Source organism: Beta vulgaris, chromosome 2 (genome assembly GCF_026745355.1).
Source record: "Beta vulgaris subsp. vulgaris cultivar EL10 chromosome 2, EL10.2, whole genome shotgun sequence".
Taxonomy (NCBI): Eukaryota; Viridiplantae; Streptophyta; class Magnoliopsida; order Caryophyllales; family Amaranthaceae; genus Beta; species Beta vulgaris.
Window position 1 is genome coordinate 11,143,282 of NC_079203.1, and position 72,089 is coordinate 11,215,370.

The 72,089-nt window shown below is 35.5% G+C and overlaps 3 protein-coding genes and 3 long non-coding RNA genes across 6 annotated transcripts; 3 read left to right on the plus strand and 3 right to left on the minus strand.

Moving 5' to 3' along the window:
• Positions 1–29,144: 29,144 nt before the first annotated feature.
• LOC104885328 (uncharacterized) lies at positions 29,145–31,649 on the plus strand. Its single transcript, XM_048638384.1, has 5 exons — positions 29,145–29,276; positions 30,389–30,490; positions 30,584–30,932; positions 30,979–31,301; positions 31,407–31,649. Exons 1-5 carry the CDS (start codon positions 29,145–29,147, stop codon positions 31,647–31,649), a joined length of 1,149 nt encoding a protein of 382 aa, XP_048494341.1.
• A 2,291-nt stretch (positions 31,650–33,940) lies between these two features.
• On the plus strand, positions 33,941–34,497 carry LOC125494684 (uncharacterized). Its single transcript, XM_048638386.1, has 2 exons — positions 33,941–34,153; positions 34,327–34,497. The coding sequence occupies exons 1-2, from the start codon at positions 33,941–33,943 to the stop codon at positions 34,495–34,497; spliced, it is 384 nt and encodes a 127-aa protein (XP_048494343.1).
• Positions 34,498–36,888: 2,391 nt separating this feature from the next.
• On the minus strand, positions 36,889–37,798 carry LOC125495124 (uncharacterized). Its single transcript, XR_007271807.2, has 2 exons — positions 37,695–37,798; positions 36,889–37,093 (listed from the first exon to the last, which is right to left on the minus strand). It is a non-coding gene; the product is annotated as an uncharacterized LOC125495124 (long non-coding RNA).
• A 4,275-nt stretch (positions 37,799–42,073) lies between these two features.
• On the minus strand, positions 42,074–42,796 carry LOC130590441 (uncharacterized). The gene has a single exon (XM_057392877.1). The coding sequence runs from the start codon at positions 42,794–42,796 to the stop codon at positions 42,074–42,076; it is 723 nt and encodes a 240-aa protein (XP_057248860.1).
• A 13,452-nt stretch (positions 42,797–56,248) lies between these two features.
• On the plus strand, positions 56,249–59,045 carry LOC125494661 (uncharacterized). The gene is made up of 2 exons (XR_007270965.2): positions 56,249–56,736; positions 56,867–59,045. It is a non-coding gene; the product is annotated as an uncharacterized LOC125494661 (long non-coding RNA).
• A 748-nt stretch (positions 59,046–59,793) lies between these two features.
• On the minus strand, positions 59,794–62,409 carry LOC125494662 (uncharacterized). Its single transcript, XR_007270966.2, has 2 exons — positions 61,580–62,409; positions 59,794–60,078 (listed from the first exon to the last, which is right to left on the minus strand). It is a non-coding gene; the product is annotated as an uncharacterized LOC125494662 (long non-coding RNA).
• Between the last annotated feature and the right edge of the window lie 9,680 nt (positions 62,410–72,089).

Below are 72,089 nucleotides of genomic sequence, written 5' to 3' on the forward strand. Positions count from 1 at the left end.
CCGTGAGGAGGTGCGGGAGCACGAAACCTTCTGTTTTCCTTTGAAACTGCACTCGAAATCTGGTGCGGGCGCACATTGTTGAGGTGCGGGCGCACCAAATTTTTTTTTTCGAAACTTTTCTACAGGTGCAGGCGCCCCTTCAGGAGGTGCGAGAGCACCTAATCTTTTTTTTGGCAAAAAGTTTTCGAAATATGGTGCGGGCGCACCTTGGGGAGGTGCGGGAGCACCAAGCATGTTTTTCGAAATGTTTCATAAGGATCCTAATCTCATGTTAGTGACTTATGTCCTATTTCTTGTTGCTCCGTGATATATAAATGTCTCACTAAACTACTGTATGAACAGCTGAAAATGGGTGCTGCTGGGTTAGTCTCCCAAAATCAAGGATCCTTTGTGTCTAATACAAGCATTTTACACAATATACTTCTATGCTAGGATATAGTTAAAATGTACAAAGGAAGCCAAAAACAAAAATGTTGCCTATTGAAGATTGATCTTCAAAAGGCATATGATACAATTAGTTGGGAGTTCATGGAAGAAATGATAGATGCTTTACAGTTCCCTAGAAGGTTTATTGATCTGAACATGACTTGTGTAAAGAGCCCCACTTTTACATTGATGCTTAATGGTATGCCAACTGAATATATTACGTCCAAAAGGGAATTAGACAAGGGGACCCAATGTCAACCTTGTTGTTTGTTTTGGGGGTGGAATATTTTTCCAGGGTCATGAAGTATATTGGCAAGCAACAAGACTTCAGTTTTCACCCTAGATGCAAGAACCTGGCCATCAACAATCTCTGCTTTGCTGATGATGTTGTCTTATGTTGCAAAGGTAAGTTCAGGTATGTGTATATGTTGCTTCAAGGTATTAATCTCTTAGCTGCCACTTCTGGTTTGAAAGCCAATTCTAGTACATCTAAGTTTTATAGTTGCGGGTTGAATGAAGCTGAAAACAGAAGGATACATGAAAGTTCAAGGTTTAAACATGGAGCTATGCCATTTAGGTACTTAGGTGTGCCAATTAACACAAAAAACTCTATATTGCATATTGTGAGAAGTTGGTGGATAAGACGATGATTAGAATTCGCATTTGGATTACTAGAAATATTTCTTTTGCAGGAAGAAGGCAATTAGTTAATGTTGTACTTCTGAGTATAAATGTTTACTGGTCACAAATCTTCCTTTTCCCAAAGGCAATGATCAAGCAAATTAATCCCATTTGCAGAGCTTTCTTATGGACTGGAACTTGTAATAGTTCCAAGCCAGGGTATGTTAGTTGGGAAGATATTTGCAGACCTAAGAGTCATGATGGTCTTCGATTCATAACTTTCCTTCCGTAGAATATGGCAATGGTTGGCAATTTGGTATGGAATATTACAAGAAGGGCTGATAACTTATGGGTGAAGTGGATTCATGACAGATAAATTAAAAATCAAAATTGGGGCACTTTTGTTGCGCACATGGTGCTAATTGGGTGTTCAAGTACATCTGTAAAGTCAAGGAGGTGATCCTAAGGTTCTGTGGTAATTCTTGGTTGAATTTTCCTAAATATAGTACAGTTGTTACCTATCAGAAGATGATGGATTTTGTAATAATGAAGATTGAAGCCATGCAATTCGGAATCACCACAACTTACCAAAGCATAGTTTTATAGGTTGGCTAGCTATGAAGAATATATTGCAGACTAGAGCTAGACTAGCAGCAATTGGAGTCTGTGATAGAAATACATGCTTGTGTGAAAATGAATTTGAGGATACACATCATCAATTCTTTGATTTTCACTACAGTAAGCAATGTTTACTAATGATAAAGAGGTGGCTAGGCATTAATGTTGTTACTAATAATCTCCCACATCTCCCTGGGTGGGTGAAAAGAAGAAACAAAGGAAGCAAATTCAGAAAACAAGTTATAGTGACAAGTATAGTTGTTGTTGTTTATAAAATTTGGCAGGAAAGATATAATGTTTTGTGGAATCATAGTGTGCATACAATAGAGAAAACTGTGAAGGACATTCGATATGTTGTGAAGCAGCGTGTTAAATCTAGGTTGCTTAGGAGATTAGTAGATCATGATGTACAATGTGTGTATAGTTTGTAATTGTTGGTTGGTTGTTTTGTGTTGGTTTCTGCTGCTTTGTTTGCATCTATAGGTTGTAAAGGTGTTTGATGCGATATAATCTCTACTTACTTACCAACAAAAAAAGTATTTTTCAATATTATTATGTGATTGTGGCATTCTCAGTACTCTATAGAAAAAAAATGGGAATGTTAAGGAGAATATTAATACTTCTTCCATTTTTTTAGCTTTATCATTTGACTTTTGACTATATTCACAAATTCTACTTCGATCATTGTGTATTATTTTTATATAAGAAAATACATAGTCATGTAGGATCTTGTTGGAACCATCTTGATATATATTTTTATAATATCAACTTTTTATAATTTTCACTTATACCTAATAGAAAATATAATTGTTTAACATTGTGTGTCAGCAAACATGTAAAGAGCATGTGGTAGAACTAAGAAAAACGGAGAAAGTACTACGAAAGCACCCATGATTTATGTCATTATCTAGCCCGAGCATTGCAAAAAATTGCAAACTAGTATCCTTTTAGATAATTAAAGCGTCTAAAACATTACTCCCTCCGTTTTTTTAATGGTTACACTTTGAGTTTATATACTCCATCCATTTATAATTAAAGTGTCTAGAACATATACTCCCTCTGCCCTCTAACCTCTGAGCTAATTGGGCTCCCAGAAATTGTACATGCACTGGAATTTAATGAACTATATTTTAGTTTAGGCTATTTTTTTCTTCTAAATCTTTTAGATATTTCTAGGTTATAGAATATGAAATTCTCTCTAAATTCAAATTAGAATATAAAATGACAAATATATATTATATGAATAGGAAATAATAAAAGAATTCTTGGGAATCAATTTCAAGTGGAAAAAAGAATCAAATATTCAAGGTATTGTGACATTTTTATGTGTATACCAGGTTAAAATAGCTGGCATTCTTATTCGCGATCCGTAAAACTTCATACTTTGTAAAAATAAAAAGGTATGGAAGGTTAAGAATTCATCAAAAAAAAATCATTCATATCCCTTATTTCGGGTGAAAAAAAAAGAAAACAGAGGGTTTCTTAATTTTAATTTTATTTGGTCCAATCGAAATATGATTTTATTTGCTTACACCTATTTATTATACTATATATTTCCTCCATTTCTTAATAAGTGCAACATAGAGAAAGTGGGGGAATACCAAGGAATGTAAAGAGAGAAAGTTGGGACCACAATAAAGTAGAGTAATTCAAAGTCCCCTCTTGCTTTTTGATGGCATATTTGTAATAATATTGAACCTTTTTTTACCATTTTGAGTTTGGTTGCACTTATTGTGACTATTTCAAATAAGGGAAATGTTGCACTTATTAAGAAACGGAGGTAGTATATAACAATATAAATTTAATATAGAAATCCCTTTTCTATTAGAAAAAATAGTAAATGGAATCTAATGAAATTATTTTTGTCCCCTTACTTGAGAGGTTAATCGAGAGACGTTGGGCTCGATCTATTTCTTATATCTACATGAATTGTAAGTTTCTAACAATAGGAAATTTTCACAATTCCAATCGGCTAGGCGTATTGTGGCGATTCTTTTGAGTAATATATCTGGAAACAACCCCCCCCCCCCCTTTATATAATCAGCATCTCTTTTTATTAGTTTATTATTAATTAATAATAAAAAAGGTAATCATTTGTGATTAATGGGTAACGAAAAATATAGTCATGTGAGATCTTGTGATTCTTCTCGATAAGTACTTTTAGAATATTAATTTTTTTATAATTTTTACAAATTCAAATTTAGAGATATTAATGTTCAAACATTCACATTGGCAAAGCGTGAAAATGTAGATTGTGTACTATTGATCTTTAGGCTATGTTCAATTTACCTTATTTTTACTTATTTTAGATTAGATCAAATCATATCAGACCGGATCAAAAAAAGTAAGTTCATATCAAATTAGATAAGTTCATATCAAATCTGATAAGTTCAAATCATGCTTATACTTAAAACCTTATTGTTATTATTATTATTAGTGTTGTTGTTGTTGTTGTCATTGTTACTGGTATCATGATTGTTGTGAAGATTAATATGAGTTTTAGAATTATTAGCATTATTATTATTATTTTTTTTTTATTATTATTAATTATTAATTATTATTATTATTAATTATTATTATTTAGTAATACTTTATACAATTAATATTACTATTACTACTCCCTTCGTTTCCTAAAGATCTTCCATGTTTCCGTTTAAGTACATTCCCAAAAGATCTTCCCTATTTACTTTATTCCTTATTTGGAATTTCTTTTTCCTTTTTACCCTCTCATGTCTCTATCATATGGTCCACCATTACATTATTAATTCAATTTTACTCCCTTTCTCTCTCCTACTTTAACCCCTTTTTATTTGTTTATTTATCTTAACCCCTTTCTCTCTCCTACTTTACCCACCTCACACCCCACACCCCACACAAATGGATCCTCTTTGGTATCTGTAGGAATAGTAACAAGGAAGATCTTTAGGAAACGGGGGAGTACTATTTACTACTCCCTTCGTTTTTTTTAGATGTAACATTGGACTTTTTACATTTGTCGAGATACAACTTTGATCGATAATATCTCTAATTATATAAAAGTAAAAATTCTAAAAAAAAATATATTTAGAAAGTGTATAATGTGATAAATCAAACAAGATCCCACATGTCTATATTTTTTCTTATGTATAAATAACAATTAATGGTCAAAGTGTATTGGATGATAGTGTCTAAAGTCAATATGTTATATCTGAAAGAAAAGCAGAGGTAGTAGTACATTTGTTCAAAAGAATTATTGTTGTTGTCATTGTTGTACTTATTAATTATTAATATTAGTAATTATTATTAATGTTGTAGTTATTATTATAAATGTCATTGTTATCACCATTTCAAGTTATTTAATTTGTGTTTAAGAAGACGAATATTCTTTTTGCATTCGTACATGTCCTTTTTTATATTTATTCTAATTAGCAATTTTGGTATGCGATGTTTTTTTTGATGTTGTACATGCAAAGAACATGACAACAATATATGATTATTTTTTTTAACATGAGTAGCATGGGATAATCTAATGGTAGTTAGTTTTTTTTTTCTAAGTAAGAAACAAATTGATTGCACAAAAACAATTTACAACCTAGCTACTTCATGACAAAGCGAACCAACTAGGTTGGAACCCAAAGTCAAGAAGAGCAACACAGACTAGACCATTACAAGCGTACAAACTAAGCTAGATCAACTCTAGAAACCTTTTGTGGCATAACGATAACAATTCTTTGCCTAAAAATTTGCATCAACTGACTAAATATATGACTAACAGTATGAACAATACAATTCCAATAAGCATCATTCCTGCACTGCCAAGTGAAATAAATCACAGCAGCGAGACAATCAAACCACCCATTCTCTTTAAAATTAGTCTTCTTGCTCTGCTGAATCCAATGCTGCAAACGAACAAGATCACCAGTGGTAGCTATGATCCCCATCCACTCTTTAACAACTTTCAACAATCTCCTACTTGAATCACACTTAAAAAAACAAGTGTTCATGAGATTATGCGCCATTATCACATATATGCTACAAGCATCCGAAGAAACAACACCAATTCTAGCAAGCTTTGCTTTAGTGTGAAGCCTAGTCTGAACAGCTAACCAAGCAATAAATATGTGCTTTGGTGTATTTAGTCTATTCCACACCATATGATCCCAGTGCACATGCTCATGCTCCATAGCTTCAATCATCCTATGATACACTTGCTTAGTAGAGTAAGCAATCATAGCACATAATTCTGCCCTGCTAAAGTGTTGTTGCCATACCTGCTTAGTTTCACAGATTTTCCTCCAATACCAGCTGCCACTAGTCCTTGGAGTGTAAGTCCACCGATCTCCATCCATCAGATACACTGCCTTTATCTATTTTACCCACAGATTCTCTTGATTTGTAGTCAAAGCCCACACATACATACTCATGCTAGCCACATTCCAAACATGCTCATTTCAGAAACCTAAGCCACCAGGAGTTTTCAACACAATCTATCCCAAGCAATATTACCTGATTTAGCAGTATAAACATTTCCAGACCAAAGGAAGGCTCTGCAAATGTTTTCAACACCTTGCAACACTTGCTTGGGCAATACATAAACTTGGGCCCAATAGACATGTAGGCTCATAAGCACTAAATTAATCAGTTGGACCCTAGTTGTATAAGACAAGTGAACTCCAAACCTTGATTCTTGCAGCCATTTTCTCAATAATAACCTCACATTGAGCATTAGTATTCCTTTTAGAACAAATTGGCACACCTAAATATCTAAAAGGAAAATGACTTCTATGAAATCCTGAAACATTGACGATCCTCTGCACATCATCTTCATTCATAGCACAACAATAAATGTCTGACTTACTCACATTTGTGTTCAAACCAGATGAATCAGAAAAAAGTTCGAAGGCTTGCAAGAGTAAGTATACAGAGGAGAACTCACCCTTACTGCACAATGTCAAATCATCTACAAATCATAGATGTGATACTTGAGAGCTTGACATTTAGGATGAAAGTGAAACTGCTCCATACTACTCATCATCCCAAGAACTCTAGACAAATACTCCATACATATTACAAAAAGCAAGGGCGGCATAGGGTCTCCTGGCCTCAAGCCTCTTGTTGAACGGAAATAACCTTTCATTGATCCATTAATCATCAAGGAGAACTTGGTGTAGTAACACAATCCATTATCATCTCATTGAAAGCAGTAGGAAATCCAAAATGAATGAGCATTTCATGTAAAAAGTTCCAATCAACTGTGTCATAAGCTTTTTGAAGATCAAGCTTTATTAAGCAACTAGGCTTAGGAAATTTTCTACCATATTACTTAACCATGTCCGGAACCACCATAATGTTATGAACAATATATCTTCCATGCACAAATCCCCCTTGGTTCTCAGCAACAACATCAGGTAATACATATCTTAATCTACTATAAATAAGCTTGGTAATGCATTTATATAACACATTACAACATGAAATGGGTCTGAAATCACTTACAGTGGTAGGACATTTACTCTTATGGATAAGAGTGATCACAATTGAGTTCAATTCTTTAAGTAACTTCTTATGAGCAAACAAAATCAAGGAAAGCAGCTACCACATCAGTTCCAATTATCTCCCAATTGTCTTTATAAAATTGAGCCCCAAATCCATCTAGCCCAGGTACTTTATTTCCAGTAATGGAAAATAAGGCCTTCTTCACCTCTTCAGCTATATAAGGTGAATTCATGACAAGTCTATGCTCATCAGTGATCAAAGGATCACTTTGGGCAATCTGTTGCATCACCTTCTTCCTATGAGCATGAGTTGTACCTAATAACTGCTGGTAATGAGACAAGAATGCCTCATCCACACCATCAGCCCGATCTTGCCAATCTCCTTAAGCATCAATAATTGCATAGACTGATTTTAAACCTTCCTAGCCTTGATACTTTGATGAAACAAGGTTGTATGTTCATCACCATTCTTGACCTAGTCTAACTTGGCCATTTGTCTAAGATATTCAGTGTAAATCTGATGCTTCAAGTGATAAAGCTTGGTGGCATCAAGCTATGCATCAGCGTACTCCACTTGACCAGGATGTCTATGCATTTCCTCTTGAGCTGTTATCATTTCTTGATAAGCTTTACCATCATCAGCTTGCACATCTGTAAAGCCTTCCTTATTGAGATTTTTCAGAGCAACCTTCATAGTTTTCAGTTTTTGCACTGCAACATACATCTTAGTTCTTCCACCCTCCTACTCCACTGATCCCTAATAATTTAATTATACTGAGGAACATGTCTCCACATAGTATAATATTTAAAAGCTTTTTCGCCACCATCAACTCTAGGATACACTGTCAGCAAGGAAGGTGAATGATTAAATTTACCCTCAGGCATTAAACTGGCTTCAGCTGTTGGAAAAGCCTCTCGCCAAGCCATATTAACCAACACCCTGGCTAGTTTAGAAAAAATCTACCCCTACCGCTTGTTATTCCAGGTGAAGAAACTCCCTAAACATTTAAGATCATCAAGGCAACACACTGTACAACAAGCATTAATTGGCCGGACTCATCTCCTAATCCCTAACAGGTGCACCAATCATCTCATTAGGATACCTCACACGATTAATATCATCAAAAATGATCGAAGGGTGCCTTGTATGAAGCTCTCCTAAATCATGCCACAAAACCTTCCTATTCATGCTTTGATTAAAAGCATAATCAAAGGTACAATAGAACCCTGTCACACCACTTACTAGTTCAATAAAACAATGCATTAACCGACTTGTTTCTTTGATGATATTGACCTGAAAAATTTTAAGTTTCCAAGCCAACAAGATTCTGCCATTAGCATGATAACTAATGTTGGAATAGAAACACCAACCCTGAAAGATTATTTTATACAGCTCACCAAGGTGAACAACCTTCACCTTTGTTTCCAGCAAGCCAACAAATCCAACAACATGTTTCATGATGAATTTCACTTCAACTTACTTCTTTGGACTATTGACTCCCCAGACATTCCAACTTAAAATCCTATCCATGAGAGGTGGAAGGGTCCCCCCCTTCCCATGCTATCAATTCCACTTATCTCCTCAACCAAGTTTGTATCACCCTGCATACTCTCTTGAACCTGTAAATCCAATGGCCCAAAGACATTACTTTTATTAGTAGGCTAAGGCTGACCAACTCTAACCCTAATAGGCCTTATAGCTCACTGGAACCCCTCCTGATCCACCTCATCATGTTTCTTTTGTGGAGAACTACCTCTTTGAACTGCAATGCTACCATTATTAGGCTTCTCTCCCTGGTTTCGTTGTGGCTTCTGCACCCATTTTCGCTTAGTCTTAGCCTCTTGCAATCAGCAATGTCATGCCCTAGAAGATGACATGATTGAAATTCTATAAGCTTCCACTCATAGTGCACATCTACTTGAGTTCTAACTCCATGCTCATTGACAAAATAGATTTGATCAGGAAAAGCCTGAGCCAATTGCAACTCCACGAGGACCCTAGCATATTACACCTTATCACGCTTCGTAGTAGGATAATCACGCTGCAATGGTTTACCATTCTAATCCACAATCTTAAACAAAGATTTTTCTCCATAGTATTTGAATCCAATCTTCAATTGAATCCAAATAGGAATCGGTTTGAGCTCCTCCTTCTTTACATCCATGTCAGGATCCCATGGCTTAACAACCACAGGTTTGCTGTCAAAGAAATAATTTCCTTGCAACACTTATATCTATTATCAGTAGCATTAAACCTCGCAATGAAGATTCCTTTCTTAATCACTACCACTTTATCAACATTACAACTATCCCATCTACGACGGGTAAATCCTTCCATAACTTGAATTGAAGGATTTAATCCAACAACATAACATATCACAACTGAATTCCAAAAATCTATTTCCTCCTGAATATCTTCAGTCTCAATTTAACCTCATTATCACTAATTTCATTCTATTCAATTGCATCCTCATCAACCAGGGGATGTAAGATAGGAACAGGAGAGAAGATACCTCATTGCTATTTTTGTTTCGAGTCTTACGAAGAGAATCAAGCCACGCATTAAATGTGTGTCAAACCTCCGATTGATTTTGTAAACTACGAATTGAAGATTTTGGCGTCAAAACCTCACCCAAACCAAAATCCAAAGCTTCAATTCCCATTACTTCATCAATGGAGCGAGTTTTTAGTGCCTGAGAATCCGATGATGGACCTTTTTGTTTGTAACTTTCTTCCGGAAACCTCCATATTTCCTTGCCATGGTAATGATTGACGTCGAAAACGTTTACCGAGAAAATTTTCGAGGGAAAGCAAGAAGAATCAATGGAACAGTAAACTTAGAGAGAAGAGAAAGTTTCTCTTTCTAACATCCTTTGTTTTAATATATGGATAATTGTTTACTCCTAAATGTGACAAATTTATATCTAATGATTTTTATGTCACCTTCAATTCTCCCTACAAGGGATTTCGACTTATCTTTAAAAACATAGTTTATATAGAATATGACAATGATATATATACGAGATCATTTAACAATTATATTCAAGATCATATGATTATATATAATTTAAGATTTATTTATAACAAAAAAATAAATTGATATAACAAAGAACATTAGTTAAATTCAAACATGCCATAAACATAAAAAAAACATCTATCGTTTAGTAGTTTAAAAAGAATTTGTATGTTCTTTCAATACATGGTATTTTTTTTATTATATGCTCTTTTATTACTAAATAAGTTAAAATTACAAATGGGCCATAAACATGAACAATATGTTATTATATTGTCTTTTAATTTCATTAAAATATGTGTTCTTTTATTTCTAATTGTATGTTTATATACTAAGTGTTCTTTTCAAAAGAAAAAAACTTATTATGCTACTATTATTATTATTATTATTATTATTATTATTATTATTATTATTATTATTATTATAATATTAAAAGTTGTGATAGTAATAAAATGATAGTAACAGTAATAATACTAGTAATGAAATACAAAGTAATAATAATATTAGTAATAATATATTTTAGAAAAGATAAGTTCAGATCATATCAGATTAGGAAAAATAAGTTCAGATCAGAAAAAATAAGTTCAAATCAGTAAAAATAAGGTGAACTAAACATAGCCTTACTTATAAACTATTTTAGTAAAGTATATACCACTTGACAAAAAATCTCTTTCATTATGAAATATGTTAATAAAAGTTATTTTGAAAATACACATTAAATGAATTTAACAAATCTGGCATCATATTTTAATAGGTTTTTCTAATTTATGCATCCAGTGAATACATTTAGCTTCTTTTTTTGTCATTGTTAAACAAAAATGATAAATATAATAGTTAATTAATGACATTATTCACATAATTGATATTTTATTTCGTACCTGATAATTATATCTTGCTCGCTATCTCCTCTTATATTAATTGTGGGAATTATATTCTTATTTAACTATATCATATATATTAATTTTGTTTCGAAAAAGTAAAAACAAATAGCTAGTGGATACATTAGAAAATAGGCAATATGTTTTCAAACCTTTGATTACAAAAGGCAAAGTATAAAACATATGTTATAGCATATTAGAGTAAAAAGAATAACAACTTTATCATATATTTTATCGCTGGTGAATCGGTCATAATGGAATCAATTAGTGTTAAATTTTTATAAGAAAAATATGTACCAAGTAATGTTGTACTAAGGTGTCGAAGGACATGCCAAAACAAAAGGTGTCGAAGGAACGCCCGACCATTTCCTTCCACTACGTGACCTTCTGACCAAGTGACCATTGTTGCTAATCTTTACAGTGCCACAGTTTTATTTTAATTGACAGAAGTATTACATTATTTAGTAATCAAAAATCCAAAAAGGAAACAAACACATTTGGTTAACTAAGCACGATTACAGGGATTTCACCGCAACGATTTGGTGTCGACTGTCGCCGCCGCTGGTACAATGATGGAAAAGAAGCTTTTAGGACCACCCGTCATAGTATAAATTATGAATGGAAGGATTATGGTCATAATGAAATGATAGCTTGTCATGACAATCAATAGATGGAGTGATGGAGTTTTTTAGTACCTATGTCTCTTTTAATTGGTATTATATGGTATTTCTGACGAGGGAGAGCTGGTATGTGGAATATCATCTCGAACTGCAAGGCATTATCTAAGATTCGAATCCCCATCCCAATAATATATTGGGACATTTTCTTCTGGGCTGTTTAGCCTTGTACCTAGGGATGGCAATGGGTCCTGGACCCGACCCAGACCCGACAGGACCCGACCCATTTATAAGGGTTTGGGTCTAGAAATTTTAGACCCAATGGGTCCGGGTCGGGTCTGGGTCCCGAAGAGTGCGTGTCGGGTCTGGGTCCGGGTCCACATATACTAGACCCAGACCCGCCCCGCGGACCCATTTACATATTAGAAATTTTTTTTTTACATAAACTCTAAAATTTTATGACAGACATTAACTTTATAAGTTGTAACATTTTAATATTTTATCAGTTAATTCTTAAAATTTTATTTAGAGAATTCTTTAACCATGGATACAAGAACCTATATATATTAGGGGGAAAATTTTTAATTACATATATTTAAAAATGGATGAAAACTTAAAACTAAGAAGGACCCATTTAAGACCCAGTAAGGACCCATGGACCCGCTAGACCCAGCGGGTCTGGGTCTGAAAAATCTAGACCCAACGGGTCTGGGGCGGGTCTGGGTCTGTGAAAAATAAACGGGTCTGGGTCCAAGTGGACCCGACCCAGACCCGCCCCATTGCCATCCCTACTTGTACCCAACATCTGAGCTATTGTTTCCTATAAATTAGTAGCCTAGTATATATGGGGTTGATTTTCGTACCAATTATCTTTCCTAATAAAAAAATATGGTATTTCTTCTTCTTTCGATCCAGTTAATACTGAAATTAAACTATCTCAATTTGGTACTAGAATAGTATTCAGTTAGTACCAATGGATACTAAAAAGATATTACCCCGAGTAACTAGTGGAAGAAGTTTAGGTATGAAGTACCAAAATTACCCATAACACTCTATTTTATATTTCAATATATATTTTTACAAATTATAATGATTTAATATTAATGAAGTACTAATATATGTACTTTCTCTATTTTTTTTTATCATTCTCACTTTTATATACGCGTCTTTCAATGTATATCTTTGAATTTAAATATATTTCAATATATATTTTTACAAATTATAATGATTTAATATTAATGAAGTACTAATTGAGTCGAATCAAACAAGACCCTACATGACTATATTATTTCTTATAAATTGAGAAAAATAAAAAAGATTATCTTTAAGTATGAATAGTATCAAAATTTCAAGTGAGAAAGATAAAAAAACAGATGGAGTACCTGTAAGTAATATCACAATTGACAAAGTATATATATGTGAATTGTTTTTTTGTTGACTAAAGACATACATCTCCTTGGTATTTTTTTTCGACTTTTAATATCACATTTAATAAATTATATTGTTAAATGACTTTTATTAGCAATTATTATAGATTGCAAAAGCTAGTCTTTTAATAGGCGTTAAAATAAATCAAATTAATAGGAAAAATAAGATAACTTTAGAGTTATTGTTCTCTCCTTCTGTTGTCCCCCTATCTCTCGAACCCTACCCTTTATTGTTGGATTTTAGAAGGGGATTTATTCGTTATTTATCGATGTTAAGATAGAACTTTTGTTATTTTCATTATTTTTTGTTTCCAATGAGAGAATGTGTGATAGGCTAAAAGAGGTGGAAAAGAAGTATTAAAATATTAACAAAATCATACTCAAGCTACTTTTAAAAACTATTTTGAAACATATTAATATGAAAAGTTTTTGAAATAGGAGTAGAAATGATAGTTTAGTTGATTAAAGTGTTTGGAGGTCCCACGACCCATGGTCAAATCTCGTCTACATCATTTGCCCTTGTGAATCTCTCTACACCAAAAAATTAAAAAAATAAACTCACTGATCATTTATGAGCCTTTGGTTTTTTGTTAGATTTCATTTATTAATTTCCCTTATTTTCTTCAGTTTTCCCCTTTAATGCCTTTCCTTTTATTGGTTATGTCTCCCTATTGGACTTGAATTTTCGAGATTCCAGTAATAAGTACTTCATCTCAATTGATGAATCTCAAAAAATATAATAACTTATAAATTTAAGTATAATTGACTGACAAAAAGAATTAAAGACTATAATGTACTTAAATTGAAATGAATTTGTTTATGATTTGCCTACATTTACAATTCATATATACAGTAACCATCTAAAAGAAGAAATTAATTGGTTTGACTAGATCTTTTTATTGTCCTTTTGCTTTCATGTTGCTTCAAATTGGTGACAACACCTACTAATCTTACTAGCATCATTTATAAATATATATATTCAGGCAATTGATATAAATAACTCGTCACACCAACAAAGTAAAGCAATCAACAACTAACGGCCAATAACAATAAAATAAAGCCATATGCTAGGAAGAGGAGAAAATAAGATTCATTTGGTTAGTGAATCTGGTTGAAATACCTCACGACACGTTGCCAATCATTTTGGAAAAGACGTCTAGAAAATACTTCCTTAGTTTCACAAAAATTAACCCACTTACTTTTTTTTGGTACATTTCACAAATTTCTTTCCACTTTTTATGGTAGGATATGAAATCTGACCATCACAATATTTTTAATCTAATACTTATATCTTCTTAGTTTACGACAACTTGTCTCCCTAATTTTGTTCCCTTCTCCTTGATTTTGATAAATAACAAACTAATTAGATGATGCGAAACATAAATATAATGTAGCGGATTCTAACTCATTAACTTAAATAATTTTCTAATGTTTACTAATTAGATGATGCGAAACATAAATATAATGTAGCGGATTCTAACTCATTAACTTAAATAATTTTCTAATGTTTTATCTCTAGTGCATTTTTTTTGAAGCAAAATAATAGTGCATTCATTAAGAAAATGAAATCTTCTCCAAAATTGCATATGGAGAAATCCCAAGGAGTATGATTTTCTACGCTTGTTTGACATCAAATCAAGTGACATGGTATGTTAAGTGCAACGTTGAAGCTTAGTTTTTGCATGTGGGACGAGAAGTAAATATGGTTGCTCATAAGCTTGATAAGTTGAGAATGGAGATGTTAAGTGCAACGTTGAAGCTTAGTTTTTGCATGTGGGACGAGAAGTAAATATGGTTGCTCATAAGCTTGATAAGTTGAGAATGGAGACGAAGGAAGAATCGAAGACTCATGTCTTAGTCCTAGATTGTGTGAGGGAGGACATGAAGAGAGATCTGCAAGGTATCACAATCCTGGAGGACTAAGCTTGATTGAATGTGTATGTTTCTGTTTTGGATGTTGTTAATGATATTAATTAAAAAACAATTGTTTTAGAGATTTATCAAGAAGCTAATCTTTGTTGTAAGGATATTTGAGTTCTAATCTAAAGTCCGCTTTTCCTTAAAAAAAGTTTGACATCAAAGGATACTAATTTGGGTCATAACCAACAAAATCACCTTCTCTTTTAATGCGTGATTAAGAGATTTTTTTTTAATAAAAGAGCTAACTAGAAAAAATACAGAACAAACAGGCCAATCACAGAAATGTGTGGTTATGTGTTGTGCATGTACATGTTATGTTTTATGCACATGTTATGTTTTGATGATGAAAATTAATATAATATGTTTTAGTATGAAAGTATGTAACAGTTGCAACAGATGCATGAAGAAAGAAATTGATTAACGAAGACTTTGAAGAAAAGAAGAATCAAGAATGAAGTCTAAGTTTATAGTTTCTTAGAATAGTTACTTTGGATTGAAATGTAATATGCTCAAACTTGGTGATATGCTATGTGCTAAATATAGAAATATAAAATTAGTATAATTATTATTTTCTTAGAGTTAAGAAAATAAATAATTGTATTAAAATTATATATCTATATAAAAGAAAATTAGTTTTCGAAATCAGAAATAAAAAGAATTTGAGAAAAACAAGTTTTAGAAAAATTATTTTATTAAACCGTGTTTATAAAAGAATTTGATAAAAACAAGTTTTAGAAAAAGAATTTTATAAAACCGTGTTTATAAAAGAATTTGACAAAAACAAGTTTTAGAAAAAGATTTTAATAAAAATCGTGTTTTCATAAAAACGTGTTTTAAATAAAAGATTTTTATAAAACAGAGTTTTACTAAAACGTGTTTTTAGATTTTCTAAAAAGATTTGGAAAATACTTTTTAGATAAAAACAGATTTTGAGTTGAAATGAAAATCTAATATGGAAAACTTATCTTTTTCAGTTTAAAGATAAAGGTAGAAAAAGATAAAGTTTGTTTTTCTAAAAGGAGAGTTTTATCCCTTAAATCAAGGATTAAAAGATAAAGATATTTTTGAAAGATTTTCGTCCAAACCAAGTCCTATAAAAGGGTTTCATAATTCACTTTTAGATCTCACGTTTTCAGAGAGAAAAATCGAGTCTATTAAAAGCTGAAAACTATATCCTCCGGCATTGAGCATAGCACTGAGCGAGTCAGATTTAAGTTACTATTATACAATTGTAATTGTCCTCTACTTGCTTGACTAAGAAGCACATAATTGAGGATCGTTCTTTTTCTGTAACTTTACCTTTATAGAGAGTGTCAACACTTAGAGTTAAGTGTTGGGGTCACTACTAGGGTTAGTAGTGAGGGGAATCTTATTGTATCAAGAGTTTGATATTTTAGGGTTCAAAGAAATAAAGAGTTTTGTTTCGTGTGGATGTAGATCTCAGAGGTGAGATTGAACCACACTATATCCTGTGTTTGCGTATCAAATCTCACATACTTTTAGTTTATTATTCGCAAAAACTCAAATCATCGATTTACGAGGGTTTGGCACAGTGCGAGGCACTGAGCCATAAAGAGATTTTGCGAAAACGATTAGATTTCACCACTCAATTCAACCCCCCTTCTTGAGTGTCACCTTGTGTTCCGACAAGTGGTATCAGAGCAGGCTATTCTCGTAAGACTCACATCTAGAGAATAGAAATCATAAACACGCAAGATGACTATCGTGACAGGCACTCCAAGTGTCCTACTTTCAACGGAAAGGATTACGGATGGTGGAAGACTAGGATGAGGATCTACATTCAAGGTTCTGATTTTGAATGCTGGAGAATTATAAAGACGGACCTCTCCTATTCAAGTAAAGATGTGAAGGAAAGCTGATCGACAAGGATGAAGATGATACAATTCTGTTGACTATGGAAAAGCCGAAAAGAATTACAAAGCTATGAGTATTCTCCAATCTGGAATTGGACCTGATGAATATTCGAGAATCTCGGCATGTACTACTGCTAAGGAAATTTGGGACACACTGGAGTTGGCCCATGAAGGTACAAATGAGGTAAAACAGTCTAGGATAGATTTACTAGTCCATGAATATGAATTGTTCACAATGAATAAGGACGAATCTATTAAAATATGTTTACCAGATTCACACTAATAACTAATGAACTAAGATCCTTAGGAAAAATCTATTCTTCTAAGATTTAGTTAGAAAAGTGTTAAGAAGTTTGACTAATAAATGGCTTCCCAAAATCACTGCTATTCAAGAGGCTAAAGATCTAACAAAACTTCACTAGAACAACTAATTGGTTCTTTAATGACCCATGAACTTGTTTTAGATCCTAAATCAAATGAACCAAAGAATAAAGGGTTGGCCTTAAAAACTGAAGTAGAAAGGATGATAGTGAAAGTGATGAAGAAGTAGCGTCTCTAACTAGAAAGTTTCAAAATTTCTTAAAAATAAGAGCAACAACTTCAGGAGAAGTGGAAACTTCAAAGGTAAAGGCACTACTTCTAACCCTAAGAAAAGTGCTACTAACTCTGGTTGTTTCAAGTGTGGTGAGTTTGATCACAGGATTAAAGAATGCCCTCTGTGGAATGAAGAAAAGCCTAAGGAAAAACGAGAGCAGTCGAAGAAAAGTACAAGAAAGCTATGATGCGGTCTGGGGAGACTCGGATTCTGACGAGGATCAGTGCCGCCAGAGTGCCACGAGCAAATTTGTCTGAATGCTGTACAGACAACTCTGAAGACGGCACTGTGCCTGACGACTCACATCTATGCTTGATGGCTAAAAGTTCGAACCCTCTTGAAGAGGAGAAGACAGTGAGGTAAGTCTAACTTCTTAAAACCTTCAATTCATCTTCTTTCAAAAAGTCAGCTTGTCACATTGCTTGGAAACGTAATTGATGATTGTCAAAACATGAATGATAATTTTGGTATCATGAAAAAGGAAATAAAAAACTTTACTAGGTAAAAATTGGATTAGAAACAGAATATAAGATTATTGAAAGAAAAAAACTCGATGAAAAGGATTGACGAGAAAGACATAGAGATAAACACACTAAACGAAAAAACTCTAGTTGATAATCTCGTAAATAGCTCAGTGCTAGTCACTGAGTTCGAAGCTGAAAAATCTAGTCTTGAGGAACAAATTGAAAAATTAAATCACGAGTTGAACGAACTTAAGAACTCAAGACAATGATCTAGAATTGTTCCACTAATGATGCCTAGTGATGCAAAGATAAGAGAAGAGCTGGATAAAGTTAAAAGAGACTTAGAGACTTCCCGAAAAAGAAGTAGTGATTTAAATACCTCAGTTGAATTTTTGGTATCACAACTTTCTATTGTTCAAAAGATGCACGAAAAATGGACTAATGGGATGAATGCTCTAAATTACTTAACTTGCACCACAAACAACATGAACAAAACTGGATTAGGATATACTGACCAGCAACCCAGTGCCAGGCTCAGTGCCAGAACCTTCGAAAGAGACTTTCGAAAGAGAAAATATGTGGGCCTTCCTGAATATCTAATTTGCAATTTTTGTGGAAATAATGGTCATCTAATTGACGACTGTAACAAAAAGAAAAATCGAATTGCAAAGAATGTCAAACATGTTACTCAAATTTGGGTTAGGAAAGACATACTAGATGCTCAACGTAAGAAAAAGGGACCCAAGCAAATATGGGTTCCTAAAACTAACAAGTGATCATGTAGAAAAAGGTAACATAGCCCTTGAATTTATTTGTACTGAAGACCAAATAGCTGATATTTTCACTAAACCACTTGCTCGTGAAAGATTTGAAAAACATAGATTAGCCTTGGGATTGATTTATGGTGCTTGATTGATTTATGTGCTTATTTGACCTCTTTTTATGCTTAAGAGTTCGAAAGATTCTATCTACACTAAGTCAGATTTTTGATTTAATCCAAAACTCCTTAAAAGGCTATTGATATTGTTCTGATAATTGACACCTAAGTTGCTTCAAGAAAATTCCATGAAAAACTCCAACAAAAGTATCATGTTTTTTAAAAAAAAATATACATTGATGTTGCTTTGATAAAACAAAAATAATTTCAAAAAATTGGTTTTCAAAATTGTTTTTTTTAAAATGTATGCAAGGTTGTTAGAGGTGCATAGTGAACTCAAAGCCCAAACACAATCTCACTACCAACTTAAACCAAACAACTAAACCCATCCCTCATTAACTCAAAATAATCGGCTCCCATTAAACACAAACCCTAAAACAATTTCAAATTCTCCATCCTTCTCCCAAAAAGAAAGAAAAAAAAAGGCCTAACCCATGGGTCGAAAAACCACCCGCCGGATCTTTAAAAAGAAGACCACCTCACCGGCGACTCCTTCTCCCTCACCAACTACGACACCCCCGTCAAAACCTTCGCCTCAAAACCGCCGGCCATGGAAAAAAAAAACTCGTAACAAAACCCACCACTCGAACATCCAACTGGAAAATTACGACGACTTTCGCTGCTACCACCTCACAAATACGAACGACCCTCCCTCCTCCTCTAAACACCAACGAGTTTCGGCGTTTGTTAGAATGTTATCCGGTCGGATCTTTCCCACCGAGTGGCTAGGTAATTTAGCCTTCCAGTTTCTTCTAGAATCTATTCAAAATCAGGGGTGGGTTAAACTACTCGTTTTTAATGATGCTATATATGAAGTGGAGGTTTGTCAATTCTATAACAACCTAGAAATTTCCGAAAATTTACTTCTCTCCTCCACTGTGAATGAAATCGTGATAACTTTGTCTGTGGAAAATCTTGCTGAAATTTTGGGAGTGCTAGTGATACACTTGCGGCACAGCGACATCGCCAGCTTATGTCTAAACCATAAACACCTTTCCTTTGATCCCAGTTCTACTCTATATCTTTGCATATTCCTTGTAGTTTTTGGACAAAATTTTTGTTAAAACTGTTTTGATACTTTTGGACGCTCTTTTGGCTTTTTCTGATGATTGTGAATTGGTGTTTGTTGTAGCACCAGCATCACTAGCTTAAATAGTTGAGCTATTGGGTTATTTTAAACTTTTCTGATTGTGTGAATGATTTTTTGTCTTTTTGCACTTTTTGAAGAATGACAAAAGGGGGAAAAGAAAGCATATAATATTAACTTGAGTCTTGATGATATCCTAGGTTGAGATAATGTGAATTGAATATAAATGAGCATGTGTGGACAAGTGAATAATTGAATGCTATTAATCTGATGTACGGATAGGTTTTAGAAAGGGTGAATAATCCATGCATTCTTTGAGGGGGAACAAAAGAATATATGCATACTTTAAGGGGGAACAAATGTTTATCTAACAATATTATATTTATGGTTTGTCATCATCAAAAAGGGGGAATTTGTTGTGCATGTACATGTTATGTTTTATGCACATGTTATGTGTTGGATGATGAAAATTAATATAATATGTTTTAGTATGAAAGTATGTAACAGTTGCAACAGATGCATGAAGAAAGAAATTGATAAACGAAGACTTTGAAGAAAAGAAGAATCAAGAATGAAGTCTAAGTTTATAGTTTCTTAGAATAGTTACTTTGGATTAAAATGTAATATGCTCAAACTTGGTGATATGCTATGTGCTAAATATAGAAATATAAAATTAGTATAATTATTATTTTCTTAGAGTTAAGAAAATAAATAATTGTATTAAAATTATATATCTATATAAAAGGAAATTAGTTTTCGAAATCAGAAATAAAAAGAATTTGATAAAAACAAGTTTTAGAAAAAGTATTTTATAAAATCGTGTTTATAAAAGAATTTGATAAAAACAAGTTTTAGAAAAAGAATTTCATAAAACCGTGTTTATAAAAGAATTTGATAAAAACAAGTTTTAGAAAAAAATTTTAATAAAAATCGTGTTTTGATAAAAACGTGTTTTTAAATAAAAGATTTTTACAAAACAGAGTTTTACTAAAACGTGTTTTCAGATTTTCTAAAAACATTTGGAAAATACTTTTTAGATAAAAACAGATTTTGAGTTGAAAAGAAAATCTAATATGGAAAACTTATCTTTTTCAGTTTAAAGATAAAGGTAGAAAAAGATAAAGTTTGTTTTTCTAAAAGGAGAGTTTTATCCCTTAAATCAAGGATTAAAAGATAAAGATATTTTTGAAATATTTTCCTCCAAACCAAGTCCTATAAAAGGGTTTCATAATTCACTTTTAGATCTCACGTTTTCAGAGAGAAAAATCAAGTCTATTAAAAGCTGAAAACTATTTCCTCCGGCACTGAGCATATCACTGAGCGAGTCAGATTTAAGTTACTATTATATAATTGTAATTGTCCTCTACTTGCTTGACTAAGAAGCACATAATTGAGGATCGTTCTTTTTCTGTAACTTTACCTTTATAGAGAATGTCAACACTTAGAGTTAAGTGTTGGGAGTCACTACTAGGGTTAGTAGTGAGGGGAATCTTATTGTATCACGAGTTTGATATTTTAGGGTTCAAAGAAATAAAGAGTTTTGTTTCGTGTGGATGTAGATCTCGGAGGTGAGATTGAACCACGTTATATCCTGTGTTTGTGTATCAAATCTCACATACTTTTAGTTTATTATTCGCAAAAACTCAAATCAGCGATTTACGAGGGTTTGGCACAGTGCCAGCCACTGAGCCATAAAAGAGATTTTGCGAAAATCGATTAGATATCACCACTCAATTCAACCCCCACTTCTTGAGTGTGACCTTGTGTTCCGACATTATGCCTTATCAAATTCTACAATCCGATCAGTATAGTGTGTTATCTACCTTTTCGGTTTTTGGCCCCCTTTCGAGAATCCGTGGTAAGATAAATTTCTTATGGACTGCCTTCGCATAGGGCCACTTACCCAAAGGTCCAACAAGCCCAACAAGTACCAAAGCCCCTCCCCTCCTCCCCAACAATATTGAAATTTTCGCTTCCACCAAAATTTAACTTTGCTCTTCCATGTGGGAAATATGAAGCCGTACCATTAAACCCAAAAATTATTGATAGAGTGTTATCTACCTACTAGATAAATGTGGCATTCCTCTAAAAAAAATGTGGTAAAGATTAAAAAGCGCATTTTCCAATACCCCAATTCCATAATACTTCCTCCGTTCTGTTTTAAATGAAACATTGGATGAAATGGCACTATTCATTGATCAATTTTAACTCCAATTTATCGCTATTATATAAAGAAAAACATAGTAAAGTGGGATCTTGTTAGATTCGTCTCGATGCATACTATCAAATTATAATTTTTTTATATTTTTTACGTGTACACAACTAAAGATATTAATGACTAAAAAAGCGCGTTGGGTTGCGCGAAAAAGCAAACGTTTCATTTAAAACGGAACGGAGGAAGTATAATGGTTCGATTTTATCTTTTAAAATAATTTTTCTAGGTTGGGTTGACAACTTGCTTGCTAATGTTTAAAAAAAGAACAACAACAAAAGATACGTAAATGGATTTTGTAACACACGAATCAAACTTTGTGGATTTTGAACAATTAATTAATCCAAAGACTAATTCTTACAATCTGATAGGTTTTGACATCTTCCTTATCCAATTGTAGTGATTGAACTATATTCCCTGCTTTTGTATAGGTTGTGGAATGCGAGGTCTACGACCTAAGCTAGCTAGTAGTCTTTACTAATAATTTATCAAACTACTATCATGCATTTAGTGTAGAACCAATTGGTATAGGCCCCTTCCCTTCAAAAAAAAAAATTGGTATAGGCCCCTAATACCTCGTAGTCTCGTAGAGTCATAGTCCAGGGGCCAGCGAAAGGGGTACCAATCTCGTATATTTACATTAAACTTCGGAATTCGGATAATTCGAATATCATAAACTTGTGATCTTATTTTGTGCGAATAATGATCTGGCTTAACTCTAATACGAGTGTTTGACACTCATATATATAGTATAGTGTACAATAGTATAGTTACAAGAATAATTTTAGTATTCTCTATTATACCCCCTTCAATTAAATCTGTGCAAGGAAATCACGAACATATTGTACCTCAAAACACTGACCAGACAAACCTTTAGTAAAGATGCCAACAATTTGTAATTCAATAGGGACATAACGTACACATAGATCAACATGAGCAATACGCTCCTTAACAAAATGATAATCAATTTTGATGTGCTTACTACGATCATGTTGAACAGGGTTCACAACAAGATAAGAAGTAGAAACATTATCACAAAACAATTTAACGGAGGCACGGATGACGTGTCCTAACTCAGCTAACAAGGAACGAAGCGAGAGAGTGTCATGTATAGTCTATGCAACTGCACAATACTTTGCTTTTATGGAAGAGTTGGAGACCATAAGTTGCTTTTTTGAGTGCTAGGACATAAGATTACTATCTAAAAATATAGCATAACCACTGGTGGAATAACTCCGGACAACCTGCCCAATAAGCTTCATAATAGACAATCATGATGGAACTGGTCTTAGAGGGGGTAAAGCTAGAGACAATAGTCAGAAGTACCCTGCAAGTACCTATAGATATGCTTAATTAACGACGAACAAGTGAGAGGTGCGGGGGGGGGGGCATGCATAAATTGGGGAACTAAATGCACAACATATGTAATATCAGATCTTGTCATAGTCAATTACTGTAAAGCCCCAACCATACTGCGTACTTAGCAGGATCGGCTAAGAGATCACCATCTGTAAGCGTAAGAGTAGTCCGACTAGGAAGAGGTGTGCGAACAGATTTAATAGTGTGCTGTTGAATTTTAAGATGAAGATCATGAATGTACTTTTTTATACACAAAAATAAAGCTTTGAATGTGCGGATAGCCTGAACACCTAATAAATATTGAAGATCACCTAAATCCTTCATAGCAATCTCATCAGACAATAAAGAAACGAATTTGGTGATCAAAGGTGCAAAGTTAAACTGTGATGTTGAGTCATGTAGTATTTTGATGATTGTAAACAAATGATGATCATCAAACTAACATGTGTATTTGAGATGTGCATATTACATAAACATGAAACAAGTCATCAAAGGTTGAATATATCACATCATGAAGGTTTTCCAACAAGTGAAGTTCCTAAAAGAGCTCTTATAAGGAACACAACTAGAGCAGTACCTAGGTACATCTTATGAGGAACATTGAATATGAAGTTCTGGAGCAGTTCTTGAGTGGGGGCAGCAATATAACGTTTCAGAGTTGAAACAAGAAGTTTCTGAGCAGGAACTATGAGTGTGAAGTTTCTTAAAGGAACTAGTACACCGAAGTTCCAAAGGTGGTGCTATCAACATGCGGTTCTTGAGTTTGAGCAGCATGGAGCATGAAGGCAGAAAATATGAGTTTATTTTCTAGAATTCATGTAAGTATGTGGAAACGTGAAAGGTAATGGAACAAGGTTTAAAGGAACTCGTAAGGGCAAAGGAACTTGTGGAACTTAGAGTCGAAAGTATTTAAGAGTCAATAAATCTGATGCATATTATCTATAAGAATTTATTTATAGTTTGTTTCTTAATAAATCTCTACTTGGTTATTTGTTAAATTTTTAATATGCATTGGTTTTTTTTAGGATTAGTTTTAGTTTTGAAATAAAAGATAAGTTTTAGTTTTAAAATAAAAGATAAGTTTTAGTTTTAAAATAAAAGATAAGTTTTAGTTTTACAGTAAAAAATAAGTTTTAAATAAAATAGGTTTTATAATATTGGTTTCTTTAGGAATCTGGTTTTAATTAATTTAATTTTATCTTTTCAGTTTTTGGAAAATAAAAAGCATAGATTTATAATACGTAGAATGAGTGTTGTTAAAGAAATTGTATGTCTGTTCTTCTTTAAGGAACAAACGTGGTAGTCTATTAATCTAAGTTAAAGGAAATAACTATTAAAAGGAACTAGACTTAGGATGAAGCATTACAACGGTACAGTTATGTCAGTTGAGTAAATTACGCCTAGATTATAGGTAACCGTTTTTATTTAAGAAAAATATTTTTAAGGAAAAGATTTTATTTTTCCAAAGATAATAAAAATTCTTTTCGGTTTTTATGGAAATATTTTAAAGATAATATTTTTAGTAAAAGGATTTTATTTTGGTATTAATAATTAAAATGTTTTTAATTAAATTAGATTTTCAATTTAATGCTTAAAGTGGTTGCTAAAATTAAGGAGCAGTAACTTAATTCTCTCCCACGTTTAACAGTAATCATGGGATGATTGAGAAACGTGTTCCTCCGGGTAAGGAACATTATGGGATAATGGTTTAACCACTAACACATGATTAATCCCACGTTCATTTTAAAAGACTGCTATAAATATACAAATTCAATTGAGTTTCAAATTGTCTGACTGGTGTCTTTCCATAGTGTTAGACTTATGTCATTCCATAAGTTTGGCTTAAGGAATAGCGTCACAAAATAATTATATTTTCTATTCCTTGTTTGAGTCAGTTCCTGTGAGTTCCAAGTTCCTACGAGTGCCATGTTCCTTTACAGTTATTCAGTTTCTGTGTACTAAAGTTAAACCAAATTATCAAACGTCTGTATTTGAGTTTGGGGTTAAAGGGTTTTAGTGAACTCTTGTAATGGGAACTTGGTAAGGGGTCTGAGTGAATTCTTGGATCAAGTTCGAGTTAGGAACTTGAGTAAGTTCTTGTTGTGTATGCGTAGACTTAGGGTGAAGTCTATCTAGGGGTGAAGGGTTTGAGTAAACATTATGTAAAAAGTTGTGGGACTCTTGAAAGACTTAGAGTTAAGTCTAGAGTATAGAGTGGAGATCATGAGAGAGTTGGAGTTCCAAGTGGAACTTGAGTATGTAATAGGTTGAAACATAGGAGATTTCCTATTATAGTGAAGAGTTTAAATCCTGAGTAGGTCGTGGTTTTTCTTCTTGTATTGAGACAAGAAGTTTCCACGTAAAAATCTCTCTTGCACTTTCAGTTCCTTATTCCTTATGTTTTAAATTCTGCATTATTTGGGCAATAAGTTCCACACTACAATTCCCCCCCCCCCCCTCTTGTAGTGTTCCTAGTAAAAATAACATGTCACAATAATATCATCGACATAGAGTAGAAGATAAAGAATATGTTTGCCACGATGAAAGATAAACACAGAATTATTTCATTGACAACAAAAGAAACCATGTTGAAGCAAGAAACTGCCAAAGCGAAGATACCAAGCCTGAGGAGCTTGTTTAAAACCATAGATAGGTTTCCTAAGGCGACAAATGTGATTAGGAAAATCATGATGAATAAAACTTGCATGTTATTTCATGTAGACCTCCACAATGAGATCACCATGCAAAAAAGCATTTTCACATCTAATTGATGAATGACCCACTGATAGGAAATAACTAAGGACGAGACCAACCGAATAGTATTTGATCAACAAAAGGTATAAAAGTCTCAGAATAACCTATACCTTCTTGCTGACAAAACCCACAAGCAAACAGACGAGCCTTAGGCCTAATCACATGACCTTCTTCATCAGTTTTAATTGTATAAATCCATTTGTACCAACCAAGTTCTTTGAAGCATCAAACATACCAAATTCCAAATTTTATTTACAAGCATTGCATTAATCTCTTCCGCCATGGCTTGGCGCCATTTTTGGAATTTTGTTAGCTTTAGAGAAACAAGTCGGAGCTTGTTCTTTGTCAAAAGTATATAAATTTAATTTGGATTTTGGTTTGAAAATGTCATCTTTAGCACGAGCTTGCATATTATGAACATTTTGTGAAGACGGACTAAAAAAATTACCGTTTCGAAGACGTGCTGTCAAAGACGATGTACAGGTGAACATGGAAGTATAGTAGGGGTGCGATTGGTGCTCCTATTTCTCTCCCCTAGTAATGCTCCTCATCCCTCCCCTCCTTTTACATGTATAGGGGAGGCATGAGGAGCATGACTAAGGGAGGGAAGAGGGTGGCAGCAGGCTAGGGGGGGAGAGCAGCATTTGCTGCTGGGTGGAGAGGGAAGCATGGGCCACGTGGGGGTTGGGGGGTCATGGCAGGAAGGTTAGCAGCATAGAAGGAGGGGCTACGGAGCTGTTGAGCGGGGTGTGCATCAAAGGCCACGATTTGGCCGTGGATAAGGGTTGCAAGCCACGGGGACCCTATGGGGAGTGTGTGGGGGGGGCGTAATTGATACTGGGCGGGGAATGCAATGAAGTCCACGACTGGGCCATGTCATGGGGCTCAAGGCCACAGGTATCCCGTGAAGGTTGCTGTCAAGGGAGAGGGGGAACACGAGATGTTGGGCTTGGCTCAACAGGGGGTTAGATAAACTATGGGACATGGTTGACGATGCTAATGGGCAAGATAAGTGTAGGAGATATGGGTCCGTATCTGTAACACCCCGAATTTCCCTGAAATTTTGGCGCGTTAATTACTATTATATTGGTTGTTAAATTATATTTTACTAATATATTTTCCGGTAAATATATATATTTTAAATCTACATTATAGCTCGATAATATTTATACATATATTTATATATTTATAATGTGAATTTGAGTGTAGCATTGTTTAGTAAACGTGCAATGCTTGTACTTGCGTCAATTATTTTTAAACGGGCAATGTAGCGCTCGTGTTTGTACGAAGTGTAAAATGTGATGGCTTTGTGAGTACGTATTTATATTACGTTAATAGTAATAATTTTTTTAATTATAAAAAATTATACTTACTTATATATATTATTTTGAACGATTTACTTTGTTCTTGAAACGTACATTGTACTGGCCTTTACGCGCATTGTGTTACTTGACTTAGGGGGTCCAGAATTTCTGATTTACTATGGGTTTATGAAGGGTCTTGGACAGCCACATTATTCCTTTGTAACGTTAATAATACCATGAGTCACACCTCTTCACTCTCCCTCTTTTAACACCCTTTTAATCACCCTCTCTTCATCTCCTTTCGCTGAAAATAAAATCAGAAAATCACTCCCACCTTCACCCTTCCATTCGCACACATATCACCAAAAAAAAGAAAGAGAAAAAGTTCTTTATTCCCTTCACATTTCTCACACAAAAATCAGTTTTTGTTACTTGTTTTCAAGCTATTTTGCACCAATTTTCAAGTACGTATTGAATTCGTTGTGGATGTGTTTGTAGGAGACAAAGCTGGTGATAATTCACAAGGTGTTTGGACTACAATCGAAGCGCTCTACTACTTCCCTCTCGAAGAATAAGGTAACTAGCGTTATTCTAGTTCGATAGAGAATATATTTTTAACTTAGGTTGTTAGAATCGCGTTAGAGAACTTAGAATCATGCTAGGTGGAACTTAGGTGATTGTATGCTTATCGTTTAGAGTAGTATCATGATTAGGATGTTGCTTTGTGGCCTCTTTTCATGTATTAAACATGTTGTTATGATCATGTTGTTAGTTCTCGATAGTTAGTTTATCAATTTTATGCTTTGTTGTGGTGTTGATTTGGAGTAACTTTTATTATTTATTGGAGATTGAGTATTTGGTTGTTATTGATGATGTTTAGCCTCATGGTAAGGTGTTTAGATGGTTGTGTTTGATGTGAATTTGGGTTGGTTTGGATGCTTGGGACTAAACATAAGCGTTTTGGACCAGGCAAGGGCGTACGAGCACAACCCGCAAGCCACGAGCTGCAGCATCTCGCGACTCGCAACACCCATGGTTGCGACTCGCGACAGTCGTCGCACCTCGCGACGAGGGTCTGTCCTCTTGGTTGCGTATTTTTGATTAATGTCCTATTTGGCTTACAACATGTTTATTTGTTGGTGGATGGGCTTATACATGTATGTTAAGCATGTTAATGTACGTTTGGGTTGGTTTGAACTATTTTATTGAGGGTATGTGCCCTACCTTGTTGGGTAGCTTGATGTCGTTTGTTTGATGAGTGTTGAGGGCCAAACTCAGTTGATGTTTTTGGATTAGATGCCTTAACATGTACATTGATGACATTTCAATTGCTTGTATACCTTGCCGTGTATACATTTGAATGTTGCTTAATTGGAGTTTGTGTATACTTGTCATGTATACTCACATTTGAACGTTGTTGGATACCTTTGTATACCTTGTCGAGTATACTTTGTTCGTTATTTGAGTTGATTGATCCTATGGACGACATGGTCCTAGAAATTTGGGGTTTGATTATCCTAAGGGCGGTATGGTCCTAGAAATTGGTTACTTAACCTTGGGCGGTATGGTCCAATGGTTCACTCACGGATGGTATGACCCGTTGGGTTTTGCTATTTGGAAAAGGCGGCATAGTCCTCAGATATACAACGTAGGCCTTGGGCGGCATGGTCTAATGAGTCTACTCACAGACGGCATGGTATGTTATGTTTGATCTTGAGGGTGGGTTTAATTGTGTTTGTTGCATGGGTTGACTGGGTTTCTTTTTTTTTTTTAGTTGAGCTTTCTTATTATGCATGCTTGTAGCTTATGACTTGTTGTTTCTCGTGGTGAGCATGTTATCTTGATGATGTATGTCTTTGGCGTTGCTTCTAATTTCTTTAAGTTTATTATTTGTTCCTATGTGGGCTGGGAGAACTGCTAGCTACTCCCCACTGATTGTGGAAGTTGTTGATTTATTATGCAAATGTTGATGCTGTTTAGGATCGTTACGGTTTGGACCGAGATTGTGCGGTTTGACCTTGTGAGCAAGGAAGTTGTTCTAGTCATAGTGGACGAGCACTTTGAGATAGGGATTAGGAATAGTTACTTAGTGGGACTTAAGTTGCTTTCCTTTATGTTTTGTCATATGTTTGAACCACGGATTTTAGTTTCGTCCTTTGGATTTGGATTACTCTATTTTTAGGTCTTTTGGAGTTTCCATAGTTGTTTTGGAACTTTGGTAGGAAAAGAGGGTATGGGACCTCGTTTCCCTTCTTATATGATTTCGGAAGTTAATTATTATCTTTGAAAGATTATTGCTTTATTTATAGTTTAAATTCTAGTCCTTAGAGTAGCATCTCTTAGTGGTATTGTCACTTCCACTAGTCGCTTTATTTCATTTACTTTTGTCTATTTTCTTCTTTGTTTCGGACGGGATGTTACAGTTGGTATCAGAGCAAAACGTTCCAAAAACTCTCTTTGAGTTGCTACTTATTTCACGAGAAATATGTAGACTTGTAACTAGGATTACTAGTATCTTAGGCTTCAAGTTGAGTGCTTATTGAAAGTTACTTGGGTAGGAAAGGAAACCATGGGAACCATTTTTGTTTACGGCATTTGTCGATTAAATGCTTTCTTATGTGAATTTAGTCGACTAATTTAAAAGCTTCTTTTTTGTAGAATGCCACCACGACAACAAATGGTTGCTAGGAAGGAAGCCGCTCGTCGTCGCCGTCTAAACCTTGAAAATGTATTCATGTCCTTAGCTAATAGAGCTACTACTCCCGCTGTTGGGCAATATGCATTTTTGACCGATTTGACCGTCATTAGCCACCTACTTATGATGGTGCAGCTGACCCTGTGGCTCTGGAAGATTGGTTAAGGGAAATGGAGAAACTATTAATGGCAACTAATTGTCCCGTTGCTGAGACGGTACCTATTGGGACGTACTACTTGAAGAAAGAGGCTGATAACTGGTAGGGTACGGTAAAGACTTCATGTATGGCTACTGCTGGATTTGGGTAGACTCAGTTTGCCGCCAAGCTGAAGGAGAGGTTTTACCCAGATGAGTTGCGTTGGCAGAAACAGGAAGAGTTCCTATCTTTGACTCAGGGGAACATGAATATCCAAAAGTATACAGACTGCTTTACAGAGCTTTCTAAGTTTGCCGCTACTGTCATTCCCACTGAAGCTGAGAGAATTAAGAAGTACATAAAGAAGATGGATCTTAGGGTAAGGACCCTTGTGCTGTGTTCGGGAGTCACTACTTTCCAGGGTGCTTACGAAATGGCCCTTAGTGTCCATGCTTCAATAAAGGAGGAAGAAACTGCTAAGGCTGCATCTGTGAGGAAGCCTGTCCCTTCTTTTGCTCCTGGTCCGGCTAAAAAGCCTTGAACCGAATTTCCGTGATGGATATCAAGGTTCTAGTTTTAGGCCGAGTTTTGATCCGTCTAAGTGTCGGAGGTGCGAGAAGCCTAGTCATCCGGGAAAAGATTGTGATGGATCTATCATTGTTTGCTTCTACTACAGGGAAGTGGGTCACAAGATTTATGAGTGCCCTAAGAACCCGAGAGCTACAGCGAGACCTCCTGCTCCTCCTAGTCATTCTGCTCCACCGAAGAATCAAATTTATAGCATGACCCATTCTGACGCCGATGTTCATCACGACGTCATCACTAATACCTTTCTTGTTAATACTGTCCCTGCTTTTGTGTTGTTTGATTCTGGTGCTACAGTGTCGCGTGTGTCTAACTCATTTGTCAAGAAAGCTAACCAATCTTCGAGTTCTCCTCTTCGAACTCTTATATCTCTTCCTTCTGGTGAGAACTACCCTTGTCATGCCGACTAGCGTGATGTGACCGTTTCCTTGCTGGGTACTAATCTTCCTGCTGATCTGAAGGAATTTTTCATGACTGAGTTCGATGTCATTCTGGGTATGGATTGGTTGTCTAAGTATCGTGCCCAAATTCATTGCCGCGATAAAAAAGTGACTCTTCGTAGTCCGTGTGGCAAGCGTATCTCCTATAGTGGAGTAGTGTTGAAGAGAGGGGTAAAGATCGTGTCTGCTCTCAAAATGCAGAAACTTCGTTAGAAAGTGGAGCAAGTAGTGTTCCTTTGTATGGTCAAAGATTTTACTCAAGAAGTGAAGTTAGAGGATATCCCCATTGTCCGTGAGTATGCAGACGTCTTCCCTGATGAGTTACCAGGTATCCCTCCTGAAAGAGATGTCGAGTTTAGCAATAACCTCACTCCTGGTACTGCTCCTCTATCTAAGACCCCGTATTTGATAAGGGATTCATTAGACCTAGTGTTTCACCGTGGGGTGCTCCTGTTCTGTTCGTCAGGAAGAAAGATGAGAGTATGTGGCTTTGTATTGATTATCGTGAACTGAACAAGGTGAATATCAAGAATAGATATCCCTTGCCCCGCATTGAGGATCTGTTTGATCAGCTGAAGGGTGATGGACTTTTCTCTAAGATAGATTTGAGATCGGATTATCATCAGATTCCGGTGAAGAAGGAAGATATCCCTAAGTCCGCTTTCCGTACAAGATACGGCCATTATGAGTTCGTTGTTATGCCCTTTGGTCTTACAAATGCTCCTGCTGTATTCATGAACCAGATGAACCGCTCTTTCCATGAGTTCTTGGATACGTGTGTGGTTGTTTTCATTGATGATATCCTTGTGTACTCTAAGAATGAAGAAGAGCATGAGAAGCATCTGGGGTTGAACTTGAATATTTTGAGGAAACAAAAGTGGTTCGCGAAGTTCTCCAAGTGTGAATTCTGGCTTAAGGAGGTGTTGTTTTTGGGCCATGTCATCAACAAAGATGGTGTAATGGTGGACCCTTCCAAGATTAAAGTTGTTATTGATTGGAAAATTCCTAAGAATGTTTTTGAAATTCGAAGTTTCCTAGGCCTTGCTGGTTACTATCGGAGGTTCGTTAAGGATTTCTAAAAGATAGCTCAGCCGTTGACCAAATTAATGAGAAAAGAGAGCAAGTTTCTGTGGTCTGAAGAGTGCGAAAAGGCATTCCAAGAGTTGAAGAAGTGCCTCACTACTGCTCCAGTTTTGACTTTTCTTATTGAAGGGGTTGGGTTTGAAGTTTATAGTGACGCATCGAAGCACGGTTTGGGTTATGTCCTTATGCAACAAGGGAAGGTTGTGGCTTACGCCTCTAGACAGTTGAAGGTGCATGAAAGGAATGATCCTACTCATGATCTGAAGTTGGCTGTTGTGGTGTTTGCCCTTAAAATTTGGCGACACTATTTGTATGGAGTCCCATGTAAAGTGTTTACTGACCACAAGAGTCTTAAGTATATCTTCACACAACGTGATTTGAATTTGAGACAAAGAAGATTGTTGGAATTGATCAAAGATTACGATCTACAGCTTGATTATCACGATGGTAAAGCTAATGTGGTTGTTGATGCTCTCAGTCGTAAGTTGAAGCATTCTCTTAGTGCGGCTAGAAACCTGCCAAGGGATTTGTGTGACGAGTTTCGAAAGCTCGAAATCGAGGTTGTACCTCAAGGTTCTGTAGAAACTCTTTGTGCTATGAGTGTTGAGCCTATTTTGTTCCAAGAATTGTGAGAGAATCAAAGGAATGATCCTAAGTTAGAGAAGATCCGTGAAGCTAAGGCTCAGGGTCGAGCCAAGAATTTCGAAGTGGATTCCAAGGGAAGTCTGAAATTTATGGGTCGTTGGTGTGTGCCTAATGACTTAGAGCTTAAGAAGAAGATTCTCGAAGAAGCTCATTGTACTCCCTATTGTGTTCATCCTGGTGGTGGTAAGCTTTATAATGATCTCAAGGCTAATTTCTGGTGGCCTTGTATGAAGAGGGAAGTGACTGAATTTGTGGCCAGATGTTTGGTTTGTCAAAATGTCAAGATCGAGCTTCAAAGGCCAGGTGGATTGCTACAACCATTGCATATTCCCGCATGAAAGTTCGATTCTATCTCGATCGACTTTATTATGGGTCTTCCGAGAGCTGCTGGTGGTAAGAATGTCATATGGGTGATCGTAGACTGTTTGACTAAGGTAGCTCGGTTTATTCCGATGAAGAATACTTGGTCTATGGAAGAGTTAGCTAAAGCTTATGCTAATGAAATCATTTGATTGCATGGTACCCCGAAGGATATAGTCTCTAACCATGATCCTAGGTTTTTGTCTCATTTTTGGGTTGCTCTACAAGAGGCTTTTGGTACTAAGTTGAAGTTGAGTACCGCTTTTCATGCCGCTTCTGATGAGCAGACTGAGAGGACTATTCAGACTTTGGAGGACATGCTTCGTGCTTGTGCTTTGGAATTTCAAGAGTCCTGGTTGAAGTCGTTGAATTTGGTAGAGTTCTCTTACAATAACAGTTACCATGCTAGTATCTAGATGGCTCCTTATGAAGCCTTTTATGGGCGAAAGTGTCGTAATCTTGCTTGTTGGAGCGACATAAGTGACTCTTTGGTGTTGGGACCAGACTTGATTCATGACACCGTTGAGCAAGTGAAGGTTATTCAGGCTACAATGAAGGTTGCTCAGGATAGGCAAAAGTCTTATGAAGACCTGCGTCGAAAGCCTATTTCTTACGCCGTTGGGGATAAGGTACTGTTGAAAGTGTCTCCAATGAAGGGTATGATGAGATTTGGGCAGAAAGGAAAGTTAAGCCCGAAATATTTGGGTCCCTATGAAATCCTCGAGAGAATTAGGGAGGTAGCGTACAGTTGGCTATGCTACCCGATTTGTCAAGGGTGCACGATGTGTTCCATGTATCGCAGTTGCGGAGATATCACATCGATCCTTCTCATGTCATTCCTATAGAATCGGTCGCTATTGAACCGAATTTGACTGTCGAAGAGCGACCTGTCCAGATCTTGGACCGTCAAAATCGTGCCTTGAGAAGAAAGGTGATACCTATGGTTAAAGTACTATGGAAAAGCCAAAAGTAGGAGGAAGCCACTTGGGAAACGGAAGAGTCGATGAGGCTTAAGTATCCCGAGCTTTTCGTCTCAGGTATTTCCTTTGTTATTCTGAGTTTCGAGGACGAAACTTTTCTTAAGGAGGGGAGATTGTAAAACCCCGAATTTCTCTGAAATTTTCGCGCGTTACTTACTATTATATTTGTTGTTAAATTATATTTTACTAATATATTTTTCGGTATATATATATATATATTTTTACATCTACATTTTAGTTCGATAATATTTATACATACATTTATATATTTATAATGTGAATTTGAGTGTAGCATTGTTTAGTAAACCTGCAATGCTTGTACTTGCGTTAACTATTTTTAAACGGGCAATGTAGCACTCGTGTTTGTACAAAGTGTAAAATGTGATGGCCTTGTGAGTACGTATTTATATTACGTTAATAGTTATAATTTTTTTAATTATAAAAAAATATACTTACTTATATATATTATTTTGAACGATTTACTTTGTTCTTGAAACGTACATTGTACTAGCCTTTACGCGAATTGTGTTACTTGACTTCGGGGGTCCGAAATTTCTGATTTACTATGGGTTTATGAAGGGTATTGGACAGCCACATTATTCCTTTGTAACGTTAATAATTCTGAAATTTGTGCCTCTAACATTCTCCGATAAAGAGTGATGAAGGAGCGATTTGTTAATTAGCCGTTCTCGAGAATTTTTGGGTTTTTTGATGGTAGGGTAAAGATGTTAGAAGTGAGAAATCTCAAGGTTAAGGTAACTTATTGATAATACGCTTACCATAATTGTCATCCCTATTTGCTAGGGGTTTATTAAGCGATTGATATTATCACGTGATTTTTATAACTGCGTTAACCACTTCATGTTATAGTGGGTAAAAATGGATCTGTCCACTAACTCTTTGATGTGTCATATTACTTCTAGAGTTTTCCATTAGTGACGTGTGCAATTGGACGGTAATTATTACATTTAGAAGTAACTTGTTTCCATCTCATTAATACATGTTAAGAGTTTGAGTATCCCAAGTGACACCTTATTTAATCTTAACTGTGGAGTTTGCATTATTTGATTTGACGATTTACTTTTATAATAAAATATAATTCGCATAATTTTTTAATGGTCAAAATAGATTAACAATGCAAACAACATACTTCCTCCATTTCAAAATAGTTGCACCATTTGTCAATTGATCACTATTCATCAACCAACTTTGACAAGCTTTCTCTCATCGTTATATAATAAAAAACATAGTCAAGTGGGATCTTGTAAAATTTGCCTCAAAACGAGGATTCTAAATATCAACTTTTTACATTTTTTACTTATACAAAATTAGAAATATAAACGTTCAAAAAAACGTCTTGACAAACCTGAAAAAGAAAAAGGTGCAACTATTTTAAAACGGAGGAAGTATATGATAAAAGAAATTTGAACTAAATATTAGAAACTTTAATTTCATTAATAAACTAAAATTTACAGTCTAGGGCTGAAATTTTCATATAAATATAAAAATTACAACCTATTTAGAATTTTCCTAGGCCTAAATTTAGTCTCTTGGGGACCTTGGCTTATAGGCTTCTTAATCCTCTTAAGAGGCGCCATCATCTTCTCCAGCAGCAGCTTCGCTAGAGTCATCGCCAAGTGGGTACAAGTAAAATTCACTGCTGGAGGTGTCCTCTGGGAAAAATTCCTCCTAAACCCTCCTTCTTTGAGTAGGGGGCTCATCGTTATCTTCATTTTCATCCTCCTTATCATCATCAAATTCATCTAACGGTGGAACAGTACCCTCCACCTCTTCTTCTTCTTCCTCCTCCTGCTCTTCCTCTCCCTCTTCCTCTTCCTCTTCCTCTTCCTCTTCCTCTTCTTCCTCTTCCTCTTCCTCTTCCTCTTCCTCTTCCTCTTCCTCTTCCTCTTCTTCTTCTTCTTCTTCTTCTTCTTCTTCTTCTTGTTCTTTTTCTTTTTCTTGGTACTTGTCGTTATGCGTACAAATTAAAACCTTAGTATTATTTAAGTTTAGTACAGCAATAAATAAGGGTCGATCCCATAGAGAGGTTTACATAATCCTAAAATCCAAGTTTAACTAATTAAGAGTATTCCACTATTATATACTTGTTATTTACTAATATATACATATAAACATTATTTTTGGGGGGGTTTACGAGACATTTTTATGAACTTAAAAACTACGTACTAAAGATAAGTCTATCCTATATTTACAAGTGATGGCAAGTAATTCCACTTTACGCTCATAATACTTTCAGAGATTAATAATTTCCTAACCTCGATTATACTTCCAATTTCATAAATTCAAGATTGATTAGATAGATTATGTAACGCCCTGTAATTTATATAATTCTAATAAAAGAACATTAAATGCCAGTACCAGGATCGAACCAAATATTACATCTTTATTTATTATAGGATATAAAGAGTTTACAGGACATTACTGCCGTATTCCTAATAATAGAAATACAAGGCGAAAACAACCTAAAACATGATACTAATATTATAGAACATAAGTTAACAACATATAGTATATTAATCTTAAGTTTTTTTTTTTTCCCTCACTCTTGCCCATTTCCAATACTGGTACCTGAAAACAAAACATTTTATAACAGTCAACCCAAAAGGGTCCAGTACATTCTCAATACCATGTAAAAACACCTTGCAGATAATTATATAAAATAATCAGTTATAATTGTATAACATTATCTGGTTTAGTTTCTCCGACAAATCTCGTGTGCACACCCCTTCAATGATGTACGTCACTCCGGATAATATTTTCAGGCCTTTAGCCTCTCCTGAATTCCGTGTGCACACCCCTACAATGACGTACGTCACTCCATATATAATTCATTTCTCCAACACAAACCACGAACCTCCATTTTAACATCTTTCCTCCACCACGAACCTCCATTTTATTTTAACATCTTTCCTCCACCACGAACCTCCATTTTATTTTATCATAGTAACATCTTTATATAGCCTCATTATTACCACATATGATAATCTTTTTAGATTACCTTTGTATATAAATCATAATGTGACAAATACATTTGCATATAACCACATTATTTGCAAATCACAATGTACCTTATTATTAAGCAAAAACCATATTTTTAAATAGTTTATCTAAAAACTTAATATAACACACATTGTAACAAAACAACATTAAGGGGTATTCAAGAATGTACCTTATTAAAGTGTAAAAAGTAACCAAATTCCTCGTATATTTTCTCACAATATGTCTCTCACTATCTCTAATATTATTATTATTAATTTTTTTCTTAATCTACTTGTTGTTTGGTTTCTTGTTTGCTTTGAAGGATCACTGGCATCCTCATGCTTTATATAGCAACTTAGGTCGGTGAAGATAAACATTAACTAGCAAAGTCAACCATCACCAAGCATGAAACTTGTATCATCAACTCACGTAAGTTATGGATTTGTATGCATGGTTGCTTTTATCACATAACCAAAATGCAAGAATTAATTAGCAGTGGCCAAGTGTCATGAATGATTTAATCCGAAACCCAGTAATATTGTGTCTTACATATTGTCTTAAAATGGGTAGCGATTGTTATTCTTAGTAAATATTAGTGACGATTCTAAAACTAAATAACGTTAGCCATTAGGTTAACCATTTATAAGTTTGGAGCATTCTAGGTTTATGTGGTACTTACTAAAAATCTTACTAGATATATTGTAAGCTCATAAACTAGTAATTGATAATTTTATTAATCTTTGACCCTTAAAGTACTTTATAAACTATAATGTTAATATAAATGATATATGTATGCACATATAACTTTCCCTGAGCAAATGTACAAAGCCAAGGAAACACATAACTTCACCTAAAATAATCATATAAACGACAAAATAACGTATATAAGATATTAGGGACTAGTTTAACTTATAATAATACTTTAACCTTTGATCCCTTACTAATTTTTTTTTTCTGGTTATTACATTATCCCCTCTTTAAAAGAAGTTTCGTCCTCGAAACTTAAAGTTAAATTACCTTAAAATAAGTGTGGGTACTTGTCTCGCATATCCTGTTCGACTTCCCATGTAGCTTCTGTTTCGATGTGATTAGACCATAACACTTTTACCAACGGAATTACTTTGTTGCGTAGTACTTTATCTTTATGATCTAAAATTTGAACAGGTTGCTCTTCATAAGTCAAATCTTCTCCAACTCGAACAGGGGGTATAGTTATGATATGGGATGGGTCTGGTATATATCGGCGTAAAAGTGAAACGTGGAATACATCATGAATTCGAGAAAATTCACTAGGGAGTGCTAATCGATAAGCTACGCTTCCAATTTTCTCGATAATCTCAAATGGCCCAATGTATCTAGGACGAAGTTTTCTTGCTTTGCCAAACCTCACTACTCCTCTGGTAGGAGAAATTTTAGAAATACTGACTCACCTACTGAAAATTCTACATGTCTTCTTTTAAGGTCAGCATAACTTTTCTGACGACTCTGTGCAGTTCTCATTTTCTCCTGAATGATTCGAACCTTGTCAGATGTTTCTTGTATCATTTCAGGTCCGATTATCTTTGATTCATCTATATCGCTCCAACATAAAGGGGTTCTACATTTTCGTCCATATAGAGCTTCATAAGGTGCCATATCAATGCTAGCATGGTAACTATTGTTATAGGAAAATTCTATTAATGGCAAATGCTTTTCCCATGAACCTTTGAATTCTAGAACACAAGCTCGTAACAAGTCTTCTAAAGTTTGAATTGTTCTCTCAGTCTGGCCATCTGTAGCTGGGTGAAAGGCTGTGCTAATGTTCAGTTGTGTACCCAATGCTTTTTGTAACTTTTGCCAAAACTTAGACACATATCGAGAATCTCGATCAGACACAATAGAGCTAGGTACTCCATGAAGTCTAATGATCTCTTCAACATACTTTCTTGCTAATCGCTCTAGATCCCAAGTATTATGAATTGCTAAGAAATGAGCACTTTTTGTAAGCCTATCCACTATAACCCATATAGAATTCATCCCTTGAGGAGTTGTTGGTAACCCCATAACAAAATCCATGGCGATTGACTCCCATTTCCAAGTGGGTATATCCAAAGGCTGTAAAAGTCCTGAAGGGCGCTGATGTTCTATTTTTACTTGTTGACAAGTCAGACATTTAGCAACGAACTCTGCAATTTCTTGTTTCATGTTACTCCACCAAAACATACCACAAAGATCTTTATACATCTTATTTCCACCTGGATGTACAGAGTAAAGGGTATTATGTGCTTCATTCATAATTTTCTTTTTCAAATCTGCCTATTCGGTACACACAATCGTCCTTGAAAACGAAGTGACCCATCATCTTGTATCACAAACCAGTCTCTTTCCCAATCAACACTCTTTCATGAATCTTCTCTAATTGCGGATCTGTTTTCTGTAACTCCTTAATTTCTTCACTCAAGGTTGGTTTGATTTCTAAGGCTGCTAAATATTCTTCCAGTTCACCTACAATCAACTCAATTTCTAACTTTTGAAGTTCTCTTTGGGTAACGGGCTGAGTTGTAAGTAAGTTAAGGGTAGTGTAGTTTTTCCGACTAAGAGCATCAGCTACCACATTGGCCTTTCCAGGGTGATATTGAATATCCAATTCATAATCCTTTATAAATTCTAACCATCTTCGTTGTCTCATGTTTATATCTTTCTGAGTGAAGATGTATTTAAGGCTTTTATGATCTGTGTAAATTTTACACTTAACCCCATATAGATAATGTCTCCAAATTTTCAATGCAAAAATAATGGCAGCAAGTTCAAGGTCATGGGTAGGGTAATTCTGCTCGTGAGGTTTTAACTGACGAGATGCATAAGCTATCACTTTCCCATGTTGCATCAACACACATCCCAACCCTTGTCTGGAGGCATCACTATATATTTCTAAATCTTCAGTACCACTAGGAAGAGTAAGAATTGGAGCTGTGGTAAGACGAAATTTCAGTTCTTGGAATGCTACTTCACACTTGTCACTCCACTCAAACTTCGTTGTTTTTCTTATTAGGTTTGTGATAGGTTGAGCAATTCGGGAAAAGTTTTCCACAAATCGACGGTAGTATCCTGCTAACCCTAGGAAACTTCGCACTTCTGACACATTAGTGGGTCGAGGCCAATTAGTGATTGCTTCTACTTTCTGGGAATCTACTTGCACACCTTCTCTAGACACAACATGTCCTAGAAATGCTATTTTATCTAACCAAAATTCACACTTTTTAAACTTTGCAAATAATTGGTTCTTTCTTAAGTTTCTAGAACTGTTTCCAAGTGTTCCTCGTGCTTCCTCTTATCTTTGGAATATACTAAGATATCATCAATAAACACAATAACAAAATGATCTAGATAAGGTCTGAAAATTCTATTCATAAGATCCATAAATACAGCTGGGGCATTGGTAAGACCAAAAGGCATAACAAGAAACTCATAATGCCCGTACCTCGTTCGAAAAGCAGTTTTTGGAATATCTAAAGGTCTGATTCTTAATTGATGATATCCAGATCGTAAGTCATCTTTGAGAATACTGACGCACCTTGTAATTGGTCAAAAAGGTCATCAATACGAGGCAAAGGATATTTATTTTTAATGGTTATCTTGTTAAGTTCTCTATAGTCTATACATAACCTTAGGGTTCCATCTTTTTTCTTTACAAATAAAACAGGTGCTCCCCACGGTGACGTACTTGGTCTAATATATCCTTTTTCCAATAACTCATCAAGTTGTATCTTCAGTTCCTTTAATTCTGCAGGTGCCATCCTATATGGTGCTTTTGAGATAGGTGCTACCCCAGGTACTAACTCAATAGTGAAATCAATTTCTCTTTGCGGAGGCATATTTACAATTTCTTCAGGAAAGACATCTTGGAATTTTCTAACAACAGGGATGTCAGAAATTTCAAGTTCAGATTTTTCAGTACTAATAACATCACAAAGGTATCCTTCACAACCTTGTCTCAACATCTTTTTGTCTTGAAGAAAAGAGATGATTCTAGATTCTAGTTTTGTCTTATTATTCTGAAATGTAACTATCTTTTCTTCAGAATTTACTAAGGTTACAGATTGTTTTTGACAGTCTACTATGGCACGGTGTTTATTCATCCAATCCATTCCTAAAATAACATCAAATCCCTTAAGGTCAAATTGAATTAGGTCAGCATGAAATATATTTCCCTTTATGCTTAAAGGACAATTTTTATATATTGTTTGACATGGGATGATATTTCCTGTAGGGAGGCTAATGCAAAATTCTAAATTTGGCTCACTAGGATCCAAATGTAGGTTTTTAGACATGGTAATGGATATAAAGAATGGGATGCCCCGGTATCAAATAAAACATGTATCGGGAAAGAGTGTATAGAAATGTTACCCGTAACTACTTCACTTGAGTTTTCGACCTCTTGTGGATTTATCATAAACACACGACCAGAAGTTGGATTTTGACGTTGGATAGCTCCACCTTGATATCTAGAGGTAGGTTTTGAGGTGTAGGGATTAGGTGTAGTTACTTTTGCATTTGGCATTCTACCTCTCTCTAACGGGCAATTCTTTCTTAAGTGACTTGTACTCCCACAAGTATAGCAACGATTATTTGCAAACCTACACTTTTCAGTTGAATGGTTGAAATAACCACATTTGGCACAAGGGGGTTTTGGATAGTGGATTGGAGGTACAAAGGGTTTTGCATTCCCGATATTAGGCCTTTTCTGAAAATTTCTATTGTAGTACGTGTTCCTTCCCACTTCCTTTTATACACTACATCTTCTGCCTCTCTTTCTCTAATTATTCTCTCAGCATTTGATGCCTTATCATACATCTCTTGGTAGCTATGACAATTATGGGTGGAAAGTCGGTCACGAAGTTCCCAATTAAGACCTCTCTCAAATTTATTCATTCTTAACTCTTCAGTTGCTACCAGGTGTGGTGCAAATCGGGACAATTCCATAAACTTTGCTGCATAATCCATAACAGACCTATTGCCTTGCTCTAATTGATTAAATTCTTCCTCTTTTTGTCTTTTCAGGGCTGATGGGTAAAATTTTGCTCTCATAAGATCCTTCAACTGAGTCCATCCGAAATCTTCATTATTTCTCCTTTCCTTCACAGTTTCCCACCATAGATCTGCCTGCCCAACTAGATAATAAACAGCAAATCCTACTTTCCATTTTTCAGGACAATTTATAGCATCAAACAATTTATCCATACTTCTTACCCAATCCTCAAATTCTACAGGGTTAGGTTTTCCATCGTAGGTTTTAGGATTATAACTGGCCATTTTTCTAAAATACCTTGCACTTTCTTCTCTTCATGATTTCTGTTGTTTTTAAGCATTTCAAATAAAAGTGATGTGACTTCCTTAACATTTCCCTCTCCGTTATCATGGTCTGGAACTGGTTGTTTTCTTGTGTAGAGTGGTTAATTGCAGATTCCATTATCCTAAATACATAAAAGATTGAAGTTAAAATCGTATTGTAGTTAGGTTAGTATAGCATTTGTGAAATAAATAGGAGTATAATAAACAAACAAACACACCTATATATATATATATATATGTATATATATACATGAAATTATACATAGCATGTTAGTACATTAACCAAACCTATTTCTATTCAACCATCCGATAGGGTGAAAACAACAAAATATGCACCCTACATCATCTTAAGCCGAGTGTTAACATATTATACAGACAAAAATGGTTAACACCTAATATATAAAAGAGTTTCTTTCAGCTTGATATCTTCCTTACTCGTCGCCATCCTTTCCTGGTGTATCCTGTCCTTATTGAGATCAATACTTCCACATGATTCTGATTCATCATCTGAGACAAATACCATGTGGTCCCTCTCATAAGCTAGCAGTTCTCCTGATAATTCTTCAAAAGTCGGGGTCCATCTTGGTCTTCCTAATCCAAACCTTAAGTATTTTTCCCAATTCGGAAACCCATTAACTATCAGGTCACATACTTATTCTTAAAGGAATCCCACGGAGCATTCATTGGAAGAGTTTCAACTAGAGCAAAAGAAAAGTAAGGTGCAGTCATTCCATATTCAGGAAAGTGAGTATTAAATGCATCTATAGCTCTTGCTAAACGGTTGATGTGATCGATGACACTATAGTCAGGATCCATCGTTAGTGCTTGTGGAACAATTGGTCCTGCCATTCTGAGATAATAAAACACATTATAAATATCATGAGATAGCTTCAATAAGCAATAAACTATCAATACCCCAACCCTTTCTCTCAAATAGGTTACTAATGTAATTATTAATATTTTATTCCATTTACTTTTATTTGTAATATTATATTATTTTAAAAGTAGCTCGGATACCAAACTGTAACGCCCTGTAATTTATATAATTCTAATAAAAGAACATTAAATGCCAGTACCAGGATCGAACCAAATATTACATCTTTATTTATTATAGGATATAAAGAGTTTACAGGACATTACTGCCGTATTCCTAATAATAGAAATACAAGGCGAAAACAACCTAAAACATGATACTAATATTATAAACATAAGTTAACAACATATAGTATATTAATCCTAAGTTTTTTTTTTTCCTCACTCTTGCCCATTTCCAATACTGGTACCTGAAAACAAAACATTTTATAACAGTCAACCCAAAAGGGTCCAGTACATTCTCAATACCATGTAAAAACACCTTGCAGATAATTATATAAAATAATCAGTTATAATTGTATAACATTATCTGGTTTAGTTTCTCCGACAAATCTCGTGTGCACACCCCTTCAATGATGTACGTCACTCCGGATAATATTTTCAGGCCTTTAGCCTCTCCTGATACTTCCGTGTGCACACCCCTACAATGACGTACGTCACTCCATATATAATTCATTTCTCCAACACAAACCACGAACCTCCATTTTAACATCTTTCCTCCACCACGAACCTCCATTTTATTTTAACATCTTTCCTCCACCACGAACCTCCATTTTATTTTATCATAGTAACATCTTTATATAGCCTCATTATTACCACATATGATAATCTTTTTAGAATTACCTTTGTATATAAATCATAATGTGACAAATACCATTTGCATTATAACCACATTATTTGCAAATCACAATGTACCTTTATTATTAAGCAAAAACCATATTTTTACTAATAGTTTATCTAAAAACGTTAATATAACAACACATTGTAACAAAACAACATTAAGAAGGGGTATTCAAGAATGTACCTTATTAAAGTGTAAAAAGTAACCAAATTCCTCGTATATTTTTCTCACAATATGTCTCTCACTATCTCTAATATTATTATTATTAATTTTTTTCTTAATCTACTTTTGTTGTTTGGTTTCTTGTTTTCTTTGAAGGATCACTGGCATCCTCATGCTTTATATAGCAACTTAGGTCGGTGAAGATAAACATTAACTTAGCAAAGTCAACTATCACCAAGCATGAAACTTGTATCATCAACTCACGTAAGTTATGGATTTGTATGCATGGTTGCTTTTATCACATAACCAAAATGCAAGAATTAATTAGCAGTGGCCAAGTGTCATGAATGATTTAATCCGAAACCCAGTAATATTGTGTCTTACATATTGTCTTAAAATGGGTAGCGATTGTCTATTCTTAAGTAAAATCATTAGTGACGATTCTAAAAACTAAATAACGTTAGTCATTAGGTTAACCATTTATAAGTTTGGAGCATTCTAGGTTTATGTGGTACTTACTAAAAATCTTACTAGATATATTTGTAAGCTCATAAACTAGTAATTGATAATTTTATTAATCTTTGACCCTTAAAGTACTTTATAAACTATAATGTTAATATAAATAATATATGTATGCACATATAACTTTCCTTGAGCAAATGTACAAAGCCAAGGAAACACATAACTTCACCTAAAATAATCATATAAACGACAAAATAACGTATATAAGATATTAGGGACTAGTTTAACTTATAATAATACTTTAACCTTTGATCCCTTACTAATTTTTTTTTTCTGGTTATTACAGATTAACTGTAGGAATTCAAGTAGCCAAACTCCTATATACTTCCATACTTTTAATCAACACTGAACTAGGCTGAATATCGATTCTAAACTAATCTAATCACCACAAGTATATCGCAACTTCCGACGATTAAACTAGAAGCATTATAGAACTAGAAGTACATCATTAATCCCTAACTAATCTAAACATTTCATATCTTTATGTTTAAATAACTAGTCCAAGTTATATTATGGTTTAAACTTACAACCATCTTTGCATGCCTAAATTAAACTAGTTATCACTTGTTGTCATGCAATTTAGACTAGGCTAAATCATATAACTAGTAATAATCTCAATTTTATACCTTATAAGATAGCACATTAAGTGTAAAATTGGATTTTGAACATTACAACCAAACATAACTTGAGTATCCAATTACAAACAATCTTGAATTCACCCTAAGTTCCACACCACAATCTAAATATACTTCAAACCATATAATTCAAACTCGATTCAAATATTTCAATCCAACTTTGAATTCAAACCATATAATCCAAACTTCTAAACTAACTATGAAATTCAACAACATAATTCAACAATATAATCCAATTGAATTCAAATACCACAATCCACTTTTCGAAACATAACTAACAAATCCAACACTACAATCCAACATAATTCAACTAATACGATTCATACATACTATGAAATTCAGAAACTATAATCAAGAAACTTCAAAACTAATTTGAAAGTACAAGAGAGAGAGAAGAACTTATGATTCGCGCGAAAATTCGCCTTCGGGTTTCGGATTTTGCACCTACGTCCGAGCTTGAATCTCACTCTCCTCGGTTGTGTGCTAGGACTCCAACCAAAGGTTGTCTTCCGCCACACTTGCACACCCCCATAGTAGCCTCGAAGCCTTACGTTATTTATTAATATCATGTTAGGAATGTTTATGTAATACTATGTAGTACTCAGCTTTGGTGATTACGTGCTTTGTTTGTGATTGTTGATCATGGTTTTGCCTTATTGATCCTGTGATGACCCATCTAGGTGAGCAGATTCTTTAAAGCATTGACATTTACATGTTTGCAGATGTTGCATCATTGGGGATCTAAGAATGGAGAGCTTGTGTAATCTATTATTATAATTACTACCTTAGTTGGAACATATTATAATAAGTTTGATTGGTTTGAAGTAGACATTTATAGAGTGTTTGGTTTTAAGTACTTATTCATTTATTAATGGCAACTTTTATTATTGTTGTTGGGAATGCGCACAAGGAGAGTACTAAATATATTATATAATATATCTGTTGTTGTAGATCCTTAACTACGTCTTCCAAAGTAGCAAGTTACTATAATCTCATTGTCTTAAGTGATGATGAAGTTGATGTTATACCTGTTAATGATAAAGAATATAACAGTTTTAGAATGGACTATGCGTAGAGTATTGAGATCAAGTTTGACCAGCGATGATGAGCTTATTGTGGAGTTCGATCATGCTAGGGGTGAAACCAGACATTTACCATGCACTTTTCAGATATGAGACTGATACTGAGTCTGAGGATGAAGAGCCCAACCCACAAGGAGATCAAAACGACAAAAGAGATATGTCGATTACTATGAGGAGGATGTAGATGAGACTGAAGATGAGATCTTCATGCCTGATCAATACTAGGAATCTAAGGACAAAGTTGATAACGTGGGACCTTAGCTTATTATTATTTATATACCTATGATTAGAGAAATAATATAGTATACTAATATAATAATGTTGGATAGTTAGCCAACTGTGATTAGAACAGTTTCATAGTACCCTTGTTTTAGGAAATATAACGTTATAGTAACAATTATTTTATTAATACCCTATTTGGAGGAATAAAAGTTATTATTTATTTATATGAGTGAGTAAGAATTTATTCAGGAAACGTGATGGGAATATTTTTATTATTTAAATTTTTATTAAGTGACTAAATTCTTGCTTGCTTTTACCGCCATTAGGTGGAGGCTCGTCTTCTTCTGCCTTTTTCCAGCCACGAATTGGTGGATGAACAGATCCTCTAGTACAGAGAAATCCGTAATGATCCTAGCGGGGAGTTCTTGGAACCAGTTTAAGGCGAGGCACTTTAGTGTGGTGGGGAAAAAAGGGCGCCATGTGGCCTCGCAGCTGGTTTGCACACTAATTTGGGCCTTGTATGTGGCTATGTGGTCAGTCGGGTCGGTTAGGCCCAGGAACTTCTCAATGAGGGGAGTCTTGATTTTTTCGGGGTAGGGGTTTCTAGGATCTCTTGGCTGAACGGGACCATGAATTTGAGGCCACCGTTGTTCAACAGAGAGCGTCTAGAATGTGCGGAGTCGCCCTGCCCCTCCCGCTGGGCTGCTTTCTTGTTCAGGATTCGCTGGGCATCGTACCCTTGACTGAAGCGTTTCTGGTTGAGGAAGTGTCGGGCGTCTTCAAGTTTGCGTCTGGGGTCTCGCTCCGGCGACTTGGAGACGTGGGTATCTTCTCCTCGACAAACGGAGTCGTGACGAGCAGACCCCTCATTGGGTGGGGGGCGCTCATCCTGCCTCGACCGCTCCCTATTGTGTCGACTTGGCTCCCTGGCCTCGGACCGTTGCCGGCTAGGCTGACCGCGAGGGGAGCGAGGGTCGTACTCTTCTCTTTGTGAGTGGACCAGAGGATTGTCTCTTGGTTCAGGAAGGTTGTGGAGGTTGAGCTGAGCCTGCCCTTGCTGGAAGACGATTAGCATGTCCATGATACTGCGCTGCAGAGTTTGTTGGAGCTGAGCTGCTATGAGGGCGATGTCCGTTGCGAACAACTGTTGCGGGTCAGCCCGTTGTATCTGTTGAGAGGGTGATTGATGGTCTCCTTGAGACAATTTCTGGTTGGGGTCCATGGTTTGGACTGTTGGAGATCGGCGAGCGGGGGAAGGTGCCCGACCGGACGACCTGTGGTGTGAAGGCGAGGGTCCCCTCTCGAACCTCTGGGTTTGGGTAGAAGGTTGCATACTACGAGTGTTTTTGGTCGGAGCCATTGCTGAGAAATGATGAACTGAGTTATTGCTGAATAACAAGTGAAGTGAATTTTGCTGATTGGTGGCGAAGTAACTTGGCGCCAAACTGTTTCTGTCTAGAAATGGGTAATGGTCAATGCTGAGCAGGTGTGGTGTCCAAGAATGCAGGTCTGAACTATTCACTGGAATCCTGCAAAATACATTAGACTACCCGATGGTTGTTCAAGGATCGCCCTTCGACGCTCAAGTCAGTTGATGATTGAGGTAGAGAGAGAATTTAGAGTGAAAAATTCTAGTAAGTTAGGTGAGGATTCAATACCTTTTCAGTGATGGGACTAGGGGTATTTATAGAAGTGAGAATCTCTAGACAGAGACCTTTTTTGATGGGATGGGCCTCCTTGAAATAATAGTACTGTCTTTTTGCCTTTCTAGCTCCTACTAGCCCAGTGTAGGAATCCGAAGAACAGTTAGTCAGGTTACCTAGGGTGGGACCCACCATTGCCACATGTCGTGCCAGCTAGCGTTGGGTCCTTCTTGGGCTCGTAGGCAAGTGGGCCCAAACATGTTGCAATATTATAAAGATTTACTTCTACATAATTTATGTACACAAGATAATATATGTAGCAACCCAAAAGATGTTGGTCATTGTGGAGATATTTGAACTACCAACGTCAATGACCCAACTTGTAAAATTTGCAGTGTTCAGTATCACTTTCGTTGTTTGACGCAGGAACGATGTCGATTAAATCGAATTTGACATTTTTCTTTTTTTGTTGGAACTTTAGGAATACATCTCTATCTAAAATGTTACATTTAGATTTTTGTAAACGTCCAGGATTGGAAATTTACTTTTGTGACACTTGTTCAGTTGCAAAGCATCACATATTGTCTTTTGTGCCTAGCAAAAGTCATATTTGAGCTTGTACAGTACATCAATTGTGGAACTCTGTAATAAGTAATGGCAAGCACTTAAAAGTTAAAAGCAGTCATGCCCACAATGAAGCTGCAGCCTGTGTTCACCAACCACGACGAAGTTGTTGTCTTTAACCTATGTTGACTTGTTGCTACCATGACACCCAATTTCACATTTAAGATTTGAAGAAGTCGGAAGCTCATATTGTTGGAGATTTAGAGTATAAGTTAGTTTATTTCATGATATGTTGTTTCAAGTTACTTGGTTATGGTGTTGTTACTTGAAACATCATATGTAATACATATTATGCTTTGTGGTCTGCTTGCAATTTGATAGCCAAGCATGTCGTAGTAACGCACAAACATGGAGGCTGGGTGCTGGTCGCACCTCGCGACATTTGTCGCACCTCGCGAAGATGTCTCGCTCAAGCAGGAAGTGAAGGTCGAGGCTGGTCGCACCTCGTGACCTGGGTCGCACCTCGCGACACTGTTAAGCAAAGCAGAATTTTGTTGTCGAGGCTGGTCGCACCTCGCGACCTCGATCGCACCTCGCGACCTCGATCGCACCTCGTGAGGCAGTTTTTTTCTGTGCGGTTTGTGATGTTTGTGCGGTTGAACAAATGCAATGTTTCGGTTTTCTGAAATATGGAAGCATTAGTATATATATGATACTACTCATATGATGAAGGTTAGATAGAAAAAGAAAATTCTCTCTATTGCATAAAGAAAAAGAAGTTCATCATCTTTTACAAATTATTTTCTTTCTTTCACTCATTTTGATGAATCTCATAACGAGCGTGATATTCGTTGTTCTTCTTTGTATCTCGGAAGTGAATTCCTTGCAACCCGTGCTCAGTGTAGGGTAGGAATATTGCTTTTGGGAAAGTATCCCAACACGCCTAGAAGATTCATTGTTCATATAGTAATCATCTTCATCACCCTTATACATTTTCTAACAATCCAAAAGCAATATTACTTGAAGATGGCTACGGTACATGAAATGACTTTGAATTTTCAGAAACTTGACAAGTTTGAGGGTGTGGGTTTCCGTAGATGGCAAAACAAGATGCATTTTCTTCTCACTTCTCTTTCAGTGGCATATGTTTTGAGTACTCCAAAACCCGAGTTTGTGGAAGATGAAACTTTGGAGGCCTCAAGGAGAAGGAACAAGTGGGAGAACGATGATTATATATGCCGTGGTCATAATCTAAACGGTATGTCTGACACATTATTTAATGTTTATCAATTCTATGAATCCGCTAAAATATTTTGGGATGACCTTGAGTCGAAATACATGGCCGAAGATGCATCTAGTAAGAAGTTTTTAGTTAGTAATTTTAATAACTTTAAGATGAATGAATCTAGGCCTGTGATGGAACAATTCCATGAAATTCAAAGGATTTTAGGAAGTTTTAAACAACACAATATTAGTATGGATGAAACTTTTATTGTTTCTTCGATAATTGACAAATTACCACCAAGTTGGAAGGATGTTAGAAATACTCTTAAACATAGGAAAGATGATATAAATGTGGAACAATTGGGTGCTCATCTTCGGATTGAAGAGGGCATTCGGGTTCAAGATGGACAAAAGGAGGTAAATCCTAATTCTTCTACCATTAACATGGTGGAGGATGGAAAGTTAAAGACTCAAATCCTAAGAAGAGGGCTAAAATACACCAAAGGCAACAATTTAAGAAGCCTAAGAATGGTGGAGTGTTCAACAACGTGGTTGTTGGGAGTGTGGCAAGCCCGGACACTTCAAGAAGGATTGCTTTCTTAGGAAGAGAAAGATGAACAAAAAGAATGAGCAAGGTGGAGGGAAAGGCGAGTCTAGCCAATCCCAAGCCAAACAAGGTACTTGTACACAACTTTCATGTAATTCGAGTTTGAATTATATGTGTATGATTTCTGAAATCTTTTGTGTACAGGATGATTGTTCATGGTAATCGATTCAGGAGTTCAAGGCATGTGTGCAAGGACGGTCTTCATTCAAAACCTTCAAGGAGGTGGACAATGGAGAAGTTCTATACATGGGAATGACTCTACAGCTCAAGTTCTTGGTGTAGGACAAGTAGAGTTGGTCTTTAGTTCCGGCAAATCTCTAGTGTTAAGAGATGTTGTATTTGCTCCGGAACTTAGGCGTAATCTAGTGTCAGGAGCTATCTTGAATCGAATAGGTTTTAAAATGGTCTTTTGAGTCGGACAATTTATATTATCTAAGGGTGGTTTTTTGTTGGACTTGGTTATTTTGTAATGGTATGTTAAATCAGCATTTCAAATGCTTTAGTAACAATGTGTGTGTTATTAATGATAATTCTTCTCTTTGGCATTTAAGACTTGGTCATGTTAATTATAGAAAATTATATTCTATGGCTAAGGATGATTTAATTCCTTCTTTTGATCCAAGTATTGAGAAGTGTAGAACATGCATGCTTACCAAAATAACTAGGTGTTCTTTCCCTAATAATGTGGAAAGAGATACTAAATTGCTTGATTTAGTACATAGTGATCTTTGTGATTTTCATAGTACACCTTCTTTAGGAAACAAAAAATATATAATATTTATTGATGATCATTCACGATTTTGTTATGTATATCTATTGTCTACTAAAGATGAAGCCCTAGAAAAATTTGAGATCTATAAAAATGAAGTAGAATTGCAACTAAGTGACAAGGTTAAACGGTTTAGAACCGATAGAGGTGGTGAATTTCATAATCCTAGTTATTTCCAAGCTTTAGGAATAATACATGAAACAACCGCGGCTTATACACCACAACAAAAAGGTGTAGCGGAAAGAAAAATAGAACTTTACAAGAAATGGTAAATTCTATGTTATCCTACTCGGGTTTGAGTGATGGTTTTTGGGGTGAAGCGGTTTTAACTGCTTGTTACATCTTGAATCGTGTTCCTATGAAAAAGAACAAAGTAACCCCTTATGAATTATGGTACAAAAGAAAACCAAATCTAAGTTACATTAGAGTTTGGGGATGTAGGGCAATAGTGAAAGTGCCGGAACCTAAACGTAAAAAGTTAGGTGAAAGAGGAGTTGAATGCATCTTTATAGGATATGCTCTCATAGCAAATCCTATAGGTTCTATGTTATAGAACAAAACGACTTTTGGTCGGTTCACACTATTGTGGAGTCAAGAGATGCAATTTTTGATGAAAATAGATATTCATCGGTTCCTAGACCAAAGGATATAACTCCAAGTACCGAAATTCAAGAGATTGATCAAAATGATGATCATGAGTTAGATGAACAAATTCTAGATGAAAATGTTGCATCTACATCAACTCAACCAAGGAGAAGTAAACGGGTTAGGAAAGAGAAATCTTTTGGCCCGGATTTTCATGTATATTTGGTTGAAGGATCAAGAGATAGTGTTTTGACAAAATTTCCATATGTCTATAATGTGGAAGGGGATCCTTTAACATATGATGAGGCCATGCAATCTCAAGATGCTTCATTTTGGAAGAAGCTATTGATGATGAAATGGACTCAATCATGGGGAATAACACATGGGTTTTAGCGGACCTACCTCCTAAATGTAAACCAATAGGGTGCAAATGGATTTTCAAGAAGAAAATGAAAATCGATGGAACTATTGACAAGTTCAAAGCCCGGTTAGTGGCACAAGGCTTTTCTCAAAAGCCGGGTATCGATTATTTCGATACATATGCACCTGTAGCTCGAATCTCCACTATAAGATTATTGATTGCCCTTGCAGCAATTCATAATCTTGTGATCCATCAAATGGATGTCAAGACTGCGTTCTTGTATGGAGAATTAGATGAGGAGGTTTACATGAGACAACCGGTTGGATTTGTTGTCAAAGGTCAAGAACAAAAGTTTGCAAACTAATTAGATCTTTGTATGGGCTAAAACAAGCACCTAAGCAATGGCATCAAAAATTTGATGAGGTAGTGTTGTCTAACGGATTCAAATTGAACAATTCAGACAAGTGTGTATATAGCAAATTTGATGACAATGGTCATGGTGTATGATTTGCTTATATGTAGATGACATGCTAATTTTTGGAACTGATTTATCCCAAGTTGAGTGGACTAAATCTTTTCTATCGTCTAAGTTCTCAATGAAAGATTTGGGGGAGGCGGATGTCATTCTAGGAATTAGAATTAAAAGAAGCAAAGGTAAATTGAGTTTGTCTCAATCTCACTACATCGAAAAGGTTCTTAAGAAATTCGATGTTAGTGGTTGCTCTTTTGTGTCAACTCCAATGGACCCTAGTGAGAAATTACTACCTAATGTAGGTAGTGTCGTATCTCAACTTGAGTATTCAAGGGTGATTGGATGTTTGATGTATGCAATGACGAGTACTAGGCCGGATATCGCATTTGCGGTAGGCAAACTCAGTAGGTATACTAGTAATCCTAGTGTACAACATTGGCAAGCTATTCGTCGGTTATTAAGGTATTTAGGAAAACCAAGGACTATGGTTTATCCTACAGTGGATATCCTTCGGTTTTAGAAGGGTATTCGATGCAAGTTGGATCTCTAATAAAGAGGATCACTCTTCTACAAGTGGATGGGTATTTCTACTTGGGGAGGTGCTATATCTTGGGCTTCCAAGAAACAAACTTGCATGCGGATTCCTCCATGACTTCGGAATTCATTGCTTTGTCTTCCGCAAGCAAAGAGGCGGATGGTTAAAGAATCTCATGATTGAGATTCCTTTGTTGCCAAAACCGATATCGCCATAGCGATTCATTGTGATAACGATGCTGCTTTGGCAAGAGCATATAGTCAAGTCTATAATGGTAAGTCAAGACACATTGGTGTGCGGCATAGCTACATCCAAGGACTTATCAAGGATAGTGTAATCACTGTTGACTATGTACGTACAACGTATAATCTAGCGGATTGTTTTACAAAGGCCTTGGCTAGAGATAATGTAAAGAGGATGGCAATCGGTTTAGGATTGGAGCCCCTCGAGAATCACGAATGAGGGAATCTTAACTTAACGCCCAATATGACGTTGGGTCTTAAGTTCAATAAGATTAATTTCTTCATTTAGATGATTGTAGAACTTTTTTCATCCTAAGTTTATAGTTCTATAACTGTGTTGTATAAGGAGGTTGTATAACTTAATAGGTCTCTTGTTTATGCTTTTCACAGTAGCATGTATTTTAGAGATCTACCTATGTAAGTGTGAAGTTTAGCCGCTTCAAGGAGCTAATGGGGCATAGCTTTGATACACTTATGAATAGATATGGACACAAGGCTTTATGTGTCGGTTTATAATGAGTGTAAGTAATTTTTATCTTGTGTGTATAGTATCTTCGGGTTTTCCATTATGTATTAAATTGGTTCAATCGTTAACGACGCCAATTGGATACGGATACTTGGAATGTGTACTATACTATATGGAAGTTCAAGTTTTATACACTTTCATTTATGCATAAGATTGTTTTGTTATGATGATGTTTATGCATAACTATTATATATACTCTAAATGGGGGAGGATTGTTGGAAATTTAGAGTATAAGTTAGTTTATTTCATGATATGTTGTTTCATGTTACTTGGTTATGGTGTTGTTACTTGAAACATCATATGTAATACATACTATGCTTTGTGGTCTACTTGCAAACTTTGATAGCCAAGCATGCCATAGTAACGCACAAACATGGAGGTTGGGTGCTGGTCGCACCTCGCGACATTTGTCGCACCTCGCGAAGCTGTCTCGCTCAAGCAGGAAGTGAAGGTCGAGGCTGGTCGCACCTCGTGACCTGGGTCGCACCTCGCGACACTGTTAAGCAAAGCAGAATTTTGTTGTCGAGGCTGGTCGCACCTCGCGACCTCGATCGCACCTCGCGAGGCAGTTTATTTCTGTGCGGTTTTGTGCGATTTGTGATGTTTGTGCGGTTGAACAAATGCAATGTTTCGGTTTTCTGAAATATGGAAGCATTAGTATATATATATGATACTACTCATATGATGAAGGTTAGATAGAAAAGAAAATTCTCTCTATTGCATAAAGAAAAAGAAGTTCATCATCTTTTACAAATTATTTTCTTTCTTTCACTCATTTTGACGAATCTCATAACGAGCGTGATATTCGTTGTTCTTTTTTGTATCTCGGAAGTGAATTCCTTGCAACCCGTGCTCAGTGTAGGGTAGGAATATTGCTTTTGGGAAAGTGTCCCAACACGCCTAGAAGATTCATTGTTCATATAGTAATCATCTTCATCACCCTTATACATTTTCTAACACATTTTGTTAATGAAGTGTCAGTTAATTATTGCATATATATTTCTGCAATGTTCCTTTGTTACTAAAACTGATTGGGATTTATTTTAAGGTGGCGAGATGAGTTTAGAAAAAGTGGTCGATAATCTGAGTAGGGGGTTAGTAAAATCAACGTCCAATCTTCAGAAAGTGTAGGATCAGCATAATAAAATTGTAGAACATAACTGATAACAGGCTCCATCTCTCCCTCATCCTTACTGAGTTTCTCTTGTTTGTGTAACGTTAAATTGATGAGTGAAGATATTGTTTGTTTGTGTTCTTACTATTTTTTTCTTCTGTTTATCAATCTTTGTGCTTGCTTATTGTCTTGGAAGGTTCATTGCTATGTGCTTTTGTAGAAGTGACCTTTTGAATTCAATGTTAACTGTGCAAGCGTATTAGTCTGATTTAATTTTGTTTGTCCTATACTATGTATGACCATGTAACTTTCCCTCGTTTGCTCTGTTTACTTCGCAGTTCTGTCTGTATCACCATTGTGTCCTAGAGTTGAGCGAATTTTGTCTGTCGACAAATGAGACTTATCTTGTGTTTTTCATTTGTGGTTTCAGTTTGGGCAGCACCACAACGCGCTTTCCGTTTGTCTTTGGTTTCTCTTGTACCAATTACTTGCCTACAAGGAAGGACACAGAAGCTGTGCTGTGCTGTAATAATGCCTTTCTATTCTGTCTTTTGTTCGTTCGAGTTACAATTACAAGCTTCAAGATCATTCTACAATAATGCATCTATGTAGTTGAACTTCATTGCATAGATGCATCTTGAAAATTATTTATATCCTGCTATGTTTCTTTCCATTTTCAGACATCAGGACTACTTGAAGTTCTCCTACATCTTCTGAGTTGCCAGTTGCCACAACAAAACCAACAGGAAGCAAGGGAAAGGGAGAAAAGCTGGGAAATCAGATTTAACTGATTATGAATAGAATTGGGATTACCAAGTGATGTTTACTGGATAATTTTGTTGAGCATATTCATTTATTATAATGAAGGAATTGTGGCTTTGAAACACAAGGCGTCAATCCTGATATAGTGACAATGGCAAAGGTCTTTCAGTCTTCTAAAGCTTTATTACTTGTATAAATTCACCAAAACTGTTGCTAGCCTCTTCTCTTAGTTTAAGTGCTGCTGCAATTATCTTTTGATCTGACCAATTACACTTAACACAACATTACAGGGAATCTGTAATGGGCTTCCACGAAGAGCAGTAGTGACGACGCCTGGGATTGCTAGTTTTGGGGGAAACCCTGTGTGCTCTGCAGGTGGACTTGCAGTCCTGAGGGTAATTGACAAAGAGAGGCATCAAGAACACTATATATACTGAAGTCGGTTCGCACTTGATTCATCATGTGAAACTTCTGCAGCAGAAGCATGATAGTATGTGTTCCTTCTATAATATATATTGTACAAAAGATTTCTGGTGTATGTTTTTGTTTATTTGATCGGCTAGTTCTTGTCGCCCCTCCTCCTCATATGTAATCGATTTCTACTCCTGTTTATGTGGCCTGGTGCTTAATAAAGACCCGAGATATGCAGGTATGCAGCAGATACTGTTGGTACAATAGTAGTCCAAAGGTCACTTGGAAAGTAGGTTCTTTATTAATCCCTTAAAACTTCTGTAGCAGGCGCATAGTTGCATGTCTTCCTATCATATATGAATGATTTGTGTGGTAATATGTCTATTTCTTTTCTATAGGTATGTGAATGTTAACTTTTGCTGCTCCTTGGGGATGTCGACTACAATAGGTTCATTGAAATCTGTTAGTAGTAGTAATCATTTTAGCACCTCAAATCAATGCGCTACGTAGGTATGGTTGAGTTGGTGGTTAAATGTTTGATTTTTTGGTCTAGTATGTTGTATTTATTTCTTTATCATCCATGTCAACTCTCAAATCCCTATGTACTGTTGCGTCCAAGGGCTCATTACTATGTCATGCTATTCTAATGGTGGTGGTAAACTAGCACGTCTGTTTTCTTGATTTGAGAGCAGGGTGCAATAATTTAAGGCTTGTTCTTGGATTAGCAAAAACTATTTCTTAGCCGATGCTGATCACTGTAGCTGCACATGAGCTTTGCAAGGTTGCCAAATCTCATGCCTTTAGTGACTACGGCTTCTTGAGATATGATCAAAGCTCTAAAATCAAACATTGCAAGACAAATTTCAAACCAATTTTACACTTGTTCTTGGGATCTTGTTGTTTTTCCCACTAGAGTCGCATTTGAATCTTTGAGCAATTTGAACTTTGCTAATTAAATATTTTATTAGGATACTTTGAGTTTGGATTATGAACGTAATAAACTCTCTTTTCCTCTCTTTCTCTATATATATGGGGTAGTTGGTATAAAACAAAGAGGGCAGCTTTGATGCCATAGTTGTGTGGAAGCAAATTGGGTGAAAAAAGTTAACTCTAATTGCATAGCTAGAGGGCCAATAGCAATTGCCGTAATTTGATAAAATCAAAGAAGGCAAAATGATATTTTCTTCCTTGAATTTGACAAGGAGTGAGATTTTAATACGGTAGCCCTACAAAGCAATTATAACGGTTTTATCGTGGCAAAATTGAGGACACTTAATATTTGCCTTATTAGATTAAAAGGACGATTTTTTATTTATCCTATTTGACATTACAATTGATTCTATATAAGAACACTTACTTTCAATAAAAATAAGCAATGACTCAAGTTCTTTTTCCCTCTCGCAAACCCTAGCCTCCCCTCTCTTTTTCTCTCTCTCAAACCCTAGCCTCCCTTACCCTTCCTTCATCAATTAGGGGCTGCCATGGATGTTTTCATCCATGGTAAGCTCCTTTTCCCCTTTTATTTCCAGTTTTTAATTTATTTTCTTGTTTTGTTCAATAAATTAGTCTCTCTTTATGAGAGTTTCTCAAACCCTATTATGGGGTTTTTAGTTTCTGTTTTGGAAATCTTCTTCTCCCCTATGGGAGTTGTGAGTATGGTTCTTTTGTTTTTAGGTATGAGAAATTATTCTCATTGGTTGAAGTTCAAGACTCAACATGAAGGTATTGGAATCTCGGATGCGGTCAACCTGACTCGATCAAGAATGTTCTTCCCAAACTATATCAGAATGATAGACTTCCTCATCAATAGCTGCTTGATTCAGCAAATACAAGAGGGTTGTGTTGTATTGTTCGATCTGGTTCATTGTAGTTTCTTCGAAGACGAATTTGATTTAGTCTCATTTAATTGTATCTTGTTTTACTTTAATACCTATTGTAGATGTCGTTTGACCTTCAATTAATGAAATTTCTCTTTCAAAAAAAAGCAATGACTCAAGTTTAATATTATGAAGAGAACTGAACACCTTTCTTAATATAAATATGTAATAACTAGTTTAATCTATTTAGTTACTAGTTTGATTCATGCAGTATGACATTCTTTAATTATTTCTAAATAGTTTAATCCGTTTAGTGAATAAATTTTATTCATTCGTTAAGATTGTCGGGTTAATATTATTATAATTTATAATGATAATATTGTAGTTCGAGATTCAAAGAGAAACAAAAGAAGGAGAAAATAAGAGGCTATCTTGTTGCGAGATGTCTGGGAATAGTTTTGGGTTAGAGCGAGATAAAATGAGCTTGTTAAAAAAAATTAAGTTTAGGTTTTCTAGTTTTATATTAAAGGCAGATTGTCTATTCTAATAGTTTGTGCTTAGTCTATTATTCTTAGATTATTTTGATGAAATTGTAAATATACTGTTACACATGATCAAATTATTACTTCTGAATCAAAGAAAATCTTGGCAATATGTTTGATTTAGGGAATCTTCGAGTTTGAACAATCTTGGTATTTATGTGCAGTGGATATCCACTCTAACTTTAATCTGTCTATTTGTCAGGTTGTATACATTTATAGATTCTTTTAGTAGGTTGAAGAGTTTTAATTTTTAAGCTTGAAGTGCATTTTGCATTTTATGAACATAACTGTTAGTTGCATCAACTCACAAATTAGCTTCATAATCAGGGTAATCACCCATTCACTCTGCAAGATTGATTGAGCTAGTTGTTTTAATTTCTTATTTTATCTCCATTACTAATTACTTGATGTATTGGTTAAATGCAAATTTTTGAAAGAAGTCATCACTCTTTAGAATTTAGATAATGATATATAACCAAAATGGGGTGAATCATACATGGGACTACGACAGCAATCACCTTTGCATTGTTCTTCATGGGAATTCACTGTACAAGTGGCTACCAAAGATCTCTCTCTAAGATATGATATATATATATATATATATATATATATATATATATATATATGTGCACTCATGAAGAAACAGAAAAAAGTTTTGAGATCAAGGAAGATTTTCTTGCGTTTACTTCTTTTTTGTCCTCTTGCTACCAGCATACCATGATCATCTTCATCCTGTAATTGTCAACCATTTTCCACAATTAATAATTTTTGTTTTTGCTGGCCAAGGACTCACAAAGATTTAATTTACGCTAAATTCGAGTGATTTAATTTACGCGAAATTCGAGTAAAAAAACTTTATATTTCAAATTTGAAATATCTTAATAGAAAAAGTTCATTTATATCGGCTCCCAACTATAATTATTTTTAAACATGGTCAATCAGCTCAAATAAGAGAAATCAGGTGAAAAGAATGAGGTAGACTTGTGAAATTTAGGGCTTATGCATGTAATTTGTTATCTGATAACATTACTATACATAAGACTAGTATGTAACCTATATAGTATATACGGTTGTGCATGAAACCTATACTATTTATTTGACAGCTATTTTTTATAGAAAGAGTGTTATTAGAGTAATATTGTGATATCCTGATTAGGTTAACCATAACATTTAATATATATAGTGTTTACAATATATGCATAAGACTAGTAAAAGTCCCTACTATTCTTTTACATATAATATTACTCTAATAAGTGTAACACCAATAAGTCGTCATTTGGTTCAACTTAGGAAACATCACTTCTAAAGAAGTTTGTAATGCCCTCAAAGCTTCATTTCTCGAGAAGTAGGAATACTAATTATAGACCAATTTGGGAGTGAGAAACAGGGGAGTACTTTTTAAACAAATACTTCTATTTCTTTATTTGTTGAGAGGTCTCAAAGGATGATTTTACTTAGGGTATGATTATGATTATTGGAAGAGGGAGTCTTAACTAGAGAATTTGTTCGGATTTTAATAGTCTTACGCAATAATGTACCGAAGACTTTACTTAAGTCTTGAAAATCAAGATTCTTCCCAATACTATATATGTTTTAAACGAGTTATATACAATTACTTTTCCTGTCCAATTAAATTACGCCACATCACTATTATGGTTTTAACTTCTTTAATTTCACGAATTAGAAAGATAAACTACAGAAGTGGAGTAAATTTTGTATAAATCTGAACAATAGAAAGCTAGTAAAAATCTAATGTAGCATATTCTCTTAACTAGAGGTCGGAGAGTTTGAGAAATAAACACACCTATAAATGGAAACAACAATACCTTCATAGTTCATACCTTAATAGAAGGTCCGAAAAATTTTCTTGTACAATAAAGAAAAAAAAAAGTTTTGACTGAATATTGTAAAAGACGAACAAACAAGCGAGTCCGATCAAAACCAAATATCTAGTCAAACTTTCTAAATCCAGTCAAAATTGATTCTAAAAGGCTAAAAGCATATAACAGGATCCGACGTGTATTCGGTAAATCTCAATCAAAAACTGGGTATCCTATTATGAGTGTCATATGTATGGATGTCAATTAAATTTACTCCTATTGGTAAAAAATTCGACAAATAAGACACAAATCAAATCTCGTCTATATCACTATATTTACTTTTCCTAAATAAACAAAATTAATTTGAAAAGTTATTTAAAGCTAACAAAGAAAGAATAAGTAAAATAACGCACCTGATGTTCTATTCTGAAACTAAATCGAAAAGCGTTCACTAATCTCCCTAATAATTCTTCTTACTTCCAAGAGGCGAAGCAGGCAAAACCGTCGTCCTAGACCAAACATCTTCAATTGGATCATACAAATCATGCTCATATTCAATCTTATAAATCGCAAAATCACCCACTAAATACTCCCCGATTTGCAACTCCTCTTCCTTAATCCTCAACACCTGACTATGCAAATAACACTTCTCCTCCTTATGATCATGATTTCGATCCATACCGCGGCTTTTCCGCCACCGCCTCCACCTCTCTACTCCACTATTTTTTCTCCCTGAAGCCGCCGCGGTCACCACAGACCGCGGCGATTCCACCTCCTCGGCTGAGGACGAGTCGCCCTGCTCGGGCGACATCGATCCCATATTGTAGCCAATATAAGATAAATCCATCATTTAAGTGTACAAAAATTTAGATGCAAATAGCGGAATTTCAAGAAAACTAACACACAAGCAAAGGGAAAGGAAGTTTGGTGAGAGGTTTTTTTATGGTTGTTGGAGCTACTTTGCTAATGTTTTTGATTTCCTTTGAGGATGTTTGTTATGTAACGTTTATATTGGGAGTGAGAGATTTTACGTAACAAGTGGGCATGCGTTAGTTGTGTGACACGTGGAGCGAGGAAATGGCGTTTTCACGTGTTTGACGTGGAACATTTGAAGAAGAATTTTAAAAAACGAGTCTAGGTTGTACCGTTTCAGTTGATGCCGTTGAGAGATCTCATCTGCTTTGTTTTCTGTGACTTTGAATTTTATGCCACGTTTGTTTGTTTTTTTGTTTTTTTATTTTTGTTACTTATTTAGATTTTTTTTGAGTGTGTTAGATTTCTTGATTTTCTATTTATGGGGGGTGTTTCTGGATAAGAATGAAAGATTAATTTTAGATGAGATTAGGAAGTTTTAGATTTGTGGAATAGAGTGTATTACGGTTCAGATTAGGTGCATAAGCTCACTAATCACTGTAGAACAGTTCTTCTATAGCTAAGTCTTACTTTCAAAAATAAAAACCTCACTAATATTTTTTTTAGATTTTATATTTATCCAATATAGATCATGATCTATTTCTTATCCAAATATTTTCTTATAACTAAAAGGATCACGTTTAATTTAACTAACGAAAATTCTATCGTGAATATCGATCACTGTTAATCACTAGTATCATGAAACGTTTCAGTCTATTTAACAACCGTAAAATTAAAAAAAAAATTAATACTTCCTCAGTTTCTAAATAAGTGCAACACTTCTTGTTTTCACGTTTGCCAATGCATTATTTTAACCATTAATATCTTCAATTATCAATAAGTAAAAATTATAAAAAGTTGATATTAAAAAAAGGGAAAAGCTAAATGCAGCCCTAAGGGCTGCATATAAGAAGCTAAAAGTGGAAAAAACAAGCATTAACTAATCATTTATTACATAGATTAATGCAAACTTGTGTCATAAATTGACAACTAATTTCCATTTTAAGCAATCATTCATGGCTAGCAGTAAACATCATTCTCATTCAGACGAATCTAATAAGATGCCACATGATTATGTTTTTCCTAAAATGTAAATCACCAAAGCTAATTAAAATTTAAACTATGAATAATAAAAACTATGCAAATGTTGCACTTATTTAAAAACGAAGGAAGTATTAATTTTTTTATTAATATTTAAATCCATTAAATCAGTCTCTTACAAGATTTTGGGTGAAGATAATTTCATCCATGGGACAACCACTACTCCATTATTTGGTGTCAACTTGGCATTAAATTTTCATATCATGGCTAGCAGTAAACATCATTCAACATCAAAAATGTCCAAATCAAATATAGAAATAGAAACCATTATAGATCCCCTTAATTTTGGCTCATAATACTTCAATGATTGCATTTGCAGCCTAAAATTGGCAAAAATGTCATTTCCATTAACACAAGAAAATAAATCACCTTCTTGCATATATAGATATATATTAGTGGAGGCAGTAGTGACATACACGTGTATATTTTAAGCATTTAAATGCACAAGATTTGGACGGAGTTAGGGGGAACAGGTGGCTTGTATCTTCTTTGAATTCCCTTGTGTATGTTAAAAGTTACGTTTCATAATTTTCTTTTCATTAATTTGTGGACTGTGGTCAATTATACTTTGCCATCTTATTAAACAGACCACCAGCAAATAGTTTTAAATTACTTTTTTTGATGGTGATATTTTCATACCACCAACAATTGTGCATCTATTTTGACAATTGACTTCAATTGGAAAATTGGTTGCAGACAGTCAAGTAGACTTTAATATTAAGACAATAATAGTGATGTGGAGTATTAGTCATGTGCTTTGTTAAGATTTAGGAAATCTTGTCTCAACAATGATAGATTCAGACGAGATTAGATAATCTTTAGTTAGCAATTTACATAATTTATACAAATATATTAAAAGATGTGCATAAACAAGTGTCTTTAGGAAGTTTTAGTTCATTTAAACCATATATAATTAAAAAATTTAGAAATTAGTATAAGGGTTTGATCTCGATACCTCAAGTAGATATACTAAAGTCTTAACCACTAGATTAAGTTGTATTTAGTATTATTATCATAAAGTATTATATCAATAAATGAAAATTTTCTTACTTGGGGCATTATCCGGACCTGATAACTAGTTTAATTTTATATCTCGTAGAAATTGCTATTAAGGTATATTCTTGTTTGTTTCATGCAAATGTGAACTAGTCATTTACAGTCGTTGTTATCCCTCTAGTGGCTCAGAAATAGCAAATTAAAGAAAATATAAAAATTGGCTATCTTCTACATTTTTTAAAATCTATTCTTGTTAATCTTTAGTTAGTAATATATCTGCATTCTGCACTTTTATGTGTATAATATGGTTGTTGTAGTTTATTTGTCTTATTGTGTGGAAGGTTTTATTAGTCTTTCTTAATAAGAAGTTCTATATGAATTATATAGTCGGACCTCGTCACCCCAATATTGATCTCACCCAAATTTGATCTGAAATATGAAACTTTTTTTGTTAAATTTTATCACAGGATGTGTGAACAGTTGTAACATGGCCTAGGAGCCAAACTCTAGTATGCATATATTTAGATGTTTTCAAAAAGATATTGGTTTTGATATTTTATATTTGTTTCAGTTATGTGAGAAGTTTGATTTCTATATGTCAAACCCGTACAACTTTAATAAGAAAATTATTGTCTTCCGGCTAGATGAAAATATAGATGTGAACTAGGTTAGTTTTTTTTTTTTAAGAGAAATTTCATTAATTGAAGGCCAAACGGCATCTACAATAAATATTAAAGAAAAACAAGATACAATTAAACAAGATTAAATCAAATTCGTCTTCGAAGAAACTATAATGAACCAAATCGAGCAATACAGCGCAGCCCCCTTGTATTTGCTGAATCAAACAGCTATTGATGAGGAAGTCTATCATTCTGACATAGTTTGGGAAGAACATTCTTGATCGAACCATGTTAACCGCATCCGATATTCCAATACCTTCATGTTGAGTCTCGAACTTCAACCAATAAGAACAATTTCTCATACCTAAAAACAAAAAAACTAAACTCACAACTCCCATAGGGGAGAAGGAAATCTCCACAACAGAGACTAAAAACCCCATAATAGGGTTTGAAGAAATCTCATAAAGAGATACTAATTTATTCAACAAAACAAGAAAATGAAATAAAAACTGAAAATAAAAGCGGAAAAGGGGCTTACCATGGATGAAATCATCCATGACAGCCCCTAACTGATGAAGAAGGGGTAGAGGAGGCTAGGGTTTTAGAGAGAAAAAAGAGAGAGGGCTAAGGTTTTTTCCTAAACCTGTATTGAACTAGGTTAGTTTGGTAAAATTAGAAGTGATCAAATTGTGCTAGTCTCACCTACTGGGTTTGCATGACTCAAGCAGAAAAAAAAAAGCCTAGGTTTGGACAAAAAAATAGGGTATATTTTGGGCCTATCAAACCTAAATTTTGGGCAATTATTTGTGCTTTTATTTCATGCCCATAATGTAAATTTTAGTCTAATTTAGCATTAAGTTTGGGCACGAAATTTCGACTTAAATATTAGGCTCGACCCACATTTTTGGGCAAAATCTTGTCCCAACCTGATCCAACCTCACAATTTCAGATATTTGAAACCTCTACATATGTGAAACATTGCATTGATTTAAGTTCGATTTAAAATGTAATTTATTTAGAATTAAAATTAATCTTTAATGTTTTACAGTACATAAAAACCTAAAGCTCCTTAAAAAGTAATTCGAACTGTAAAATTTTAACATAAAAAATTAACCCTTTTAATCTATTCCAAAATAATATCTATAATATATTGGAAAATAGTCTTTAATGTTTACAGTACATAAAAATAACCCCTTTTTCATCCATGAGTTGTAAAACTTTTTTTCTTTGATATGTAAACATTACTCTGCTCATAATTGAGCAATCGGATGTTGTTTAATGAAAATTGTTGACCCTTAAATGTTTCGATGATGACAAGTGTACGCGTAGATTTTTTATTTCTTTAAGCCTACACGCGGTGTGAGCGCGTTTATTTGACTACCCAATTGTTAAGGTTTTATTTGAAATTCGTTGTTAAGTCGCCAACAATTCTTTAAAAGAAGAATCATAAACCTATTTGTATATTAAAACGGTAGGGACATATGAGGGACTTATCCAATGTAGTTCAGGGGTGAGGGCACAACACAGTCAGGAACCATATTACCCATTGTTAATCTCTACTAAATATTGATTCATTACAGAATTTATGCAAAAGAATAATCATATAACGTATTAATACACCCTAAAAATATTTAGTCTACGTTGGCTCAGGAAACACATAAAAATACCATATTTTTAGTGACAAGTTATTATGTAATCAAATTACAAGGTTCCTAACATGTTGTCCAAATTATCTGAAGTAGTTAGAATAATTGTTTAGGTCTCGTTTAGCAATAATAACATGTGGGTGATAAAACTCATGCACAGGACAAATAAAGCAATCATGAATATTATATACAAGAATAATAAAAGGGTTAGAATTTATAAATAATCACGATTATCAATTAAAGATCTACATCATGACAAAAAAAATTGTTAGTAACTTCAATACAATAAATATAATTGATTATTCAAGGATGCTCTAGATTATACCTATGTGGTTTAGATCGAAGAGCGTAACGACCCTCAAGCGGAGCAATCATGGAACCGTCAACGTAGTATAATTAAGAATTGGAAATTGATTTGAAAGGGTGTTGAAGTATTTTGAGTTTCGTAATAGGACTTGTAAGTATTTGTAAGTATTTTTGCGCGTGTAAAATAATAATGAAAAGCCCATATCGATTTGGGAAATCAATCTATATTTACAGGCAGAGGAAAACTGCGTTGCACGCGCGTACTGCGCCAGGCGCAGTCCTATGTGATAGGCACAAGGACACGCATCAGGCGCAGATTGGCGTGCTTGACGTGGTTTGCCCAATCAGATTCAAACGTAAACACGTTTTTGGAAAGGTAGAACAGTAACTTGCGTCTCACACAGGACTTACATTAGACGTAAGATTATGTGTGAGTCACAAGTCCACGTGTCAGGCGCTCATTGGCGTGCCTGACGCGATCTGACCAATGCGCTAGAAGCACGTGACGCGCTGAGCGCAACCGTCGCATCCGGCGCATATTCCATCATATTCGATTTTTTATTCTACGCGTGATTTGAAGATGCTATTTTTATCCCTAAAAATCCGGGGATTGAATTTTACGGGATGCAAAATCTGATTTAAATTCAACGTATTTACTAAAGATAATAAAAGCATTTATGAATATAATACTTAAAATAATAAATATTTAATTGAGGTCTTAAAACATTTTACAGGTTTAATTTACAATTAATCATCATGGATAATTAATTGGGCTTTAGAATATTATTTCAAAACACAACATGGTCTAGTTATTCGGACTGTTCTTCCATTAGGCCGCGCCAAATAATATCGCTGTATATTTCATCATTGGACCCTTAAATGGGGAGATACGATTATATGTCTACGGAGACCCCTACTTTGACTTGGGTTTGCAAAACCGAAAGTCAAAGTATACGTGTCGGGACGGAGAATGATTCTAGATACTCTGCAACCCAAAATCACTATTTTGCACCGGTACCTGCAAAATAAGCAAAAGCTTCAGGATCAGACATGTGTGAAACATATTTGCAAAATGATTGTAAATTTGCAAAAATGAAATGATAGGTGAGAAAGGAATATCATGAGCTATTTTGATCCGGCTAATGTCGGGGTCGAGCTGCATCCCGCTCTAGGGTTGTGCTTATCATGATGTAGAGCTGCATCCCGCTCTAGGGTTGTGTTGTTGTAGCTGAATGCTAGCGCTTGTTTTTCGCTGTTTTTGTCTTCAAGAACACGAACTATGTTAGCGCTTTGTTTCCCGCTGTCTTGACTCGTGAAGGTCCGCAGACCCAACGGTTTGTTTTCAGTTGTTGAGTTGAAACGGTCTGTAGACATAACAATCTATGCTCCGTTATTGACGGTTTGTGTTCTATCATTGATTTGAAATGGTCTGTAGACCTAACGGTTTGTGTTAAGTTATTGACGGTTTGTGTTCCGTCATTGATTTAAAGTGGTCTTCATATTTAACGGTTTGTGTTCCGTTATTGATACTCCTAAATATTCGTTGTCTCTCGAGTAATGTATGTTGAAAATTTCTAGGGTGGCAAGATTGTATTTTTGTAAACTTTTGGAAGTTTGTTGGTTTGTCGCGCGTAATATCGTAACGAACATTTGATATCCTTTAGAATCGAGCGTGTGGACCCCACCTAGCTAAGAAGCCTCTGAGCATGTTGTATAGGACTGTGCGCTACACGCACAAGCCTGCGCTTGGCGCGTGATGTTGCGCTGGACGAGAGATGTGCGTCAAACACATTTTGTTGGTGCGCCTGGCGCACGTGGCGTGCACAAGTCCTTAAATGACCGAAAAAAGACTCGGGCGCTCGTCTTCTTCCTCATTTCTCCTCTTCTCCGCCGTTTTCATTTATCTCTCTCTCTCCTTAAGCTTCGAAACCCCATTTTTGAATTTCAAAGTTTCAAACTTTCTTGATTCTTTAGTGTTTCCTCATATCTAAGCTAGAGTAGTGTTTATGTTCACTTGGTTGTCATTTTTGTGAGGTTTTTGGGCAATTTTCGAAAAATTTTCAAGGGGTTTTGGGTTTTGACTTTTTCGACTCATTTCGAGCCATTTTCCAGCGGGCCGTCGGTTTCCCGGCGGTTAAGGTGTGTTTCTCCCCCTTTTTTTTATTTTGTTCATTTTTTCATTTTTCCTCTTTTTTTATTCTTTTTCGCGATTTCTCTTTTCTTTTTTTTCTTTTTTTCTTTTTTTTTTTGTTTTTTTTGCGTGTATACATTGGTGTGAAAGTGTTGAATGTTGTCGGCGATTTTTTCGGACCAGGTCACGTGCGCTGATTCAGGGGAGTTCCGGCCAATTTTTTTCTTCTTCACGAGTTTGATACTCATTTCATGTGAGTTCGTTGTTAACTTTATAGTTCAATAATTGTTTAGATAATGGATCTAAAAATTATATTTTGTAGTTTCTAAATCTGCAACTTAGAAACACAGTTAGGTGAACTTTGAACTTGATGACTACGCTTAGATTATAAATCTTGAGATCAACACTAGTGTAGTTTCTAAGTCTGGAACCTAGGAACATGCTTAGGTGAACTTTGAACGTGTGGATTTGTTGCTGGTAGAAATCATGCTTTAGGTGATGATATTTATTCTTTAGCTATAATCTACATGTTATAACTGAAATGGATTCTGGGAATCTCATGTGGTGTTAGTGCTTTGTACGACGCTGTTTTGGAAATTATCGACTCATAAAATCTGGTAATTTATGTTAGAGTCAAGAACTCTTTTATTTTAGCCTTATTTGTGATTCTCAAACCGGTTAGCATGTCGTAGGAAGATTCTGGTATAGAGGATGGTGATAGGGCTTCTTTACATCCTAGGAAGGCGTGGAAAGCTCTAGCATGGACTCCCGATCAGCCGCATTTTGACCCGGAGCATCACGTTTCTTACCGACTGCTCTCGGGTGTCGTGAGTATTTGTTCTATGCCGACCTCGTTTTAGATTTAAGCCTAGCCGTCTTTATTGATTGTACTTATATTTGCAAGACAAGGGTAAGGCTCGTCATTTTGACACTTTCGACTTCGACTTGCTTAGAAAGGTCCGAAAGGTCCAGGATCAGGCTATCCCGATTGAGCAGAGCGGGTTATCCCGCGTCATTGATGTTTATGAGAGTATGATTCCTCATAGAGCATAGTTCATGACTTCTTGGACTGGTGGTGGGATACCACCAACACCTTTCAGATGCATCGGGGAGAGTTGACTATTACCCCACTGGATTTCTCTTTGATCTCCGGTCTTTCCTTCACCGGTGTCGGAGTATCATTAGGTGAGTCATTGTCGTTAATATGATAGAGGTCGGGCGCGTCCTATGCTTCTTGGTCGACGGTGGCCAAAGGACTTATTATTTAGGGAACTTATGAGGAGCAGAAGGTACGCATTGTGCTATGGATTGATGTCTGCGACATGTTACACACTGATAGGGGACCGCGTGTTTTGACGAAATACCTGAAGAATCTGGATAACCTGTATCGAGTGTCGACCTATGACTGGGCCAAGCTATGCTATTGCAACCTTTTGTTGTGCCTGCATACTACTTGCAGGCAGTTGAGGGATGGAAGATAGGTCTCCCTCTTCGTCTCGTGGATACTTCTAGAGGTACGATCGTATACATCGTCTGCCTTTTATTGTGCTATCTCGATTGGACTTGATGTGATCTTATTTTTATAGATGTGGTTTTATAAGTATTTTTTGGAGTTGGCTCCGGAGAGGGTTTTGTACCGTTCTTTCCCTGCCGACCTTTGTTGGGCGCAGCGTAGGAGGGCGTGATATGGCGCTGTGGAGAGTGTTCGGAAGGCGATTCGACGTGTTATGGACGAGAAGGTAATCATAATGAACCACCCTCACCCCTTCTTGTATGTAGCAAATGTTGACTTTTCTTTGTTTTGCTGGTTACTTTTTACCCTTGGGCATCGTATCCAGAGTGCCTGATTGGGCTCAGAAAGCTCGCCTTATGACTTATGAGAGGGTCATTTTCTATGGGCAGGAGGACCTCGTGTAGTACATAGGCGAGCGGATGATGCGTCAATATTACGGTTTGCTGCTGTTATCAGTTCCTCATGACCCCATGTCACTATGCTGGACAGGGACGCCCTCGTTGAGGTTGTCGAGGGAGCGACAGTGATTCGAGAGATCAAAATACTAAATGCTATTGTATTTTTTGGCAGAAGCTGTTGCGACTCTTGTCTCGTTTGTTCTAGATCTGAGAATTCGGTACGTTGGGGATTCCGCGCCTGTTGAGAAGATGGTTGATGTCGCCCCGGAGGTAGAGAAGCATGTTGTTCGTGCTATATCGTCCCATGTCAACTTGGTAAGTGTTAAAAGTCATGACGACCTTTCATTTATTCATTTTGTTTGAAGTGAGTTATGCGTTGTTTATTTTCAGGTTCCTAGGAGACTATCATCCAGATCCTCCGAGTGGTTGACTTGCTGAAGCATGAGATGGTGAAGCTGAAGAGGAGCATGTCCTGTCACTGTAGCAACATGCATAGCTAGGTAGACTGGTATACGGTTTTTCTTTTGTTGCACTCGTTTTTAATGCTTCGTCACATTTTGTGCATTCTCCTCCTCATGAGAGCGCGCCTCGTCCCCAGGCGAGGGTATCGACTCAGTCTAGGGTTTTGACCGAATCTCCTCGAAATTCGACATTTGAGAGGCCTCAGATGGACCTGTTTGCTAGGCAGTTCAACATGGGAGGTATTGAATGCATGGGGGGGGGGGGGGGTACCAGGCCCAATCCATATTCCTGGACCTCTCCAATGTGGATGCAGTAGATGCAACAGATGTTTTAGACACTACTGCAGATGTTGCAGACGCTGCTGTAGATATTGCGGATAGATGTCGCCTATGCACCCTTCCATGCTACCAGGATAGGCTATCATATGGGCGAGTCGAGTGGGACCCAGATCAAGGAGCTGGAGGATTCCTCTTCGAGGGAGCAGGACCCGCCTTCGTCTTAGACTTCTACATTATTTCGCTCTTGTGTACCTGTGACCTATATTTTTGTTGTGATATATATATTTTGCACATTGATATGTATTGCGCCCTTGTTTAAATTATCATTTTATTAGTGCTACTGTTTTTTCTAGGTTGTTGATGAACTTTTGTTAGCAATGTGACTCCTATCCTAAAATGCAACATGTGGATGCACAACAGCATGTTGAAAGGTATCTTCACGGACTCAAAGGAAATACTACCTCCATTTTTTGATAAGTGCAACACTTTTCTTATTTGGAATAGTCATAATAAATGCAACCAAGCTCAAAATGGTATAAAAAGTTCAACATTCTCAATGC

What these genes read in the sequence shown, in the direction of transcription:
- LOC104885328 (XM_048638384.1), top strand. Translation starts at nt 29,145, where the DNA reads ATGGTCCAATGGTTCACTCACGGATGGTATGACCCGTTGGGTTTTGCT. An exon ending in ATTGTCCCGTTGCTGAGACG is followed by an intron (nt 30,491 to 30,583) that starts GTACCTATTGGG and finishes GGATTTGGGTAG; the next exon opens with ACTCAGTTTGCCGCCAAGCT. An exon ending in CTGGTGCTACAGTGTCGCGT is followed by an intron (nt 31,302 to 31,406) that starts GTGTCTAACTCA and finishes CATGCCGACTAG; the next exon opens with CGTGATGTGACCGTTTCCTT.
- LOC125494684 (XM_048638386.1), top strand. Translation starts at nt 33,941, where the DNA reads ATGGCTCCTTATGAAGCCTTTTATGGGCGAAAGTGTCGTAATCTTGCT. An exon ending in CTTACGCCGTTGGGGATAAG is followed by an intron (nt 34,154 to 34,326) that starts GTACTGTTGAAA and finishes CATGTATCGCAG; the next exon opens with TTGCGGAGATATCACATCGA.
- LOC130590441 (XM_057392877.1), bottom strand. Translation starts at nt 42,796, where the DNA reads ATGGCCAGTTATAATCCTAAAACCTACGATGGAAAACCTAACCCTGTA.